This window comes from Dicentrarchus labrax, unplaced genomic scaffold (assembly GCF_905237075.1).
Source record: "Dicentrarchus labrax unplaced genomic scaffold, dlabrax2021, whole genome shotgun sequence".
Lineage (NCBI taxonomy): Eukaryota > Metazoa > Chordata > Actinopteri > Moronidae > Dicentrarchus > Dicentrarchus labrax.
In genome coordinates, this window is record NW_026136702.1 from 11,706,402 (window position 1) to 11,778,490 (window position 72,089).

A 72,089-nucleotide genomic window follows, 5' to 3' on the forward strand; every position below is an offset into this window, starting at 1 on the left:
AAACTTCATTCCAAACTTTGACTGAGTCTGGGACCACAGCCAGTTGAGAACAGAACCTTTTCTCTACTCTACTGTGTTTATTATCTGCCTTTTGTAAAGTAGCCGAGTGCCCACAATCCATGGTGGTTATCACTGCACAGGCCCTTTTCATTCAGATAATCTTCACCTCTCAGCAAAGGGAGAGATAACTCAGGGGATCTATCACCAGAAGGAGCAAAAAGTGAAGGTCATTATAATGTCATCACAAGTTATCCTGCCTACCCCAAAGTCCCAGAGATTGAATATTGTCCTCTGGAGAGTGGATATAGGACATGAAAGGAAGGGAGGAGGGACAGTTAGAGAGAGAGAAAGAGACATGTTGACAGACAGGAAGTGAGAAGAAGAAAATACTTGGAAATAATAACATATTACAATAACATATTTATGCAGAACTATGTTGCGTTGGAATAGGTTATGTATAAGCTGCCTGTTAGGTTTATACCAGAGAGAATAGGCTGGTAAAGATGCACTTTATCTTCAGACATGAAAACAGCCCTTCTGCTCTGGCACAATCCCAGCAGGGGCTGGTGGGAAATTGCTGTTTTTACATTTCTGTATCATTTTCCCATAAGGAATATGGATAACAAATGAAATATTCAGCCCCATTGTCTGATTTATTCCTTTTATTATCCACAAATATCAGCCCAGCAGTCAAAGGATGCCTCGCCTCATTCAGGGGGCTCTTCCCACTTGGGGCCTGACAGCCTATCAAGTCTCTCGCATAAACAGGTCAGGATCGTGTGAGCGCTCCAATATGTTATACTTTAAGGTTTTCACCATGCACAATCACTAAACAGAAATCGAAAATTACTGAGGAAAAAATCCCAGAGGTATTGTTTCAGGCCCCTCTGCAAAAGCTACACAGATATTACTTGAAATAAGAAGTGAAATAAATAACATTAAATCCACATAAGGGCCACAGACAGTTAAATAATGGGATGTTGTTCCTTATCCCTAACACGTTCCTTTTGGTGTGTGATCCCACTGCAATAAAAGCCCCTGTGTTGTGTGATGTCTGTTTGCAAAGTAGGAGAGACAGATGCCCGGTTACAGCGTAGTCGTAACACAATGAGCCTCATCAGATATTAGTAATTGACCATTAATGAACTCCCTGTGATAGCCCACTGAGGAATACACACAAGGGCCCTGGGGACCACAGGGCAGCAGGGGAAAGGGCCTCATGGCATTAACATACTCCCAAGGCTACAAGAGGCTTTTAAATGGCCAATCAATAAAGAGCATTAGTTCATCGTGCCCTCTCAGGGACCCTGGAGATGTCTGTTGTGTGTTGAAAGGCAGCACAAAAAGGGAAAAATGTGCAGTCAAGAGCTCTTTTCTTTTCTGAATGATGAACGTGAGAAACCAAACATGAGCTAAATTTGTTGTTTGTGGAAGTACTTATTATCTTATTTATCAGAGAACAAATTCAAAGCAGTGTTGTGTTTTATGGCCCTGACAAAAAATATATATTTACCAAAAACTCAAGCTTTTTACTTGTTCTGCACTTCCCAAAAGCCCTTGGTACTTTTTGAAGGCAACATCAACATTTTAACCGCTACTGTAAAACCAGGACAAGGGCATCACAAATATCATGTGACATTTACTGTACATATCCCATTAGATAGCTATGAATAAAGCTAGACCTGCTCTGCACCGAGCAGTTTTATTCTTAATTTTCTCATTTGTGTTATATGGCACAATGAAATGGATATCATTACATAGAATAGCACTATCATACAAATACCATGCTGTGTCCTTGAAGGCGGCATAATAAATGGTTCATCACTGGCAACCAAATGGCAAGACAAATTTATGGCCACTGATCTCTCTCATCATCAGAGCAAAGTACTCAGTAAAATTTCATTGTAACTTCCAGGGAAATAAATAAATTTGCCCCCTGACCTTGAGGAAAAAAATCCCCTCCCACCCATCCAGCCGAGATGATGGACCCCTCTGCCTCCATCACTCCCCCCTGTCTCTCTCTCTCTCTCTTTCAATCACCTCCATACATCTTACCTTCTTTGGCACTGTGTCCATACATAGATAGTAGGCTAAAGATAGGTGTCCCACCTTCACTCACTCTACACTTCGACCCCCTGAGATTTGTGTGGCGCATCTCTCTGTCTCCTCTGTCTCTGCTGAGATCTCAGCCCCCCTGAGGAGCAACGAAAGACCGAAAGGGGAGTGAGAATACAGAAAATGGCAGATCTGGAGGGAGAGAAAGAGGGAAGAAAGAGAGCGAGAGTCTAAGTGCGAGGGGTGGAGGCAAGAGAGGGCGAGAAATGACAGGAGAGGAATATGCAGAAAGTCTCAGTTTAAATCAAGATAAAAGACAGAAATAGAAAATAATAGAGGGAACAAACCCCTGGACGCTGGCTCTCTCTAATGGAAACACATGGCTGAGGGCTGAGGTGTTGTCAGCAGTCTGCCTGCGCACACTGACATTCCTGCCTGATAATCTGGCCCGCCATAAAATTAGAATAGCAAATACCCCACTGACAGAGATGCATGTCCTCCCTCTCTTGTGCCACCATAAAAAACTCCTGCCGGTGTCTCCAAACGCCACAAACTTCAATTTAAATTTACAGCGCCGCAAAAGGAGAAGTGATATGCATTCAAAAATTTTAATAACCTATTAAGTTATGACTTCAATTTCATTTTATGAATATTTTCCTTGGGGAGCTCTGCCATCACCAGAGAAAGACAGAAATTTAAAAAAGATAAATAGTGTCATTAATCTATAACATTTCTTTCCCATTATTCTTGAAAATGAGAAGTTATTTTTGCTCAGATCGTCATATAATTAGCTACTTATACTTGACTCACAAGCCAGAAAATGACCATGTTCGAAAAATTTGAAGTCTGTCATTTGGCTGAGAATAAAATCATCATTTGTCTTAATATAATGTACATTTGACAAGCAGTATTTGAAGTTGATTAGGTTTCAGTAGCTTTATTAATAACAACTACTGGATCAGAGGGAGGTAAGTCCTCTACGTCTAATAGTGACCCGCTCTGAGACAGAACTGCCGCAGAGGTCAGTAAGTCTCCTTTTATTTTGAAAGATCACTTTGCTATAAATTTTCAGACGTCGTTTATAACCCAACATTGTGCTTTACAGCATAAACTGGTTTTAAGCCGCAAAACTATTAAACAACTCATCACAACTCCACTTTGTAGAGGGTGAATGTGGGAGTACAGCAGGGTATAATAGCTTTAATCTGTCTGTTGTTTGTCTCATGGGCATTAAACACCATCTTGATATGAGTGAGACTACAGTGCACACAGGAGGGGGTCCTCATAATATTTAATAGGTCATCAAAGGGAATGGGGGGTAGACTGCTGACATTTGCCTGGATAGTTAGGAGAAACCCCAGGAGTTGTCATATGACTCATTACCAGAGCACAGTCGACTTGACAGTCAGTTGCATCATCGTTCAAAGAGACTATCTGGCAGAAAAATCATAATCCAGCCGATATAACTATTCAATTCACAATGGCCCCATTAACTAGCAAGATATTTTGATTCTTGTTTCCTCCCTGAAAATAGAGACTAATCAGTTAATAAAACTCTATTACTGCCACTGTGAATGAGATAGTGGCTGCCATTAAGGTGAAAAACCCTGTGAGTACAGCGGCACTTCCCACAGATAGCTATAGATAGATTATATTTGGGCTCTTTCGCTCTTAGTGCAACACTCCCTGAAGCATCTAACCACCTGCCTCACCACCTCCTTGCCCACTACCTCTGGTCAAAGATTAAAAACTGCAGCCCTACAACCCATAGGAGATAAAGGGACATCATTTGGAGCTGCAAGATTTTCCATAAGAGAAAAAATGAAATATGGCGACTGGGCCAGCTGCTGACCTCCTCAGGCCTGCTGGACAGCAGGTGTCAGAGGAGGACAGTGAGAGTAAAGTTGTAAACTCCAATGTCTGTGTTATACCTAAATAGCCCTTAGATATATTTAGATAGACATATAAAATGCATTTTTGTCAATGAATAAAGAAAATAAATATTGTTGAAATTATAGGAAACAATTGTAAATGGGTCACGTTTCTAGTGACTGATCATGACCCTAAATAACTGGATTCTCATCAGCTTTATTTGTGCACACAGCAAGAGATCAACATATTCTCATTGTCAAATATCTGTTAATCATGACACATCTGAGAAACTATGTGTGGAAGAGTTTTGTAACCATAGATGGGAAAGCTTGTGGATAGCAGTAACACTGTTTGCTTTAAAAATGCAGCTGCCTTACAGCAATGTTAGCATAGCCCTTGTTGGGTTGTCACTTAAGTCAGACAGAAAAGGAATCATAAATGAGTTGCATATCTGATGTAGTTTAGAAGGGTTGCATTCAGATTAAGTTGTAAGATATATGTGCTATCATATAAATATGTTTCTCGCTGGACCTCAATTTTTTTTTAAAAGAGACAGCCTTATTATGTTTATTTTATGCTATTTTGATTATGCAAACATTTGGGTTTGGGTTAGACTGTATTAGGATTTTATTTTCGGTTTGTAAGTATTTTCCTGGTTGCCAGTGAGTCCACACAATCCACTTTTCTTTGGATATGTAGAGACCAAAATAAGACATTTGTTGTTGTTTTAATAACTGTGAATTTCCTCATTACACCAGGTTCCATATGTTACAGTCTCAAAAGGATGGGCATCACAATTCTAATAATATTAAACTATAGATAAGAACAAAAGTGGCCTCAACCCAATCTTGGCTTAATCACTGTTCATTATCAAGATGTTCGCCATGCTGCGTGCTGCGTTTACATTGCCCAACAACAGTACTACTGTGTTGTTCTATTTTGTTATGCAAAATAATATAATAATAATTATTGTATCCTGCTAAATGCGACCTAGGGGAACAGCCTATATGGCACAGCTACAGCGAGATTTTGATATATAAGTGGGATGTCTAAATTCCATAAATATTCCATTAGATATCCTAAAAACTTTGGAGACGGGCCCTAAAAGTCAGAAAGTTGTAAAAAATATTTTGGAAAAAAAGCAAACAAAACATGGACATTTCAAAAGAGAATTCGGCTGTCACGTTCAAGACCCCTCAAACTTTGTACAACCCCCATAGCCCTGCACAAAACAACTCTACAGCACTTACATGCCCCTCACACATTGATTCCCCTCCCGAGGGCCCAAACCAATTTCTCTTGTTTTCAGACACTCTCCCTGCCTGAACCTGCAGTGGCCATCAAAGACATTCATCCATCCGCCCAGGATGACTTTGACTGATCTAGCCACCAAACGATCAATTTGTATCCCTCTCTCTTTCTCCTTCTCTCTCTTTCTCTTCTCTTTCTCTCTTTGTCTCCTTCACTTCATTCTCTTGCTATTTTGTTGATGTGCAGAATATGATGAAAAAGTGAGAGTGCAGATCGCTTTGACACCATGGCATGTGAGAGTAACAATGCAATCACTATTTGACCTTGGAGAACAGCTAATTCATATGTTCATCTATCTATATTTTGACACATGTAACTTTTCATTTCAGTGAAAGCCTACAGATCATTCATGCAAACGTGCAATAATAATTCTTTACTTGCAGGATTTGCTTTTGCAGGCTAGTTGAGCTTTGACATGCTGAGCCATTGATACTTAGAATCTGTAGACAGAAAAATACCGTCAAAAGTCCACTGTAAGTCAATTCAGAGTGGCTTCATTATGCCTGATTTGTTCGGTAGTATATGTCTCTCCTTCATTCATTAAGCTGTAATTGGACGTGATTCCCATCCAGGAATGCAGCATTCTGAGATTCCTCCAAGGCATGCAAGGTGATGATGACAGTGTTAGAAAGAGCTGTTAATCCATCTTGTAATTGCACTGAGCAGACGGCAGGGTTGGTCGTGTCTGTGAAAAGTCTGTGGAGGAACATTTGTCACCAGACGTGAACAATAGGAGGCGTTATGTATATTGGTGCATCTGCATGTGTGATGAAAGCTTTTGTGGTGCTGTGGTGATGTGCGTGTGTGCTGAATCAAGTGAACGGCGCGATTGTGTACATGTGAGGATGGTCTGTGTGTTAGTATATGGCTGCGCATGTATGTTGATGCTAATGTTGTTTGTGTGTGTGGTGGGGGTCCCTTTTCCTTGCTATTCACAGACAATTTGTTAGGCCGGCTGTTGAAGCCAGGCCGAAGCCCGTGGAACAGCTGGAGCCCCTCCATGATTGATAAACGTGGCGGCGAGAACTTCATCTCCCCCTGAATGAAGACAAAGGCACCACAATGCTCAGCCAGTGTGTTACGCCTGCCTGTCGTTAAGTGTGGACTGCGGACCTGCCCCGGTCCTCAGCTGGGGGAGTCGAGGTGCCAAGAGGGAGGTCAGGACCCAAACTAATTAGCATTTTATGACAAAACGGTTCTTTTGTCGTTGTTATATAATTGATTTACCTTTCAGGGGGAGATCATTATGAAGTGGCTTTGGGAGGGTGGGATTAAAAGGGGGCAAAAAGGGATTAGCTTCAGTTGTACATGTTCTCAATCTTATAAAGGTGGGCACAAACATGTATGTCTACAAATTTAAATACAATTGTCAGAGAGCTCAAAAAGAAGAGAAATTATATTATATATACATTTTTGAGGAATGAATTTCCTAAACAAATGTCATACAGTTATTTAATCACCCTTTATCAGTTATTAAAAAAAGATATAAAAATAAAAATATAGATGTGAATAAAATAATGGCAGCAGAAAAAAAAAAAAAACTAACTCATATTGAAACAGTAGAAATCACTGACCCTGTGAGTGGACATGTGCTTTGAGCAGCTATGTGCATCCACCATGAAAATGACAGACAAATCAGCATCAATTGTGCATGATTAAAAACATATCAACATGTTGTATTGATCCTGGCAGATATGTGCACATTTCCCAGAGACAGATTTTAACAGAGACATGTTCAGAGGTTCGTTGCCTCAGTGTCATAAACTTTTGCTTAGTTTGTGACCCATGCAGGACCAGGTCAGTGAGTCAAATCAGGGCCAGCTTTGTCAAAGTCACCATGTGGTGATAATCGTTATATTTGGCCATGATGAATCCCACCCAGGGATCTGTTTCCTGTGACTACACATTGTACTGGAAATATGTGTAGTGGCATTTTGGATTTTCTATTTTTAGTCGTCTTTCCAGTCAGAGCTAGCCAGCTTTGAAAGGAGTTAGCTACATTTCCTGCACAGCGTTTATTGGTGCTTTAGAAAAGCCTAACTCATACATCTATTCAGTGCATTATTTGCTTATGTGTGTAACCCCCTAGTTGCAAGCATTTCCTTCTGTGTGAAACAAATCATGTTTTGCAAACGTGCTCCCAACTTTCTTTGTTTGACTCAGAGAGCACTGTAGCCTGGGTACATCCATCCTTGACCTATTTAATGGCTGGGTTCTGTTGAAGACCTGCCGCACAAATTGAAAAGTTTTCAGTCGCTAAGTGAAATGTATGGCTCTGCCTCCGGTCCAGAAAAATTGGGGATTGTTCTATTTTAATTCCAAACTCAATTTCAGACAAAGTGGATTTCTGGCCCATCCATTGTGCCGTGCTTGTCGACATTTCGCCTGCCAGGACACACGATGAATGAGTGAATATTGATGAACACAAAAGATGTACCCAGACCATTTTTTCCTGTTATTGTTGGCGTGTAGGTGGGGAAAAGAGGAGAGAGGAGGCGCCCTTTGGATCCCTTGGGATTGAGGAACCCTTCTCCATATTCAGAATATTCCCTGTGAAGTTCAGAAAGAGATATCAATCTCACTTTGAGGCTCTGGGCCTTCATTTGTTTGTGAGAGATGCGGAGCGCTGCTCAGATGACTGTGCCAATTCTTCAAATCCCACTTACAGTAGGAGTTCACACACACATACACACACACACATACACCATACACACACATCGTATACAGCAGAGCATCTGCCACTTTCCACAGCCTCTGTGTCCCAGGCATCTTCAGCGGTGGAGTCTGTACTGTGGCACTCGAAGGTCTTGATTGAGGAAGCAGTCGCAGCTCTGTCGGCAGCTGAGAGTTAAGAATAAAAAATACACCATGGCTGTTTGGGCAGAAGAACACAAGTCTATATTGGATAAATGGGTTAGTTTTTCTATGTCAAATTCTTTGCAGAAAAAGGTGCGCGTGTGTATGTGTGTGTATGTGTGTGTGTGTGTGTGTGTGGGAGAGAGAGTGAGAGAGTGTGCAAGAAAGATGTTTTCTTCTCTTAATGAAGGGTTGGTGAGCCACTGAGGTTTTGGTTTATTTTTATCTTTTATTTATTTGAGACAGCAGGGAGGTGGAGATGTCAACAGGGACAGAAAACAGACAGCATTTTGGGTTTTGTACTTTTAAATAAAAAAAATAAATAAAAAAAGACACTTGACTTCTCACCAACCACAGGCTATATCTGGATGCAGTATTTTCTATATTGACATTGAAATATACCCAGTCTGAGTCCAATGCTGCACATTCTCTCTCTCCCCTAATTTCCTGTCACATCTCTTCTGTCCGCTATCAAAATAAAGGCATAAATGTAAAAACACACAAATCAAATATTTTAAAAGAAATGTACGTGATATAACAGAATGCATTTAAACATAATGCTAAGTTATTAATGTTTTCATGTTCAAAGAAAATATAGTTGAAATTTACATGTAGAGGGTTATTATCAGGGTCTTCATCATTAAAATTGAAGTCATGTTTCAGTTTGTTTTTTTTTTAATCATGTTTTGTCTTGTTGCCTATTTGTATAAGATGAAGGAGGTGCTTGCCCTTATTTGGAGCTCTGGTCTGATAATCATGATCAGAGGTAAGAGAGCAATTTGAGAGGAACACATGTTAGATTGCCACAGTGGAACATTACACTGGTGCTCTGCATGTAGATGTTAGGTTCTTAGTCGCTGACAGTACAGCAGGCAGGGCCAATAATGACTCTAAGAAGTGAAATAATTACACGCATCCCCACAAATACAGCCATTCTTCACCTCAATGAACAACCCCCTCTACGTCTCTCTTTCTCATGGTGTGCGGAATGTGTCCTCATGTAGCCCACTGCAACAAATAGACCCTCACTGTTAACAGCTAGTGGCATTTTAAAAGGAAGTGTTTGATTGTTTGAAGTGTATTTTGGTTTAATATATATATATATATATATATATATATATATATATATATTTCTCACTAATTGATCAAAACCACACTCTTCTTTCTGTCTCTGTCTCTATTTTCACCATCTTTCCACTCTCTCCTAAAGACACCACTGTGTCAGGTGTCCAAACCTGGCTGTGGTTTGGTTTGAGCAAGGCAATGGGCCATGCAGGCCTTTTTTTCCCACAGTGGGCTTCTGAGTTGAGTCTTTGCCCTCACATGCGTCCAGTTGGGCCTGCTTTACCCACACTATTGATTGCAGGTGATGTTCTGGACTCAGTCCAGCTGACCTCGAAGGGGACTGAGATACATCATTGTCCGAAGAGGAACCTCTGGAGACCAGACAGAGGCAGTACGGCAGTCTGACTTTGTCCAGCTGCTGAATCTGTCAATGCTTTGGACACAAGCATCTGGGCTGCTTAGGATGGACCCAAAGCGGAAGATTTAGTAATTCAGTAATAGTGAAACAGAAAATACTGTAGATACGCCAACATACATGCTTCAGTGTTTCCTGAATGGCCATCCATGCACCACATCTTCCTCTACTAGTTCACCTTTTCCTTCTGCTTGCTAATTAGAAATCTTAATATGCAATCATGTTAACATTGGGTCTAATTTGTGCACCGTGCATCTTTGTTTCTTACACACCTCACAGCAATTGATGGATATCCAATGAGACGCAGAGTCCCTGCCAAAGGGAGTCGCTCTGCAGCTTGTGACACATCGCTGAGGCTGGTGGGAAGTACGCCTTAAATTAATTAACATCGGACCTCTTGTAGCTGCTCACTTCTGTAAACAAACATTTTAATATGCAGTAATTAATTAAATCTGCCAAGCTACTCTGCCCCTCCCATAGATCTCCCTTCATTCTTACTTTCCCCATCTTGTTAAAGAGTTTATTATGTTCTGCGTGAGATGAGGAGTAAATTCACAACTTTGTTCAGCGCCATCTCTCCACAGATTTATTTCTAACTGTGATCTAACGTGTAATATTATAATTCTGTGGTTTACCATTCCCATTCAGAAGTCACATTTCATATATGGTGAAAGATATAAGGAGAAATGTTACTTGGGCCAAAACAAATTACATTCAAACACTTATGGTTTTTTGCTCTGAGACAACAAGAATAAGGTACCAAAGCCCATTGCTCAACTGCATTGAATAATGGCTGGTCTGACAGATATATATCACAACCGTGTGTGAGTATATGTGTGTGTGTGTGTGTGTGTGTGTGTGTGTGTGTGTGTGTGTGTGTGTGTGTGTGTGTGTGTGTGTGTGTGTGTGTGTGTGTGTGTGTGTAATTTCCTTGTTATTCTCTATAAGAAAAAGCAGTCGAACACAATCAAAGTTTTCTACATTTGAATGATGTCAAACATCAATATACAATCTCCTAAATTAACTGTACTGCAAGTATAGAATCCCTTCAAGTAGATAAATAAAAACAGAGCAATGTTAATACTTAATGTTGATGTTAATTCTATAAATGAACAAACAGCCACTGAGTAGAGTCTGTAGGCTGACTACATTACTACAACTGTGCCAAATATCGATGGATTAAGATTTATTCAGCAAGATTTCTTATTCAAGATAAATAAATTCAAACACTTCAATAAATCCCTCAAATTATCTACAGTGGATAGCTTTGTATTTATCAGAGATGGGGGAAAAAAAGAGATTGCATGAGTTTATGGAAATCCACATCTGCAGGGAATGGATGCGGACTCAAGGGGCATCGCTGCACAGGTAAGCTGCTTTTGGAGGGTTCATGTAAATCCTAAAGTCCAAAAGTCAATTACTGGGGCATCTCAAGCGTGTGTTACTGAAAGACTCTGATGTTTTATTGAAGAGAGGCTTTAATTCATCAGGCTTCTCAGCTCCCTTTCATGCAGCTTGGAGAGGGAGAGCAAGGCACCTCCTTCAGATGGCCAGTGTCATATATCACACACACACACACACACACACACACACACACAGACACACACACACACACACACACACACACACAGAGAAAGAGGGAGAACACACACTAATGCCCAAAAACAACTCTCAGGTGGTCTGCTTCACTCCACTGACCAGACCATTACCCCCTACACACACACACCCACACCCACACAACACACACACACACACACACACACACACACACACACACACACACACACACACACACAGCCCTACAGACCACACAGACTAAACAAGAATTTCTAACTCATCCATGCAGTGTCTTGTGCTCTTTCTGTGCACAATTATGAACATTTCAAACAAGCCAATGACACATTTTAATTACAGAAAAATCCTTTCATATCCTAACGACACAGTCGCCTTACTTGATGCTTTGCTGGACCTGGAGATCTGACTTTTGCTGCCTTTTGATGTCATCCAGAGCACCTTGGTAGCTCATTTCCTCACAGCTGGTTTAATGTTTTGGGAAGGTGGGAGTTATTGTATTATGCTGCCATTCCTATCTGCTGATCACAGTGCGTTTCTGCACTTTATTCCCACCGGAATATTAATAAACAAATTCTCGTTGCAGGCTGACACAGTCCCATCACAACAGAATGAGTCCTCTGTCTCTAATGTCTCCACAGCTGGAATGAAGGCTCATGGTGGTATTGCCCAGAGTGAGGCAAGCAGACAGCTTATTTTTCCACTGTGATTAGCCAAACTGTGCTGCTCATATACAAATGGAAATGGGATGTGCATGAGTGTCCCCCTCTCCTTACCCTCTCTCTCCCATCTGTCAAGACAATAGATTTTAATCTTTAATCCATGAGCAGCCATTGAATACTAGGGAATTACAAATTACAGATGTTTTACTGTGTGTGTCTTTTCCCCCACAACACCTCCTGCCCGCTGTCTGTCTCCCTGTTCAGGCCCTTCAGCTACCTGCTATGATAACACACAAAGGTGTTTGCATCTTTCACATTTGCAACAAACAAATGTGTACAACAGAGACAGGGAGACACACACACACACACACACACACACACACACACACACACACACACACACACACAAACACACACACACATTACACACCCTCATTCTGTGCCATCATGGTACCATATGACACTGTCATCATTTGGTAATTAAACCCTTGCTGGCTTTAAATATGAAAAGCTGGCAAGAGTTGATGATGATGATACTGGCTGTCGCTCAGCCCAGATTTCCAACAAACCATCCAGACATCAGGCAGGAAACATATTGTCCTGTTGTTGTCTTAGTTTGGCTGTCCGTCTCACTCCAGACTAAATTAAATGTGATACAAACTACACATTTGACCATTCATATACTGTTTAGGGATATAATATGTATGTAATGATTTAGATATTTGAAAAAATTTGTCAGAAAAAAGCCCAAACATGTGTGATGGATATGTCCTGGTGTACGGTGTGATAAATGATGGGCGCAGCCTGGTGCATAAAGTTACAGTGGCCTCCGAGTGAAGAGAAGGAGGTGGTGCCAGCGAGAGATGGAGGGTGGGGGGGGGGGGGGCATGAAGGGTGAAGGAGGGAGGTTTATTTAATGTTCAGCTCATGAGCAAGTGGGACACTATTTTTAAAAAAGGGGAGAGGAGGGCTGGATGTGGTGGTGGCAGTGCAGCGGGGGTTTTCTGGAGGATGAAGGGTGGAAGTGCAGGTGAAAACTTTGGCTGTCCGTGGAGAGGAGACAGGAAGAGAGGGTTTGAAGATACATATTTCAACATTAATCTGAACCCCCAGCCCACCCCCCCACACACACATACTCCCTCCTTTGCAGCCCCCTGGCAATCTTGGACAGAGTAGATACCATTGACCAGTCTAATGGACTAGGCCATAAGACCCCCCCCCCACCCCACATACCCCACAACACCGTCCAACCAAAATCACTCCTCTCCCTCGATTTTCAATCTGCCTCTCCTGCAGACGCCGGTCATAACCCGTAAATGTGGTGTGTGGCTCTGAGAAGAGCTTAGGTTCCATTACTGACAGCCCACACAGCTTTATGGCCATTTAAGCTTCTCGATTTGGGTTCCTCCCATTCGGATGTTCCTGCAGACCCCCAGTGTGTCGCCTGAACAGATAGAGAGAGAGAAAAAAAACACTTATTAAGATCATTAATGTCCAGATTACCAAGGCAGACTAAGCTCTTACTGCTGTAAATGTATTTTTAATACTTACAGCAATAAACAATAACACTGTAAAAACAATAGAATAGTGTTTGTGTGTGTGTGTGTGTGTGTGTGTGTGTGTGTGTGTGTGTGTGTGTGTGTGTGTGTGTGTGTGTGTGTGTGTGTGTACGTCACTCTGTTAGTTTGTAAATTAGCATAGATTAACATGTTGGTTGTCTTTTAGGTTATGGATTATTATGGAGAACCTTAGACATAAATTAACTTAATTTAAAAATGTCATCGTGATCCACATGTTTGGATAAATAGTTAATAATTCTATCCATAGCAAGTCACAAAAGTAAAGCTCACTACGCATTTATTTTATTTTTTATATTTTATTTAAATACATTGATTTTTCATATAATTTTTGTGTAAGATTATGCATTGAAATGACTAAAATTGATATTAATATGCATCTGTCATAAAAATCTGATGTTTTAAAAAACAGAACATGCTGCGAATAGCAAAGTAAGCGTCTGTTTAAATTACATTTTAAGTAAGGAAAAGGTCTTTTTAAGCTGAGTATCTCAGATATGAAGTGTTCCATAATATCCATTACTGGTCCTTGGTCCAGTGGCAGTCTTATTGCCATTTCTGATCCTCAAGCACTGTAAAGAGACTTATAATACAAAATGTTTGTTAAATTGCCGATAGAGAAGCTATAATCTTTTAATGTTGAATTTTATAGCTTTACCACGCTCTGTCGTTCTTGTGGATATTGTAATATTGCATTTTTACTGGTTATTCATCTGTTAATGTTCCAGTTACTAAGTTTTATACTCTTCCTTATACTTTTTTTGTATTACCCCACACTGTTAAACACACAGAGAAAGTTTCCTCTGTGAAGTTTATGTATCTGTTAGATATCTGACTGGACTAAATCTCTTGAGAATAGCACTTTGAGATAACAGCCCGGTTTCAGAACCATGTTTGAAAAGCAAAAAATAAACATTTGAAGCATTAAACCTGTAAAACCTCAAATAAACAGTTATGGTTATACTTTTAAATGACAATGTTTACTTGAATTAATTTCTGAAAATCAAGAAGTAGTAACTGCATTCTGAATGCTCACTATTGTAATGTGTATGCCGTTTTCCTCCTTGCAGCCCCCCCAACACGCACGCACACACACCTTTCTGTGTGCAGGCGCGTGCCCGTGTGTGTGTGTGTGTGTGTGTGTGTGTGTTAGGGAGAGAGAGAGAGAGAAAGAGAGAGAGAGAGAGACTCATTGTAATTTTGTAAATATTTCCAGTATTCAGTGTTGTTATAAGCCTGCACACACAGTGTCATAGGTTACAGTAGTTGACTACCACTATACAAATAAATTAATCTCGTTTTAATAAATCATTATTATCGATTTCCGATGTGGCTGAGGCTGGTGTTCCTGAGGATGGCACATATTTGCGCCTCTTCTTCATGACGTCGGTCCGCTGATCATCTCCATGCATGTATTATTTATTTGTGTTAGAAAAATTGTCATGAATAATTTCACAACATTTAGAAAAATTCACACTGAGTTTATGCGTTGAACAGACTGGCAAAGCCAACTCAGTACATTCCCTGTAAATAAACTTATTCAAAGAAAATAGTAGGCTACTTTAAGTGTTTAAAAAAACAAATTAAATACATACCAGTGAGTGCGAAATATGATGTTTTTTTTTAAATGTACATCCACCGTGCTGAGTTAAACTGGAAGCTCCAGCTGTGTGAATATTAAGATCCAGTTTATCCAGTCTATAAACACCAATATAGGCAGGTTTTATAGTTCCTTTTAATTCAGCACCTGCAACGCTCTGTGTTCTTTGATTTCTTCTTTTTTTTTCCTTTATCAATTCTTAGTTCATTGGAGCAGGGTTGCTTCCGCTTTTTGTTGTCGCCTAAACCGTTTAGTTTTGGATGATCGGTCAAAGATTCTGACAACCAGCGGGGAGAAGCACGACGCCCAGCCGGGGAGAGAGCGCAGGAGGCCGGACAGATCTACTGGGCTGCATCGGGGAGACGCACCATTAGACAAGGGAGAGCCATGCCTCACAGCGCTGGTCGATCAGGTAAGGATTTCTCCCTCTGCCTCATACTAATGTCAGTGTTTGTTTGCAGGTATGTTGGTTGCACTGCGTGGGACAAAACTTTGAGGAGGCTGCAGATTCCTGCTCACATACCTGGATTTTATTTCTTTTTATTGGAAAAAAAATCAAACAAAGCCCCTGTGTGCTTTTCCTTTAGTGACCTCATGTATTTCCACTTCGTTTTTTGTATTATTGTGGTGTGTTATTATTATTATTTTTGTGGTGTATTATTATTATTATTATTATTATGATTATTATTGTTATTGTTATTAATGTTATTATTATTATTATTGTTGTTGTTGTTGTTTCAAATAATAACTAAATTGTCTATTAACATCACCTATATGCTTGGGGGCTGTAATTGAAAACATAGATCACAGTCTAATTCACCTCTCAATTTTAGGTTTAGATGGGAAGATCAATGGAAAACAGTTGTAATGATCTAATTAATTATGGCAAAATTAAAAGCAAGTACAAAATCAATCTGTGATGGTGTCGAGGATAGAGTCAAATTGATATCCATCTGCTCCCGTTATAAAGCACATGAATAAGCAATCTAAGGACGCAGCTGATATCCTGCAGTTTGGCATAGCCTACCCATATGGCTTTGGGTGTCAGGAGACACCAAATCATTGTGGGATATTACAAGTGACTCCCGGTATGGTGCGGATGTTCTGGCTAATAGGGGAAAAATAGATCCAAGGGAAATGTATAAAGAATTACAGTTTTGTTAAATTAGCTTTTAAATATGTCAAATGCAATAGTTGACAGTGAATGCATCACGGCTATATCAGGTGAGTTTTCACCGTGTTTACTTCACTGGCACCCGGATGTCCTCAATGAGATGTATGTTTTAATGGCGTCTATACATCCAAGTAATACTGACTGAAATTGCTCACATTTTAAAAGGATTACACTGATGAAAATAAATCAATATGTCATTAAAATGACCTCTCAATAGCCCAACGTGTATACACAAACGCTTTACAGGTCCAAACGTTAAGTTAACAAGATGTACACACTCAAACTCAAACCTTGAACTTGCAGTGACTGCCAAACTGGGGTCAGTGACTCTTGGGGGTCCTCAAATATATTCCAAGTTCCTTGTAAAATAAAAATAAAAAGTTAAATTTCTATGCATCTTTTATTTCACCCTCCAAATGCAACTTTTACAAACTAATATTTGCACTCAGATCAAATACATATAAAATGTTGCTTTAATCAGGGAAGGTAGGTAATCAATGGACCCTGACATGAAAATGTTTGGGAACCCCTGCATCGTCTCAAACACTCAGTAAAGACACAACAGGAAGATAAAAAAAGAGCAGAAAAAGCATAAGCAGTATCGATTGTTGACGTGGACGCGCGTTACAGGCCACATGTTTCACAAAACGGAAGAAAAGGATTTGTTTCGCCCTCAGTGGAAATTCATCACCCTCCCCTCCCTCTCTACCTGCTCTGTCTTTACACTTCAATATTCTTATTCAAATACCAATAACAACAGATTTATTATTTTTTTATTATTGGTTCAATTGTATTACTTAATACTTGCTATAACAAAGGGGATGTGAGTGTATTTTTAAAGGAAGCATGAATCAGAACACAGGCCTAAAATTTAACTTCTACTGATATCAATAAAAAAACCCACTATGTTTAGAAAGCTGGAACCTTTTTGTAATTATTTTAAGTGTCTGAAATATATTAAAATCAAATGTTCTTATGGTGTAGGATAACTGTGCCGAGGCACTTTATTGTATAACGCAGTCAAAAAAAAAATCGAAAACAATAATCGCATTAGGTCCTTGGTGGCTGGGCTTTTAAAAGGGGTGAAGTCAGGACTAACAGTTCCTTAATTATCACGCCGTTTGTTTTGCTGTAGTGCTGTGACACCGGGACGTCATCGTAGCAGTGCACAGAGGTACGGGGGGCAACTCGGGGTGTTGTGGGGGAAATAGCAGCAGCTTTAGGGCAAAAGTGCATTGACGTGTGAAATTACAGCCCATGGTGCTACATATTGTACCAGAAGCTTCCCCCCACCCCCACCCCCCACCCCAAAAAAAAAAAAAAAAAAAAGCAGAAACAAAAAGAGGAATCGTCCTCAAACTTGTCCAGAGGGCAGCTGGACGCAACACACGGAGCCCAGTGCCATGAAGTCCACAAACCCTCTAAATGACCAATTATTATTATTATTATTATTATTATTATTATTATTGCTTAGTTGTTTCTTTCAACAACAAATACATAAATTAAAAGAAAAGAAAGGACACTCCATGTAAACACTGTGCTCTTATCATCTGCACTGCATAATTCTGCAACAATCATTGTGGAAAAACTGCAGCTACTTAACCTAAACAGCAGTCATTCTATAGACTTGGCAGAAGTTAATGTTAACCTCATGCATCCTCATCCATTAAAGTATAATGAAAATACGTTTTGAAATATATGTATGAATCTTCTTTAATTTGTTGTTTTTCTCTTTGTTACCTTTCGGATTGAGTTCTACCGGAAGAGATTAGTGCATAATTCAGCTACAGTAGGTCCCCCCCCCCAACCTTTGACCCGGCAAGCCCCAGCAACATCAGCCTACCTGCCTGCATGAGCACAGCGGGCTGTGTAACCTACTGTATGAGCGCCATCTACAGAGCGATGCTGCACACAGGCGGTGAGTGGATGATGATGGTGGTGATGATGATGATGATGATGGCCTACTGACTGACTCTCCCTCTGCAGGCTGCGAGCACACCTTGCACACCTCGCTGTCTGACCACAGGCAGATAAATACAGTCAGGACATGAAGCACAGCAGATTTTTAGTAAGTGGACATTTGGTTTTGCTCGCAAAGAGAAATAAAATATTTCTTTCAGATTGTTTTCTGATAAAATGAAGGAACAGGAAGCAAGGGGAAATAATGCACAGAGAAGCGTTTGGTGACACGTGGTAAAAATAGAAGAGATTTTTATTGCAGAGGCTTATCCTATTTCTGTTTCATGTTTGTAAAAAAAATACAAATAAAAAAAAAACTAAGCTGTGACATTGAGATTTTACACTTTGAACCAGGAGCACAAAAAGTGGGTTACTGGGCCGCCAGGGGTCTTTAGGAGCTTAGAAGTCCACAGCAAAGTCACACATATTTACATGTTATTATTATTTAATTTACAATAAAATGTAGAGAAAGTATATTCTTGATTGTTTTAAATATCTTATTTTATACTCTTAAATATCACTTTAAAAATGTAGTGCCGACAACAAAAACACTCCCATGTGTGCACCCCTGAGTCAAAGTCCCATCATGTGTTTCTACTTCAAAACATTTGAGAAGCGTCGCTAGAAACAACACACACCATCCTGACAGTGCTTTACCTCTCTTCTACCCCCTGCCTTTAATTTCCTTGATTCTTCACCCCAAAGTCTCATCATTTCCCATTTCGTCTCCCTCCCCTTCCTGGCTGTCGGATGCAGGGACCTCCTCATTTGAGCTGCAGGTTTTTACGTGGGCGAATCACAAAGTGTTGGAATCTATTGCCTTTGTCTGACAAGTCATCCATCTCTATGCGAGGGATCTGTGGGATGGAGGTAGGAGGGAGGAGGAGGGGGGGTGATCTGTGGGACTGCAGCTTTTAGAAACAGACACACAAGGAGAGGGGTTTCATTCTCAGCCCAAAGCTTCGCTCAGGCACAGCCCATTCTGGAGGAGAGGGGGACACACTGCTCTGTACTTCGCCGTGTCCATGTTGTTGTCATCTCCGCCCCTATCTGATTAAACCACAGAGCCCGCCGCTCCTCCACGCCGTCAGAGGAGAAGGATTTTTCCGGCCGCAGATATCCCGAGCGGACCCGTGGACACTCCAGCTACTCCTTTTGGTTTTCCCTCATGATGTCCTTTAAACACAAGCAGTGACCCGGTTTGAGTCAATGTTGCTGCGACTGGTGCGCTCTGCACACGCGTGGGTCATGCTCTGCACCTGACAGCACCTCTGCAGACTTCTGACTTTAGATTCGAACAGGAGGAAAAACTTAGCATCGCCCCCAAGAAGTTGTTGACTGCTGCAGCCCGCGGACTCTGCCCACACGGACTGTTTTACACCAAAATATCCATCCTTGTTTTTTTACTCCTACATAGCTGCACCACAGAGGCGAAACGGCGACCTCAGTCGATTACCTTTCTTTCCTTTGCTATCCGATGGATATTCACTGCAAAGCAGACCCCTTCTCGGCGATGCACCGTGAGTATACTGAATAAGTTTATAGGCAACAACATGTATGTGTTGTCACTTTGTTTCCTGCGCAAATTGGATCGGAGATGTTTGCATCTAACGCAGAATCAAGCAGAAAGACATTTTTAAATATGCTCTTATAAATTAGTTTTTCATTTTAAACCCATTAAGGCTCGTTATTTGCCACCGTTTGACTACTTTAATGAAGAGCTCTCAAATATTTAATAGGTTAGGATCTTAAGTAAATTTTCCCAAACCCTTTTTTTATTTAAAAAAACATTGGCAAAGTTTTGCTAGAAGAGTCTTTTTTTTTAAATAGATGGAGTTAGGTTAATTTTGATAATAATAAAAAAAAGAGAATAAGACGCAACATGATAGGCTGCTAAAATGTTTTAAAACAGAAATATTTCTAGGTTATATTCAAGAGCACATGGGTCACTGAGGAGTTTTGTTATTATTTTTATTTTTTTCCTGTAAAGCTTTATTGACTCAAAGGTTCATCAAAATGATAAATCTGGGCTTCTTTGAGCCACATTTACTTTTAAGTGACTAAAATAGAAACTGCCCAATTTAAATACAAAGCTTTTATTGCCTGTGAAATGACAGAGAGACAAGAGGACGCTGTGTGTAAATTGATGTAAACGTGTCACTTTGTCTACCATCCCTCACTTTAGATTTAGGTGGTTCACAATAAAACTGGGGCTAAAAAATGAAGCAGTTGCTCTGTTTCATTTTCCTCAATGTTTTCCTCCATACGATATGGGTAAAGAAGACCCGGGCTGTGTGTAAATTATTTATTCCTCCTCATTCGCACCATCCGCGTTTGTAATATGAGTTATCAAAGCTCATTTTAATTATTTACAATAATTGTGCAAGGAAAATTAAACAGGTTGAAACATAATATCTGCGACATGTGTTAGGCTGCAGTGGAGGAGATGCTCTTGGAAAAAAATGCCTAACCAGGCCAATGTTACAGGGTTAGAGGAGTTTTATTTTCATTTTTGGCTAACAATTGTGTGAGGTGTATTTACTTAAATATTTAATGTTGCTCGTTTTATTTTGTTTATATTATCCCTATTTAAAAGCAACACAGTGGTACTTGAATTTGACCCTCAGACTGTTCCAGTTTCCTGATTCACCCTACACTAAATTACCTAATTATTATTATTATTATTATTATTATTATTATTATTATTATTATTATTATTATTATTATTTCAAATCCCTCTACAAATTAAAAGTATTTCTGAATTAATGCAGAAACAAAGACTGTTAGCCATAATTAAAATGTGTGTTTGTATAGACATGTACATTGTACTGTACGTGTATGTTAACAGTAACGTGGTTTAACCTTTTAGACTAAAAATAAAACACATAGCTCTCTCCTAGAAAAATAAAATGAGTTCACAGGAAGAGAAACCATGTCCTCTGCAGGTATGTAATGTTATGCTCCCCTGTGCTGCTGTTGTGTCCCACGCAGGGCACGGCGGTGTAAACCAGCTCGGCGGGGTGTTCGTCAACGGCAGACCCCTCCCGGACGTGGTGAGGCAGCGGATCGTGGAGCTGGCCCACCAGGGTGTCCGGCCCTGCGACATCTCCAGACAGCTACGGGTCAGTCACGGCTGTGTCAGCAAAATTCTCGGCAGGTAAAAGGAGGGGATCCACTACCAACAGAGCTCTATGTGTGTCAAACATCAATCTTCTATAGCTCGTATATGCGCACCCAGCTCTATTTCAGCCTCAGTCATCGGTTATATAGGCAGGTCATTTTTTTCTTTCTTTCTCTCTCTTTTTTTTTATTTTATTTTTTGCTTGAACACAGCAGTTCTGCGTGCGAGATTTTCTATCCATCACCTGCAGCCTTGTAAGAGAAAAGCATCATAATCATGAAATAAATTTAAGGAGGAGAGTTTACAGCTAAACATTAAGGATAAAAAATATCCCAGAGGAATATGAGGCTATATTAATATTGTAGGAGACTGTAGGTGATAAAGAAAGTGTATAAAGTACTGTGGGGGTCACCTGAAAACTGACTTTTCAGGTCTACAGACACAAATTGGAATATTACTCGCAGGTTAAGAAAAAACACCACACTCTGCGGCCACTATAAACTCACCTTTGAGTGTCATAATCCATTATAAAAAAATACCATAAATACATATTTAAGTTCCTACATTTTTTCATCAGTGTAAAGTCTACTTTAAACCTGAGAAATTAGGTCTACATCATTTTACTTCAGAGCACAAATGCTGTGAGATAATATTTTGAAATATATTTTTTTCAGCTATCAGAAGGCATTTCAGAGGTATTTCATTTCACACACACTGAATGTTTGTCACCAACATTTACCAATAGGTCATGGTGGCATGTCGTGCATGCTACTGTAAGCTCATGGAGACTGGAAATGAGGTCTAAACTGTGCTTTAACAGCTAAACTGTCCTTTGTTCTGTCCGTCTCACTGCTTATATTGTGTGATTTTAATTACACTGCTTTTCGTTTAAAATCCGCTCTGTTCACCTTCCAGCTGACACTCAATTAGGCCCATATACAACAGCACACTTCTAGACCAATTAATAGATTAAAGCCGCCATCATATTTGTAGGTTTTTTTTATTTATTTTTTTGCCCTACATGTAACTGCAGAAGGTCGGCGGAGATTTGTTTCCACACAAACGATTGTTTTAAAGCCACCTTTCCCATCAATCAGACTGGATTTTTGAATTAAGGAGGGATCCATTCAGGAACACTCACTCTGTCCCCATGCAGGTACTATGAAACCGGCAGTATTAAACCCGGAGTCATTGGTGGCTCCAAACCAAAGGTTGCAACTCCGAAAGTGGTGGATAAAATTGCTGAATATAAGCGCCAGAATCCAACCATGTTCGCTTGGGAGATAAGGGACCGACTATTGGCTGAGGCCGTCTGCGACAACGACACAGTCCCCAGCGTTTCATCCATCAACAGGTAGGTGGAAATAACAGTTTTTAATTGTATTATATCATAAATAAGCATGCCGAATTGTTCCAAAGCGCGTAAAATCCTTCTAGGAAATGCCCTTTTTATTTATATATAAATGTGTGCATACATGTATGCACGAGTGAGGCAGCTAGGGAAAATCAGAAGAGGAAAAACTCCACGCGTAAATGAGAAAAATCAGCTCTGAAATAAGCAGATCGCTCTTTTATCTTCACATACAAGGCTGAGCTACAGTCAATTCCAGCCGAGCCTATCCGGGGTGGTCTCACAAGTGCAATTCAATCCCCTGTGCGGCCCTCCACAACACAGTCAGCACGGGGACTGAGGCTGGGGCCACGAAGAATCACATCTGTCTCGATAAAAACCGATCAATACCGCGTAACCAGATCCAGAGGCAAAGGGAAATACCCAACAAAGTCGTTCAATACGCGGACCACACTGCGACAGAGGCGGCAGCAGCCTCTTTATTGCCAACCAATTGCTCTGTTTTCCAACACCGAGGTGAATGTGGAGCGACAACAGATCACACATTTAGGCTTGTAGTGTGGTTGGATAATTGTAAATTATTCCGGTTTTAACCACACACACTACGTTATTTATGTAGTGTGTTATTATCAATATTATAATTATTATTACCATTATTCGGTTTAATTACAGTAGGGTATAAGCGGAATACATCTAGAAAATTATTGACTAAAACAAATTGCTGTCCTAAAACAGTGTTGATTTGTGGGTAAATGGACTATAAAAGAGTTTCTGTTCCACTGAAGCAGCTAAAACAGCAGACACCCTACACCTTCACCTTTCCACATGAAGCGGGACAGCAGTGAACAAAGTATCTTTAGACAGAGGACGAAAAGCCCCACTGCATGTGCGCAAAGTGAAAAAAGCCCCATAGTGCCTGCAAGTGATGAACTTTGGTTAGGAGGCACTGTTCCAGAGAGCTGGTCATCGGCATTACATTTTAATGAGCTGAAGAGAGTCTCATAACACATCCAGCTAAATGCAGAAGATGGATGAATCTTTTACCAAAAAAAATAGAAATAAATATTCTAAAATGAGGCTACCATGGAAATGGTTTCAACAGGTCGTTTGGCGCCGTTCGCTGTTTTCACCTGTTGTTCATAAAACCAAGGAAACCACGTCCAAGGGTGAGAGGAGGCAATATTTTATTTGTTATATTATTAGGAAACATTTCTGAGAATCTGCTTGATTTGAGCTGTGTGGAACAGCAACATTAGGAGAAATTGTGAAACTAAGTTGGCCTGCACATTAATAATTAACATGAGACCTTGTTACAAAGCACATAACTGCATTTGTATTCTTAAAGCATGAGCTCACAAATCACAACATAAAAAAAGCAGGTTTTATTCCCCAAAATGTATATACGCATAGAAAAAAAGGTTAATTTATATTTATTTTGCAGCATTAACAATTTACAAATGTTTATAAAAATCTAACCTTACTCCAGAAAGATTTTTTTACATTACAGCCTATTTTAAACGCCTATTGTTGTTTCTTACTGTTGGTTTTCAAGGGAGGATTGGGAAATATGTGGAGGAGAAAGAGAGTGAAAGAGACAGTGGACCCCTGGTGGTCTCTGTGGTTAAGGGGTTGACCTCTACTCTGTTGACTAAAGAGGATGTCCTGGCTTTAAACACATTTTTCCTGCATGAATTATTAAAGATTACACAGGGACTGGGTTGCACTTTGTTTTGTTGCCGCAGAGGAGTTTCCACCGGCTGTACCATGCCCAGTGGACAGAGGCATACCCATAAGGTCCTAAGCGGCTTTCAATCATATTGATCCATATTTTAATCTTTCTTTGGAGATATTTTTTTTTACAACACCCAAACACCAAAGTCGTTAATTCACCCATCCAAATTGCTTATTCAATATCAACAACATACACTTGAAACAAAGTCCTTGAATTTATGAGGCTCCCTCGAGTCATGAGGTCAGATAACTGTTGTGGTGAGATGTTAGAAATTCAAATAAAATATTGATGTGTGTTTTCTGGAGGAGGCTGCTAGCCTTTGTTGCCCTGCCTGAAGGAGAGAGTATGGAGGACACATGAGATAGTGAGGGGAATGAAAAGAGTCTGATGTACATTTTTGCCCCTGAGGAAGTTAACCCCGTAGCTGCCTGATTCAGAATTGATAGCTCATTGCTGGATGCTGCATGAACATGTGAACACCATTCGCCTCATCTGCAGTCTGTAAAAGTCTGTTTTTGTCACACCTCTCGAGCGAGAGGGCTTCCATGTGGGATTTCTGTCGGTACACAACGCTGCCTGTTATTCAATGATCTCACGTTCGTCTGTCAATCAAAAGATTACCATAGTCATGGTTAAATGTAATGCGATCATGTCCCATAAGAGCTGAGGCTGAGCTTGTGTAAATCCCACTGTACTTTTCTGTTTTGCTCAAAGAATGACATAAATCCACAAATGTACAAATTAAACATTATCTCTATGAACCTCTAATTTTGCCATCTTTAAAGTTTTCAGATTATTGTGATACCAGTTATTTTTTAGATAATTATTTCAAAGTGCAGCACAGAATAAAATACATTGGATATGGTAGTGGTCTCAGGTTGGGCCAATAAGACACTATTGCTTTCCTGTCACATATAATTTATAGATCACCATTTGCATTTGCCGTTCCTCGTTGCCATTCGTCGTCAACTTTTCTATCCCACAGTCCCAATCAATAAGCTCTGATCCTCAGTGAGCCTAGAGGATTCCTGTGTGCTACACTGAGCAACAAAAAGACCAAAAAACTACAGCAGACACCAGAGAGGTGACAGAGAGTACATGGGGAGAATAAAGAAATGAATTGGAGAAGAGTAAAGAGGGAAAGAAGGAAAAGAGAGATGGAAAGAAGGACAGACATCGTAAAGTACAGTAAAACAGAAAGCACATTTGACAGTGGAGTAGGAATGAGAAAAAAGGGATGAGGTTGGGGGAGAGAGGAGGGTAAGATCAGGTTTGAGAGATGGAGAGAGAAAGAGAGGGCGAGGGGAAAAGAGGGAGTGGGGAGCAGAAGAGAGGGAGATTATTAGAGTTGGCCAGGTAGAGCCAGTGAAGCTGATCATTGAGGTGAATTGATGTGATTTCATGCTTTGTTTGCAAGATCATTCAGACCAAAGTGCAATGAAGACTTTCCCGCCACATCACATCTTACTGGTATGGAGACTTTATCATATTTCTAACCTCAGAATCCAGCTAGATTGAATCCACAATCTCAGGGGGCAGCCACTATTCAGCCTCGCGCAGGAGAAGAGAGATTGCCCTTAAAGCCCCGAGATTGGCTATTTGTGACAGGGGCCTGAATATGAGGATACAAGCGGCCCAAACGATGGAGCACTTGTACATGCACAGGTGTAGTGGACCTGGAGTGCCGTGTTTAAGTGTCCCGGGGTGGCGACAGGGCTGGTGTGAAATCTCCATGCTCTGGAAGAAGTATTGATTGATCCGTGTCTGTTGTTCACTTTACCAGGATTATCCGCACCAAAGTCCAGCAGCCATTCCACCCGTCCCCTGATGGATCCGTTACGCCGCTCTCCACGCCGGGCCACACCATAGGTGAGCACGAATGAGACCACACACAGAATAAAGCACAATCAAATGAGCCAATCAGGGCGGCTGAAACAGGAGGAAACAAGAAAGAAAACACCTGAACATGACAAGCATTTTCATACACGTGCATCTGAATAAACACACAAACAACACACATACTGTACACACACACTAACTCAGTTTTCTCCATCAGTGCCCAGCACAGCCTCGCCCCCTGTGACCAGCGCTTCCAACGATCCCGTAGGATCCTACTCCATCAACGGCATTCTGGGTATCCCCCGCTCCAACGGCGAGAAGAGGAAACGAGACGATGGTAAGGGAGACACAAGATCCCTTTGTTTTCCATCCTTTTAATTCTCTCCATCACTCGTCTCCTACTTTTTTTCCTGTGTGTGAGGAAGATGGCATTTATGACAGCGCTGCAGCCAAGTGTGTTTCTGTGTGCTGTCTCCAGTGACTTGTTATGTTGTATATCAGGCAGGGTGAGTGTTGAGAGAGTGTTGCGATTCAATCAGGTTTTTGATGCCCTGCGTTTTACCATACGCCTACAGAGCTGCATCTCAATTTTATACCACGCTCAGATGTACTGTAGATATCCCATATAGCTGTCATACAACTTTAATCCCCCTTGGCAAGGCATCAATGCTGCTGTTCTTTGCTTTCACTTCTATAACGTAACAAAAGGCAGAAAAAGAAGCTTGATACTATCAGTTAGTTATTTAATATTCCGCACTATAGATACATAAATGCATTTTTGACAGAATTATATTTTATTCCATGACGCTGACAGCATTAAAACATTCAATAATACAGTATTTTTTTATAAGACTGTATAGTAGGCTCTACACTACCAGGAGACTGGCAAGAAAATAGACTTATATATGCTCAAAGATTAAGTGAAAGCCTATGTGGTCCAGGCCAGAATTTCTCATTCCTAGGCAAGGCGAGAGAGTGGACACACACTGCCTGAGGGCTAATAGATTATCGGTTTTGCAAACAATTGGCTTTTTTAATGCCTATGAATTAACATGTCCCTGGTGGAGGCCTGAACAGGTGTAGGAACAGACCGGTGGAGGCAGGGAGGGGGCTGCGTGTGTGCTGTGTGTGTGTGTGTGTGTGTGTGTGTGTGTGTGTGTGTGTGTGTGTGTGTGTGTGTGTGTGTGTGTGTGTGTGTGTGTGTGTGCATGTGTGAGTCTGTGGTACTGCTTTGAGGTGGCTGATGGTATGATATGGTTGAAAATGATCTCAAAGAGCACTCATCAAAACAGGCCACTTCCTTCTTTTATGTTTCTGTCTCTTTAGTTCTCTGGAGTGGCAACCACTTGGATGGAAGGAAAATAGGACATTGTAAGTTGAAGTTAGACAACCTTCTCTTTTGCTTTGGTCAATCAGATCACAATACTTTCCTCTCAATTACTGTTTTTGCTCTTCCAGGGTTATGAGTTTATGTGGATGAGGCAGGAGGAGATTTTTCCAATAAATAATCTCCCGAGAAATTAAAATAAATGAAGCTAAAGTGACTGTGGAAAATCCTATTTTCCATGTAATGGCATGCAGTTCAATATACAGTAATGCACAGTGTAGCTTATTTAGAATTGTTATCAGGCGAAGATAGCGATAGATTTTCAACAACAATGTGTAATCTTGTAAACTAAAATTATTATTTTTTAATAATTCTAAATTTGGCATTTCTTGTATTTGATTATTAATGGTAATTTTCAATTGCCCACATTTTAAAAATTGTTATTTTACAACACCAATCTATAGACATGGTCTCAGCTGCAGGCAGACTATCTATCTGAGTTAAGACTATGTAAAGTTACCTGCTAAAATGTTAACATGTTACCTTGTGAGACAACTCTGTAAATACATAAATGACAAGTTTTATTCAAAACTAGATATTTGAATAAATACATTACATACAAGGGGAGACCTAGTGCAGGAAAGAGTTTTCACGTTGTTTAGAATATTCTGCAAATTTCTCACTGTTGCATGTGTGTTAACCAATCAAAGATTTTAAGCTTGAAAGCGTTTGTGTCTACATTGTGATAATTTGATCAACATGAAAAAAAAGATTTGCACAGTCCTTGTACCGCTGATGCTGTGTTGGTGGTGGAGTGTGATCCCGGTACAGTGGCTGAAGTCATCGGTTGCCCTTTGAGGAAGAAAAAGGTCCCCATTACTGGAGGGCTGTAGAGATAATGTAGTGTGACACGCGTTATGTACACCGGGTCCCCGTAAGACGAGCTTCAGGGACATAGGTGCCATAAGAGCCATTAATCTGTCCTTGTCATGTGTTATTGCAAATTAAAAGTAGCATGTTACACTGGACGGCTTCAAGTGAAGATGGGAGGAGGAAAAGGGAGACAGAGGAGCAGGGGAATGAGAGAAAAAAAGTGTGTGAAGGAGGGAAGAAGGAGACTCAATGAGAGTTGAGCAAGGATTAGTTTTAGGATTTGTGCATGCACACCTTTGCACGGGAATGTGTGTGTTAAGTGTGTCTGTTTGTAACTCTGTGGCTTCAGATGCTCCTCGCACAGTGAACATAGTGACATTTAAAAGAATTTGCAATTCTGCAGAGAAAAGCTATTAATTCACAAATTAACATCCTCCCCCCCTCCCTCCCTCTATCTTGGATGTGCAAGCTATCGAAAAGACAAAAGAAATAGCCTTAAGGGGGGAAAGAGAGAGTCTCAGCCCTATCTGTGGAGAGATTGGTTTGCATGTCTGCAAGCAGCGATACCAATTATGCCAGTGCTGGGAGAATGCGTCTCAATGCGCCCCCTCCTTTGCCCCCCACGAACCCCCCTCCTCCACTTCCTCCTCCCACCACCATCACCACCACCCCACCCCGAATCTATCCATAGCCAGATTTATTTGTGTATCTCATTACAGGAAATGGAATGTTGTTCCTGCCAAATGCATTAATAGTGAAGTGGGGAAATTAGCCTGTTGTACAGCATGCTCTCACTCAGTCATTTAAACCTATGGTGGAAGAGGAAGCCAAGAAAAGGCAGAGAGGATTGGGTGACAACTGCTGTGTGATTGTCAAATGTGTATTATAGTGTTAGAAGTCCATTTGAAAAAGTTTGGGCCTCCCAGCTGTTTCTCATAGATGATTTTGAGCTGCTGTTTTTATTTTAGTAGCAATAGCAGTTTTTTGTAAATTCAGTGTTTTCCGAGTCTTAGCACAAAGTGACAGGTTACTCCTGACCTTGCTGCTGTATGCAGTCAGGTTGATGTGACCTAACTGTATGTTTCTCTCATCGCTGGCCTACCACGTCCTGGATGGAGCCCAGTGCAGCTCTGGGGAGGACAGGCAGTTGGGAGCTACAGTGATAAATTAGATGGAGAAAGCAAAGGTCATAACTTGTGATTGTAGCGTGGGTGTGGGATGAGTGTAGAAGGAGCTGATGAGTGTGTGAGCGGGGAAAAAAAAATAGTGCCTAGCAGGTTGTTCATTCATGACATAAAAGAACGACCGTACGCTGCAGCCAGAGTCACATCAACCTTGTTCAATAGCTTGAGGAAAAATGAATACAGTCGCTGTTTTGATTTGTTCAAATTTGATATTTGGCCCTTTTGGAGATTGTCCGGCGTGTATCTTTTAACACATATGACCCATTTGTGGAGTTTGAATCAGTTAGTGTATGGATTTGAACCTGGGCCCATACTGGTTGGCTAGTCAAGCCAGTCCATAACAATGAGTCAATAGAGGATCACTTTAGAAAATAAATGCATCCAGAGCGAGGCAGAAATAAATGGAATCATGAGCACCATGATGGCCCTGATGGGGTGTGTGTGAGAGAGAAAAGCCCAGGTTTGAGAGGGGCCACAGAGCGTAACATAGAGACAAGAAGCTGTTAGGGCCCCGACAGTAGAGGAGGACACAAAAGGGTCGACATTGCATTTCTCCCCCTCCTCCTTCTCTGCTCTATCTCTGTCGTTCTTTCTCCTCATCATTTAATTTCCCTCTTCTTTCTAAGTCTTGTGGGTTAACCATTTGCATTCAGCGACATGGCTGCGCAAGACCCCACATATAGTTGTAAACAATATACAATGAGATCCGTCACAAAAATATAAGGAGAGGGAATTCACTCAATGGAGAGGAATCATGTCTGAGAAAAGTCAATTACGGGCAGCGATGCCGAGAATTAATGGAGCGATGCATTACTCAGCTTGAGGAGGGAGAAAAGGCTAGAGAAAAGATGGGATACGTTAATTGCATTTCCACAAATACTCGCCACACAGGATGGCAATGCTAAATGACAGACTGGTCCAGAGGAGGGCAGAGATGAAAGCAGAGGAGGACAAAGATAAATAAGAGATGCGAATGGAGTCCTACTTAACAGAGAAAAGGAGTCCTAAATTACTTATTTTATTAAAACAAGTGAAAAAAGATTAGGAAAAAGTTTTTAAAGTATTTTTTAAGATTAAGTTTAATTTTTATTGTTTCTGATGATGCAGATGCAGCAATCTGCTTTATTCTTTCTTGTTTAAAAATATATATATATACATATATACATACACTGCAATAGCATATTATATTTTATGTGTGCAAATATAACTTTACATTCATTTGGCAAAAACTTTTGTCCAGCTCAACATATTTTTCCCCACAAACACACCAGGAATAGCTCAGGCTCAAGAATACTAAAATGTGGGATGTGGTAGCCAGGAATCAAACCACCAACTGTATAATTCAAGGCCAACAAACTCTACCACCTGATCTACAGCCACCCTCTTATTAATGTTATAAAAACTATATCCAAATTGTGCCTTTTTATTTATTTATTATAAACTTTCTGCACTGGCCTGGATCTGAGAATTGAAATCAAAGTAAATAAAATAACTAGAGTGCTTCAAAATGCTATTGACGCGGCCTCAGTGCTGGCAGTGAGTGCAAATATCAAATAAGCATCGCTGTGCCTGCTGACAGTCAGTACACTGGTTGGTGGTGCTAAATCGAATTAATAAAGCTCTTAAACACGCCACAACATAACAGGATCTTAACAGCCATGGCAGTGTAGCTGCCTCTCTCCCTCTCTCTCCCCCACCCCACCCACCTCTCTCCTTTCCGCTTCAGAGGTTTCATAAATATAGCTAGCTTACAGGGGAGGAGTGTTCACCCTCTGGGTATACCAGTTTGTTTGTGCTCTCTCTTTTTTTTCAAGCATAACTGCATTTTTAAAAACATCAACAAATGATCCACAATTTGCGATAGCATCATTTCACCTATCAGCAGAGGACTCGCAGCCTCTGATCTGGGAAAACCCTGTGCCATTGATTTATGGAGAGAGCCAGACGTTGTGTAGGAATTCATTTGCCTTTCAAACAAGCCCCCCTCTACTCTCCTCCGAGTTATCTTATCACAGGAACAGGGGAGATGAAAGAAGGACATAAAGTGCCACCATGCCACCACAGGACGTTAACATCCCTCTTAGAGACAAAGCAAAACAGAACAGCTTTTGATACCATTGTGGTCTGTTTCACAGTAGCTACCCAGATTGGTTAACTCTGTACGTATGTATAAATGGCTGAAGGTGCATGAGTGTGAAAGGCTTACAGCTAGATGTATAGATTGTATAGATTATTTTATTATAATATTGTTAGACAAGAAGACCAGTTGTAGATTCATGTTGGTTGGTTGAGTTTGTCTCTGCAAAATGTATGAATACATCACCATGAAATATACAACTTTTGGTCGTAACAAGGTCAAACAGCATGTGTCGGTTCAAGCTGATCAAAGAAAGTATTTACCAGAAAGCACATTGCTTTAGGGCTGATGTGTGAATGTCACTGTTGGAGAGTCTTGTTTTTATCTTGGTTTGTCTCCTTGCACTTTGGTGTTAAAACAAAGAGACGCAGTCAGCTGGTGCTGTGGGAGTGATAAGAGAATACCTGCTGAGACACCCAAAGGGGTTGAAGAAACAGTGAGAAAATGAAACAAGCCAGTCAATGAGACACACACACACACACACACACACACACACACACACACACACACACACACACACACACACACACACACATACATACACACACATACATACACAGGCGATCTGACAGTCGGGCTTCACACTCCACTTGACACGCTGACTGTCAAAGGATGAATCTGATTTATTGCAGCTATCTTATGATATATGTCAAACATGAACCTCTAATGGCAAATTCTGAAAATAAATGATTTACTAGTATTTCTATTTAAAGGCCAAATCAGTAATTCTCTGACCACATAAATTTGATATATATTCAAATGCATAACAGAAGAGTTACAAATAATGCAAAGCGTGTGTCTGAACTGAATGATTAAAAATGAGACCAGTTTCATTTCCATTTTTAAACCATTACTAGTGTAAACAAACCTTCACCAACATCAGAAAGTGTTGCTAATATAGATTTAGATGTTGTTTATTGTTAGTCCTTGTGTTAAAATGCTTGCCAGTCAATTAGCAGCTTCCAAAATTGGTTTTATAATTTTGGTAGCGAGGCTTTTGTTAACGTTTAAAATGGTTCACCAAAAAGATGTTGGAAATATACGTATGTCCTTTTGCAGCCACTTCAGGAGGCCTGATTAAGTGTGTGAGGGGTTGCTGAGTATAAGCATGGGCCTCCATAGTGAATGACAAACAGTTGCTATTGATCGAGCTTGCCTCTTTTCTCAGACCAGCTGATACGAGGTAATTAATGACTCTATTTTCTTCTGTACCACAGACAACAATTGAGTTTCATACAGCAACACTAATGCTTCTCCACCACCTAGCAACCCCAACCTAACACCCAAGGGAGATGTTTGAAAAAAAGGGGGGTGAAAAGCCTGTGCTAAAAATATTCAGTTAAATGATGGTAAGAAAAACACATGTGACGAGAAGAAACTGATTCCTTCATAAATGTTACACAAAGCTAAAGTCAATATATTTTAGCAGTAAAGCACACATACACACACACTCCCATCTACGCACACTCATACCCAATTGCAGTCCTCTATTCCATTCTCTCCATGGATCTATTTCTTGGTGCGAGTCGGGTTCATCCTCTGGCCTCAGCCATTGAAAAAAGGTCAAGCAGCCGAGCAGAATGGCAATAACGCCCCTGAAATGGTACCATCAGTGGAACATGATTGATCAATTGAATTCCATAGCACAGAAAAATGTGGGATTAAGTAGAGTATTATACGCACAATGAGTTGAGGCATGATGTTCATTCCAAGTTCATTTCGCCTCCCTCCTCTGCTGGCGGATCAGGCAATCAATAGCGGCCTTGCATATCATATATCACCGCTGGCTCGCCCAGGAGAGAACATAATCTGCTGCAAATTTAGAATGACAGATTTGTATGGGAGCTAAAGCCCTCATCCGCTGTTGGCGGCGGGGTATAGGGAGGAAGGGAGGAATGGCGGGAGGCAGGCAGTGGAGTGGAGGTTCCTGGGATGCTGGCTGGAGGTTTTAGCAGTAGATTTTTTTTTTCCTCTTTCAGTGTTCAGGACTTGATGAGTGAGCAGAGGGAGAGCTGCAGCGGCAGCATTGGGCTCCGTGGCCAGGTTGATAGGGTCAGAGATCAGGAGAACGAGGGAAGCATAGGCTCATTTGTTTATATAGAGTGTGACCGAGTGAGGAAATGCAAACGCTTGCCCTCGACGCCCCGTCCTCATTCGGCCCTGAGTATCGTCCCCACTCCATTCTGTTTTCCAGAAGACAGGCAATATGTGGGGGATGGAGGGAGAGAAAGAGAGACAGAGAGAGGGAAGGGTAATATGTTCAGGAGGAAATAGTGCAGTTAAATAATGGCTCTCCATTTCCCGCTGGCAGAATGAGAGGCTCTGTATGTAATCGCCAGCCCTACTTTCTCTTCCTGAAACACACGCTCTCCCTTACAAGTATATATTTGCACTGAAGGTAATCCATCAATTACCATAGACCTATCACATGATGACCATGCTGATGGTGGCCACAAGGAGAGGTGAGGGGGAGGCAGAGAGCTGCTTGAGTGAGTGTATGTGTGTGAGAGGAAGAGAGAGAGAGCCAGTGAAAAACAGAGAGGGAGATAAAAAGGCAGACATGCTGGTGGGTCTCCCTGAATTTACTACTGCTCCTCATGCCATCACTCTCACACCCGTTGAGCTCAAAATAAAATTTTCTCCTCATGCTTATCGCACATTGCTAGCCTGCTAGAATAATATCAGGTAAAAAAGACTGGAGCTAAGCCCTGATGCACAATGTTATCACCAACCCTCCCCCTTTTCCCTTCTTCCTCTCCCTCTTTCTGTAGATGGCTCTGATGGCTCAGGCCCCGGTAGCGACTCTCAGGGCAGTGTGGAGAGTTTAAGGAAGCACCTGCGAGCAGACGCCTTCACCCAGCAGCAGCTGGAGGCCCTGGACCGTGTGTTTGAACGTCCTTCTTACCCTGACGTCTTCCCTACTTCAGAACACATCAAACCTGAACAGGTTGGCCAGACAGATTTCTTTCTACACCATAAGTTGTGGTAGTCAACAGTAAAATAATTTACATTGATTTCTAACATTACATAGTGAATTAACTGGTACACATACTGACACAGGTGACAAAAGGCTCTGTGCAACTTCTTTCTCAAAGCAGCCTACAAGCCTAGAGTCTATTACAGCGGATAACCTTTATTTACATTCATTAGACTGTTAAACAACAAGAGACTATTAATTTTTCCACTGGAACTCTATGTGGGCGCCCATGCAGCCTTAGCAGTGCCCTAATTGAGTTCATTTTCATCTCTGCGCGATCACGGGGAATTACAGCGGCGATAAATCAGAGGGACAGCCCCTCAGCCTGCTATACAGCCCTTAATGCAGCTAATTACCAAAGTGATTTCAACGGCAAGATCAATACCAAAACGAATTGGAAATGACTTGCAATCACAAAGAGTGGAGGAGAAGGTATTAAAAAGGCGAGAGGAAGGTGGAGGAGGGGGGAGAAAAACGGCATCAGAATGGTCCAGAAAAATCAGTTTTAATTTAATGTAATATTAATCAGGCCGCTTTCCACTCTTTCTGTGCACCTCCTTTTTTCTCCCTGTTTCCAACACCCCCTCCTTTTCTTAAACTGGTGAAAAGGTGGGATATTAGGCTATTAGGGGCTTGTCTGGTGTCTGCGTCAGGGCATTAAAAAGCCATTTTGAAGAGGCCAGGCTGAATAGGCCTCATCCCTCCCACACTTCTGGCAGCCATGTGGTCAGGTCATTCAGGCCCCTCTGTGCTTGCCACTCGCCCTCCGCCCAGCCCTGCCCAGCCCTGCCCACAACCCATCTGCATGACAAAATGGCTCTTGTGCTGCTGAGGCCCAGCGGAATAGAGAGGAACATCCAGCCTAGTGCCAGGGAACAGTTGTAAGCAGACAATTAGAGTTTATCTGGGATAGAGGCAAACAAGACTGGGGTCACCAGCTCGCCCCTGTGGGACCCCAGTCCCATTGAGACAAACAGATGCACACACGCACTCAGATACAAACACTCGCAGACACAAATGTGTGCACACACACTTATCCTTTCAAAGAAGAAGAATCAGGTCAGGAAGTGTCATCTCATTAACAAACAGGATTCATCACAGCTGCTAGCTGAGTCTTAACCTCAGATTAAAGTGAATAAATACTAAAGAGACTAGTTGGTGATTGATCCCTACTTGAAGTTTTCTGGTGTAGTACAGCAGAGTATTACATTTTTTTAATCAGAAATTGTAAAATATGAAAGATGGCTGCGTTTCCTCACAATTAAAAATAAATGCAATAAAATACTCCAATGTAAAATAAAAAATACCAATAAAAGTGTAAAACAATACACACTATTTTCTCATTTTATTAACACAGTTTTATGTGTTCATCCTAGAGGCAAAGCACAAAGGTTGATTTTGAGGTTGTACTCCCCTTTAAAAAACCACACCACATGTCTCTCCTGTAACAAAGCCCTGAATGTCTCCTCCCTTGACTGGTCACAGGGATGACTGCAGTGGAGCACAAAGAGCCAGCTGACACCCCGTCCTTTCACTCCTTTCCCAATCCCTCTCTCATCCCTCTCTCCCTTTCTGCCTTCTTCTCAGACAAGCCCTAATGCATGCATACATCATAGGTCTTGGTAAAGCATGGGGAGCGGTGGACGGGACGGGTTGGTGAGGGGGGGCGGTTGGCGGTGCTCTCAGAATTCACAGGAAATATTCAGAAGGAAACACAGTGAGAGGATCACAGACAGCTTCCTCGGATACACCAGGGGTTTCCTTCAGACACATTTCATATAGTGTCTCCTAAACTGGGAAATCTGCTCTAAATCTAGCATTTCTAGCATCTTTTCATTCAGTGCATGAGTGACATTACCCATATCATGACACAATCTGGTGGTGGAATGTGAGATTATTTTATCTAGAAAGTCTTTTTGATTGCCACCCACTCACATGTGCATGTCTCCACTGACATATTTTTGCATTTGTTGTGTATTTGTCTACAGGCGAATGAGTACTCACTCCCATCCCTGAACTCTGGCCTGGAAGACGTGAAGCCGAGCCTTTCCACCAGTGCCAGCTCCGACCTCGCCTCCAGTGTCTCCCAGAGCTACTCTGTTGTGACAGGTACAATCTGACTCACGCTAGATTGATCCCTAAAAAGAATACACACAGTTGCAGTAGGTCGACGACATCTGCAGCAAGATGGTCGAACTCAGTGCAGAGAACACATACACAGTGTAGCTGCTTCTGCTGCTGTTTCCATTGTTTCATCTCCCCCAACTATTTTAGTTCAAATTAAACCAAGCATACCATGCTCATGATTATAATAAATTTTAACATACTGTATCCCATTTTTTCAAAATACCCTTTATCTCTTCTAACCAGCTAAATGAAGCTGTGAAACTTTTTTAGTAAATTTTACTCATTCAATAAAGATTTAGTAGACTATAATGCACCAGAACTTACTGAAAATGACAGCATGCACTGTATGCTGTCATTTAACACTCAGATACAAAGTTACACTTTATTTTACTTATTAATACTAATTGATAATACCGATTATCAGCCAGTTGTTAGTATCTTCACTTTCCATGTGGATTCAAGTATTCAAATTTAAAGCTCCGTTGATTTAAATAAACTTTTTAAAATGTGTTTTCTCAACTTTGGTCAACTTTGACCAAGTGCTGCAATCATCTTGATATTGCATCAGCGACTCATCAAGATTTTGACTTCCTTATGGTGCACCCATTTTCCAGCGATATATAAAATTCCTATCACCAAATGAAAAAAGCTCTTTCAAACCACTTTTTGAGGCACTGTGTGTTTATTTCTGAGGGACAGAGCGAGGCAATATATCATCTGAGCCCATTAAATCCTACAGGCCTTTCACACGCTGCTCCTAACTGGCTATTGTGTTAGCCTGGATTGGCCCGCTAACAGATTGACTGGGAGCACTTCTCATAAGAGACAGCTGCTGTTCTCGCCACGACATGACGTTGTCATCAAAGGCTATGATAGCCTGTTGATTGACAGCGGCTGGAATAGCACCGTGGCTGGCTGGCTGCCTCATGCTTGTGGAAACAGAGAGAGAGAGACCCAGATAAAGATGAGACACACAGTGAAACGCTGAAATTACAGGGGTTTTTTTCAACCTATGAACTGGCTGCTGTTTACAATAGTAACTTCCACTGAGAGCCAACAGGCAATGGCAGGTGCAGTGTATTGAATATCTTGTAGTATTAACTATCTGTATCATATAACGCACACAAACCCACCCTCTATTGCACTATGGCTTCTTTTGCTCTGCTGTCGAGGTTGATGGCCGCCTGGTTAATTGAAATATTGTTTCAATGTGGCTGCTGAGGCTCTTTCCCAGGAGAGGTTAGGTTTACTGATGGCCACAGTGACTCGAGAATAATATACCAGCCTTTTAATAAAACACCCATAATTATGCAGCGGGCATCAAAGTCAATGAGTCCACTGTGTGTGCGTGTGTGTGTAAGAGAGAGGACAGAGTAAAGAGGAGGACAGCATGATTGAAAACTGCAGTGGCCCTTCTCAAATGATCCCTATAGTCTAGCCCCAGACCCAGGCACAGAGCTGTGGGAAAAGAAAGACCCCTTTTTTATTCCTGAATATGTGGGAGGTAGATTTGCCCCAGAAAGTTGGGCCTCAGGAGAAGAAAGGTGTGTTTTTGTCTTTTATGCTGGGCTCCTCCTATGAAAGCGGTCTCGCTCTGGGGAGCACACTCATAGCAGGTGGCCTTCAAGCCACCTGGGGGCCTGGGGCCTCCTAAAGCGATACATGTGAGGGCCACAGATTGTATAATGAGGAGGCAAATTAACAAAACTTTTCCTAAAGTGGAATATGACAACATACTTTAGCACAAGCATTAAAAATGTGTCTGAGTATTTTGAGCACCAGATTCAACTCAGAAGTAATATCCAGCAAACTTTTATTACTTAATTTTAACGACTATGCAGTGTAATGCGTGAAGCATTTGATTGGGTGTAGGTTGTCAGTGTATAATATTATTTTTTCTGCCATTAGCAAACCCTGTAAATGGGAATGTATGCCAAGGCTGAAAAATGCTAAATTACCTTCCTCATTTAGGCTGGGATCCAATTATCAATAAATTATGCTCTCATATTGGATGGAGCTACGAGATTATATTCATTCTTTAAATGTTTTCTGCTCCCAATTAAAATTCATACAGTTATTGATCTTGTTGATTTTTATGTCCTGAAATTTGCATAATCTATTAAAGATGAATGATTAATGAAGTGCTCAGTTTTGCGTTCCAAGGGCGCAAGCAAAAGCAATGTCGGCCATCTTTTGTGTCCTCTGTTTACCCTAATGTGTGAAAGAGACGGTTACCTAAGGAGGAGGGCAGCAGCTATATCAGAGAGGAATTTAGGGTACTGAAATGCACCGCTTAGGATTTAGAAAACACTTCAGTAAGAGTTTACAAATGATTTCCTGCACAATGACTATCTCCAGATTTTAAATATGTAAATGATTTGTAATGTTATCATTTTGTTAAAAGACCACATTCATCAAGATTTCTTTGAAAGGAAATTGTTCCGTTGTCCTCCCTTAAGAGAAACACAACAAATCTAGTCTCTTGTTAATATTGCCAAGTATTATTGTCAATTTAAATTAGCTTTTTACCATGTTTACGCTATTTTGCATTTGTGACCAGGTAAAAACTAAAAAGTTTCTGGTGTATACAAGCCATAGAGAAGCTGATGTACGTATGTGTGTGTGTCTGTCAGTGTGTGTGTGTGTGTGTGTGTGTGTGTGTGTGTGTGTGTGTGTGTGTGTGTGTGTGTGTATCTAGTATAAACACTGTGAAATGCTCAGTGCGGCCATGGATAGAACAACATGTCATGATTAACCTCTGGTCTCTGGCATTGGTCCAGCATTTATGTGTCTGCACAGTTTTCTAAAGACACCTGAACAGAGTAAGCAACATACAGCAGATTTAGTGAATCTTGTCTTTAGTTATTCTAATCCTGTCAAAAGCTGAATGTGTGGTCCAAATGATAGTGTAATATTGTAGCTATTTATCAGTAGTTAAATAGGGTTACGCCCAATGAGAGTACAGTAGTCTCTGTGCCGGCTGGGCTCGATAATCACTCTCACCAGAGCCTGTGGGGAGGCTGGGTGTAAATGGGCACCCCTCTGACCTACTACAACTCTAGCAGATGTGAAGATCCAATTCTTTTTCCATCTCTCTTTATACCTATCTACCTTCTTACCTATATCTCTCTCTCACACACTATGATTGACAAACTGTACAGATGAGAAAGCACAGATTAAAAAATCTGAAATGTATACCACACTCAGTTTCTGATTTGGCAGTCTCAGCTATTCTTTGCTGGGTGGCAAACAACAAGCAGCCACCTAACCTGCCGGGCCTGGTGTGTGGCCTGGTGACAAACGGTTTGTCTCAGCTCAGTTAACGCCTGCAGCCCTGAGCTCAGAAATTAATGTTTATATCACCCCCCACAATAGCACACTAACCTTTGAGCACACATTTGATAATGAATTACTTTCAACCTGTGGATGGGGAATTCAAGGTATTTGGCCCTGCTTATATTCTTTACTCACTCATAACTCGATGAAGCCTTTGACGATCGCTTTTTTTGTTCTTTTCTGGTGTAAGTAGTTATAAATGACCACCTCTACAATGCAGGGGAGTGAATGCAGAGATTTAACTGGCTATACATGATGCAAACATCATGTGCACCTACACAAGAGGGAAGTTTTGCTGTGATCTTGAACATACTGTGGGAATGAAAAAGTTCTCTGTAGATTGAATGTCAGCTTTTGAAAACAAGTTCTGCCAGTAAGTGGTTTGCGCACCAAAGTTCCTCAGTGTACGTTTAAAAATGAAACGCTCACTTGAGAGAAGGCTGTTGCAGCTATATCTGGACGCATCACTCCGAGGACTGCTGTAGGTCCTTAACAGTTCATTTCTATGGTTGATGGGGTCTGTAGACGTGGCATCAGTGGTGGAGCAGAGACAGATGTTGGAGAACTCTATAGCGTCTCCACTTGCTCAGAGATGTGTTTGCTGGGGAGAAGTCCCCAAGGACCCTGAGTTTATCTTCCATCTCCATCATCAGGGCCTGTGATTTGACAGGCTCCCTTTACCCAGGCTCTGCCTCGTCTCCAGGACAATAAGCAACACCATGTCTGATTAGTTTCAGAGTTCAGTGGTCTTGAACGCAGCGTGTGTATCGGTTGTTGTTGCGTCGTAAACCCTGTCTGTTTGACAACGGTTGCTCAGCCGCTGAGAAAACAGAAGCCTATAGTAGTATGCAGGAAGTCTTAGATACAGTGTAAACAGACTTGGCCTGGGCTTCATGCTTGGCCCCCTCAGTTTTATCCTAAAATTCAGATTAACAACCCAAAGGTACAGGTGGGCCATGCAGTGTCACCCTGATAACAAAGTAAGTCCTCCTTAGAACAATAATATGCTGTACATGCGTGAGCAAGGTTCTATTAACAAGCATACTAAGTGGTAAACACACAATCCGCTTTTGTAAATTGTGACACATAGGGATTAGATTATGTTTTATTAAGGCCAACGTTTGTACAGTTTTTCTGTTTTTTCGATTGTTTAGGCTTACTGTGACTGTGAGCACGTTATAAATCCAGGTGTATGTTGAATAGAGTGCTTTTATGGTTTGTCTGACATTGTCTTGTATCAATGAGTGGGGGTGGATGGACCCAAATAAACTCAGGGTAACTAGACTTCTGAAAGTTGTCTTAACTTTACAGACTTTAACAGTCTACATATTAGATATAATTAACTGAAGAACAGAACTGAGCGCTAGCTATTTGCACTCATTCCTATATTCAGACCCTGTTTCCAATAGATTTATGACAAACTTGTACAGTGCATGTGACAAAATGTAGGTCCATCCAATTAAATGCAAAGCCCACTCGTTAGAATATTTCTGTTCATGCCAGAGATTCATGTCATCTATTCTTTTTAATGATTTGATCATAAGTTAAAAACTTACATTGTTAACATTGTCCCGTTCCCTCCATAACAATGGTATTTGTCTCAATAAGATGAAAGTAGTCTGTGTAATTACAGTACCTCTGTCTAAGCCCACATTTACAGCTGTCACAAAGACAAAGAGATTTAGAGAACCTGCTATAGAATTCTATGGGAAAGCAGTCCGTTAGGTTGCCTGATTCCCTGCCATTAGGTTCATAGGGCTGACAGGGTTGCATCCCCCTTCCATAGAGCAGCCCTTATCTTAATGAGGAATCGCAACACACAGTGCTGTTGTAAAATAACAATGATGGGGGAAGCAGCTAATGAGGCTATCATGGTGTCGGGAAAGAGCCATCTCTCCCTACAGGCCCCAGCGAACAGAACAGGCTCTGCGGCAGACGTGGAGAGGCCGGAGACAGAGCTCGCATTGATTGCATAGGTTGAAGAGGCAGAGCCGGTGAAATGAAAGATGCCAAGACTCATCAGCCAAATTAGATCAAAGTGTAGAGTTTTGAACTGTCTGCAAGCCGATTGTTGGGTTATTTGTGGGAGTGATTTTGTTGTGAGAAAGCAGCCGTGAGATTATGTTGTTTGTTTTCCCAAAACCTTGGGGAAATTTTTTGCACATTTGAGCTTGATTGATCAGGCGCGATGTGTTGTTGCAACATTTCACTGGTGTATGTTTCCACTTAGTTGAATGAATTACTGCTGGGTGCATATGAGATTATTATTATAAGCTATGTAAATGAACAAATCAACTTCTAAAGACTGCTTATCAATTCAGAATTCATACGAAATGTCTGGTCTTGACTTGGTAAAAGATGGGAAGTTAATGTATAGTAGCAATTGCACTTCTTGTAGTGTTCCTCATCCTTTAGGCTCCCTATAATTCATACCACAAATCTGCTAAAGATTTGGAGTCCCTTCCCCATTTGATTTATTGCCCTGTGTTCAGCTATGTGCATGACAAATCTAAAAACCTCTGCTGCAACACATCTGATTTGTTTGCGCCTCTGTACAGTAGTTTTTTGGGGTTACTTGGACATTTAGAACGCTGTACATCCATCCCACCATACATCTGAGTGACTGAAGTGTATGTATGTACAGTATGTGCGGAGTTGCATGACGACATTATATCGAGTTTTTTTCTTTTTCTTTTTTTTCCACCTGGCAGACTCTCACCCATCATATCCACCTTCCATGTGTGTAAAGCGGGAGCCCCATGAGGCATCCTTTGCTCCCTTCACCCCCTCCTCTGTTGGGGATTCTGCTCTAGCTGACATCTTGCCCCACCAGTCCAGCCTCTCTGTAGATGCCTCTACTCCCAGCTACCCTGCCCATGCCCACGGCCCCTGCTACAGCCAGTATGCCAGCCAGCCTTTTATAGCAGGTACAACATTACTGACAAGACCCCATAACCAGATCTAAATCCAAACAAGCTCAGTCTGTTCAGTTGATTTACCTCTGTGTTCATTTTTGAGAATTTATTCATTTTCAAATATACACCAAATTAAAGCGTTGGCCTCTCACGTTGTAAAGCCACCAATCCCATCATGCTTTGTTGCCCTACTGTTGTGTATACAGAAGCAAAACTGACTGTTTGCTCCTCATTAACAGCCACTGCTCTCTCCCCCTTTCCACCCGGCCTTTCACCAGCTCACAACCCGTCTCTTGAGTTAACAATAGGCCTCCAAGTCTTTCCAGCCTCGTGACAGGCCCAAGGTCTGAGGGGGCAGAAGAGGCCAAAGGGGGGTGGAGGGTGGGGGGTTGCAGAGGCAGGGACATAGGGCTGATGCTGGGGCCTGCTTTGGACCCGTACCTCCCTGTCTTGTGTGCCCCTTCATCCAGCCAGGCCTGGTACTGTCACTGTTAATTACAGGACTGAATGTGGAGCAGAGAGAGCTCCTGATGCTCTTGTCAGTTTTAAAGCTGCTTAGGACGTTGGTATAGTAATGTTACAGCAGTTGAAGTCTCTGATTAGGGTTAGGGTTAATTTCATAAAACTAATTTAAATCACTTTATCAAAATAACCTGTGATATAGACTGATGACCTCTCCACGGTGTTACCCATAATATAAGTGATTCAAATGGTCTGATGCATTGTGAGTGACAGTGATACTACTCGTCATTCACAGTGACTATATGCATCACTTCCTTGTTTAGGATATTTCATAATTGCATTTAGGTTGCAGAGGAGAAATCATTTTCCCTATAAAAAGGAACGAAAAAACACATAAATGCAATGACACTTGAATGACAATGAAGTTTAACACAAGTTGTTCAGCTTTACTGCGCTCAAGCATCCTTGTAAGAATTTTCCTCCTGTGTGCCTGCAGGTCGAGACATGGCCAGCACCACCTTACCTGGCTACCCGCCTCATGTCCCCCCCACAGGACAAGGCAGCTACCCCACCTCCACACTCGCTGGAATGGTTCCTGGTAGGTGACACTACTCCCTTTTTATGATGCCATTAATTCTACTTTTACAGGTTTTATTTTCACTAGATAGTACCCTTGAGTTGATCTTGTTTAAAGAACTCGAGGTCACTTTAAGCTAAACAAGTGGTAATGCTTTTCTGTGACATGTTTAACAGTATACATGTAACACATAAAAACACCTCCACTGTTGAGATATTGAAGGATCCTTAAAGTATTGCTCTTGAGCCAAAGGATTGAAGCAAGCTTGTTATAGCTTTGTTAGACTGCGGTTAGCTTGTGGTTAGCGTCTGCGGACGAGGACATTAGATGAACTCGATAGGCGATCACCACAATCAGTGGCCGTGAGATAGGACAGTTCCTCTCAGTTACACTCCAGCTCCCAGCGCTCATTACCCTCGCCGTGTCCACACAGCGCACTCTTACCAGCCCCGTCGATAAACACTGCTTTTGCGCCTCTCCTCGCCTCCCCGGATACCCAGGGCTGCAGAGCGTATCTCTTTCCCCTCTACTTAACCTGCAGTTCAGGTTCACAGCAAACAGTTAAGGGTCAAAACACAGAGGCGTGGAGGGCCTGTAAATATTTAAATCACTATCTCTCTCAGGGATGAGCTCGAGTTACATGACCAGCAGTGAGGATGCTATAGCTGCCAGCATGTGTAGATCTCTCCTCCAAACAACTGAAAACACAATTCCCTTTATTGCTCTGAGACATGTACCTTTCACACTGACCAATAATCAAAGCAGGCGTGCAGTATTTACAAGTGAGCTCAGTATGCATGAGGGTAACATTTTTAAATATACATGGAGGTAAAAGCTGATATCTTAAATTAAGATAATTACTTACTATATTATTATTATATTTATTATTATATTATTGGATTATCTGCCACTAGAGAGTGCTTATGGATATACCCACCCAAACACACATACAAGCACACAAGCACAGCCACCTTCTTAATCCAGAGATTATAGGGTTTTTTTCATCTGGTGGTGAATGACTAAGATTTAGTGACTGGCCCCAAACACTGTTAAAGCAAAGGCCATTCTTCAGAAGCTTCATATAAAACCCAGCCTTTATAGTCTCGTAAAAGAAAGAAACCTGTGGACCCACAGCATCGCTCTCTGACATCCCCTCAGCCTCCCGTCCTTTACACCACAACCTGCACGGGGAGGACAAAGAGCGAATGAGCGTCTCAGAGAACCTATTAGGGAGTTTTGAAGCGAAGCATCATCACTTAAAAGCAGGAAAAAAAGCACTGAAATTCTCACTTAAGGAAAGAATGGAGGAAATCCTAAAGACTAACAGAGGATTAATAAAACAATCAATTCACCTGAAGGGACTGTAGAGACAAGCTATACAAGCAGCCCGGATAAAAATCCCACAGACACATTGTTGTGTGACAAGATTGTAATGTAACTGCAATGTAACTTGGTGAAAAGGCATTTTTACAGCATAGTATTCTACAAAAGTCATTTTAGTTTGTTAGCCTATTGCTAATGTTTGTTTTTATTGATTTGTTCTCTAGGAGGGGACTTTTCTGGAAACCCTTACTCTCATCCACAATACACCACTTACAACGAAGCATGGCGGTTCAGCAATCCAGCATTACTAAGTAAGCGACTTTCTCTTATATAACAAAAACTGTCAGACGTACTGTAATGTAACAGTATATTCTTCAATCTTGTCTAAACATGTTGTAAAATTAAAATCATATTCAGTAACAGTAATACAAATCTCCAGGCTCAATGTATTCTCTGTTCTTGGAGTTTTACACACGTGTCTTACATGGTGCTTGACCTCGTGGTTTCCAACGGCTCGTTCTTCTGTTAACTTTCAGGTTCCCCTTATTATTATAGTGCCGCATCTCGTGGCTCCGCACCTCCCACTGCTGCCACTGCCTACGACCGCCACTAGTTACCATGGAGACCAGCTCAAACTGCAGGGCCAGGGTTTCGGCCTCCATATTGTCCCCGTCTGAGAAACACTGAGGTCAAAGGGAAGCGAGGTGGAATCCTAAAGGAAACCCCATGATGTGGAGGAAGGATCAGCGAGGTTGACGCCGGTGCATCAAGCCCAGCTTCGGCGTTACACACTTTTGGGTCAAAAGGGCCCACGGGCGTTCAGAACTCACCCATCATGCCCTCAATCTCTCACAGGCCTGAACATTTCCAGAATGACTTTAAGAGATTATATAAATATATATATTATAAAATATAAATTGAAGAAAAACAGTGTGAAGAATACCATGTGGAAAAAAATGTTGTGGGTTTTTATTTTTGTTTCTTTGTTGCTGTTGTTGTTGTTGTTATTTTATTCATGGATACTCACATTCCTTTTATGTGATGAACTGCAGTATTTTTCTGCTCTAAAGAGAGAAGTCCAGGGGAGATGACAATGGTCCCATAGCTTGATGGTGCAGCGACTCAAACCAGTGTTGTGGGGCCCCTTTGACACTTAATGCGATCCTGGCTCCACACTGTAGGGCGGGCTTTACTCTGGTGCTTTGACTATGTCTTCTGCTCCCATTTCGCCAGTCCCACCTACATTAACAGATATACACAGCATGTCCTACAACGTTTACTGACCCTATATAGACCAATGGAAACATCACACTCCCTGTGGCAAACAATCAGATGTAAAAATGTAAATCATTTTGCAAAGTATTAAAAAACATGGTGGCCACAAAATGGTTTCGCCAGAATTTTAAATACTTTAAATTATTTTTTTCTGTCACTATTTTTTAATGTAAAAAAATGCTATCAAAGATTTCTTCAGAGTAGTTCACATCAGAGTAGTTCAGTTACATTTCCTTCATTTTCCAGCCATGTCCATGTCCATGCATGATTGTCCTTTGCTCTTTTTTTGCACTATAACCTCAGCTTATTTAATTTATTTGGTACATTCACTTAAAATTAAGTTTAGTTAACCTACCAATTTTAAACATAAGTCGAAACTATTTATGTTGCATAATGTAGGTGTAAGAACACAAAGCAGACAGACAGACAGACAGACAGACAGACAGACAGACAGACATGTTTTTGTGTGAACATCTTTTTCTGAGTAAAAGCGACAATTTCAGGTTTCTGAGCAGTTTGTAAGCCATAGCTCTATGGCTACATGAACAAATTCAATTCTCCTGGGTTATACTTCATTCAGCTACTTAGTCATACCACTAGATGCCTACACAGTTTAGAAAGCTGTACGCAGTTGAGCGAACCAACTGTAAATTAGCTTCAACAATTGCCTTACAAACCTGTTTTTTCACCGTAAATTCATGCCTGTTCAATGAAATTAATTGCCTTTACAAACACATATTCACCACCCTCCTCGAGTTACGTTCTACTCTCCATAGGGACTGAAAGGAAATACTGATTCAGTTTGCTTTTTGGAAAATATTTTGTGAATGTACTTTTAACTACATTTGCCAAAGACTTAGTTTGATATTTAATATTTTATTTACAGTATATGTATGCATAAATAAAGCAGTATTATCTTTTAAATAAGTAGTCAACACCGAACATGTATGTTGTGACTTTTCAACAGGCGAACAACATAATGCATATGACTGTAATGAAAAAGGTGAAATTCAGTGACTCAATATACCATCAGTTGCAACTAAATGCTGCTTTGTAGAATGATTTGTGAATAATGTGAAGACAATTCTTCTCTGTAAATAATATCACACACACCATTGCAGTATCATACTAATGTACTGGCTCCCTTTGTAGATATACAGACCGAAAAAAAAAACATGCATTACATTTGTGTCTTAATGTAATGTTGTGCTCTGAGGAAAGGCACAACTACTGTAATAACCTGTGGCTGCATATACTGTAGTAGCAGGTTTCAGATGCTAACATCACATAGGTTGTCTTTGTCATTTTATTTTGTTTTCATGATAATGTCATGATGATGTTTTATGTCACTATGCAATGAGTTAAATGGCTTTCTGTATCATCTTTTGTTGTTGGGCTCAGAACAAGTAATCCCCATGGAGAACAGCATAAAAATTAAGAAGTACAAAAGACCTCCAGCGTGAAATGGATCCTCTCTAGTTTAACTTTTACTCCACAAATGAAGATGTGATCAAACTGAAGTCCTTGGCAACAATCAAAGATATTGTCCTGTTTGCTGTTAGTAGATGTTGTGATCATTATGTTAATCCAAATTACAGTCATCTGTGCCTCCATGTATAGAAACACATCCACACTTATTCTCAGTCACCCATCTCTCCTCCCTCCCTCCACTCCCTCAACCCAGCTACCAATACAACTCTTTAGTGTAAGGCATCCAAGATGAAGTTTACTTTAATTCTATACAAGCAAATACACCATCTGGTACCAGGGTTAACTGTCATTGTTGAGGGCACCAGATAACAGAGAAACAGACTGCGGTCCTGCTCTTCAGGAGAAGCTATCCTCTACAAATTGCACTTGGGATTTGCCTATTTCTGTCTACATGTAGCTCGACATATCTGAAAATGAAACACTGGCGCAGAGTGCAAGCCACCGTCATTCAGGAGAAGTCTTTGCTTTAGGAAGCAGAGCACCTCTGAAGGAATGGGTCTTCTGCTGTTGTAAAGATGATACAGGAGATGTGTCATGGACATTAAAAGGATTTCTGATGAAAATCTATACGGAAAGCCTTGTGGCCTCAATCATTGTTCTGTTTCAGTTCTGTTCCAATTCTTTTTGTGCACATGAGAAATAAATTCTTTTATATGTCAGTCGTTGACTTGGTGTCCCCTCATTATTAACCCCATAAGAAAATGATTCAGAGTTCAAGGTTCCCGGGGAGCGTTCCTGCTGCTGGTGTATTGATGTTTGGTTTTATGAACAGTCAGGACTACAGAAGGCATTCATACGGGTTACAGCTCTCAAATATGAAATACACGATAGCTACAGAGCACGTTGTTTGTGTGTATCAGTGTGTGGATGTCTGTAGAAATCATCACACATTATGATTCCAGTTAAAAGTAGCCTGAGTGTACAATAAAAAGAATGATTGCATTATGTTAACGCATGTGTGTTTGAGTGTGTGCAGCACAGACGGAGAAAGACAGAAAGTTAAATAAAGAAAGGAGGAGAGAAGAGGGTGAAACAAAGAATCAGGACAGTTGGGAAGGCAGGAGAGCGTTGCCCCAGCTTTTGACTCCAGTATATTTAATGATGCATCGGTTTCATCCTGCTATACCACACTGCTGCTGCCTCACCTCCTCTCCTCACTCTCTACTCGGAAACACACAAGTCCAGCCAGTTGTAATTCAATTTCCCTCCTTCCTCTGCCTATTGTTTATTTCATGGATCCCCTGTGAAGCATCAAAAGCTGCTGTTTCTGTCAGCCCCCTAACTGTCCTATGTGTTTGTCATTCAGGCCTTGTTAAAAGATAGAAAAAACACACACACATACACACTAACACTCCTTCCTCTCCCAGCTGAGAATTCCCTGTGGTAAAATTATTCCATTTAGATGGGAACTTTTTTGTCACTACCCTGTCTAAATTGGCATATCTGGCTCTCTCGTAGAAACCAATAAACTGTGAACCCGGATGCATCTGTCAGTCAAGCTCATCTTTACTTTAGCGGGCCAGATGACAACAACAGGAGAAGATACACACACCAGCAGAATGGGCCACACTGATTGGCTCTCATCAGTTAGGCATTACGAAAAGCACCTGTCATCCTCGGGGCTTCTCAAACCAGCACGGAGAGGCCCTGCCACGGGGGCCAATGGGCCTCGCACAAGATTTACTCAAACACTTCACCCTCATTGTCAACTTGGCTTGGTGATGCCCTACAGCTAGGCCTCTTTGGCATGATTCATGTCTGTCACTGGTAATATATACAGAGAAATAAGTCCATCTAAAGAGCTGCTGGATGGACATAGTCTGAAGTAATCCCTTGCAAAGTTTTATTCAGACGTATTGCATGAATTTTTTTAACTGTAAGCATTTCAAATAAGAATGATGTTCAACATTACTGGTGGAAAGTAGCTAAGTACATTTGTATGTGTATTTTTCATTAACAATTTTGGTTAAAAACGAACAGTTTGATAGGCTTATAAAATACCATACATCCCTTTCAGAACAAAAACTGCTCTAAACTTCTCAGATGGCTTTGTTAAAATATTTGTATTCAAATATATGACAAAAAGCAAAGATTAGATAACATTTTCTAAAATGAACGCATAGCAGTACTTTTTTTTCTCTCTTCTTTTCCACCTTCTTCTGTCCCAGATTTATCTTGTGACCCTTTAAAAAGGGATAAACCAGACAGTATATAAAGTTATTAAAACCAACACCTGAACAAGCAACAACTGTAAAATGCAACTAATATCGATGCACATCCAATAATGTAATATATGTTAATTTATCAGCCACTTTAAGTAAATTTTTCTGATAATACTTTGCACTTTTACTTACCTTAGAATGCAGGACTTTTACTTGTATTTGAGCATTGTTATTTAGTTGTATTGTTACTTTTACTTTAGTAAAGGTTTGAAATACATTTTCTACCACTGGTCGACAGGGTGTTTCCTTTAAGCAGAATAAACACTGACAAGGTACAGTGTAAACACCTTGAATCAAATCATTTCTATTTGTGTAAACATCCATGAGAAGACCAGAGAGCAAGGCTGGATGAATCTCGGGGTGTGACACGAGTGCGGTATTGTTCAGAGATGAGGAGTGATGGTGGTCTAGTGGTGACGTCCTGTCATCTGCCTGCATGGGAGCCTGTCATCAGCCTCATCATGTGGCTGTCATAGTTGATGCTGGCGAGGGGAGAGGCCAACCCTGCTGTGTCAATCAACGAGCCCTCATTAGAAGCAGCTTTAATTAGTGGCTGCATGGGTGCAGTATTGTTCACAGCGCCTTCGTTAACTCTGTTAATCCCAAATGGATTTGGGTTGAGAAGAGGCCGCATTACAGCAGTCGAGAGGTACAATGTGAAGCTACTTTCGTGTGTTGCTGGTTGAAAAGAGTAATTTCTCATGTGGTTTGTATCTTGAATGTGAATATGTTTGTCTTAAATAGATATAAAAGTCTTGAAATGTCCTTGAAGAAGCAACTGCATGTTTATCATCCTGGTCCAAGGATGAAAGGCTTTGAAAATTAAAATAAGGTTTGTGAAAATGTCTTGGCGAGAAATAAATCATCATCTCATAGTACAATTATTTCAGTGTGGCAGGGGAGTCAGAGAGTTCAAGCCCGGTCTCTGATGATCCTGATCCTGACAGAACGATGATTATGAGGTTATTTTCACTGTCGGCGGGTGAGACCATCCAGGCGACAAGAACATGACTTTGTGATGTTTGTAATGAGTGAGCATTGATTGACTCAACACAGCCTAAAGAGGTTTCCTCCATGTTCAAGCTCAAAGGATGCTCGTGCTCTGTGTGCATCCTGTACTGTAGCATAGTTCGCAATTAGAATAATGAGCAGCCGAAGAGCTGTCTGGAGAAATGCAATTGCTACGTTTCTCAAGCCAGGCCTCATCTGCCAACTATATGCTATTATACCATTCCCATCCCAGTTAGATCAGTCAGCAGTGCAAAGCGATTTCCCTTCAGGAGCTAAATTATCGTTTTGAATGGCCATTGTGCGACACATTGTGTAATTAAGCACTAAATATGCCTCGCTACCTGATTATGTCACTCTCCAAAAGGGATGAGGAGCTATGGGGCGAGGGATGGTGTTGCTGTGTTTGTGTGTGCACATCAAGTGGGAGGAAGTGTGTAGGGGCATAACAAAAGGCCAAAATGTGTAAAATGGGGTAGCACTGACCTGCTTGCCCCCTTCAAGCTGAGAGAGGGTCTTCTGTCTGACAGAGGCCCAGTCAGCCTGATTGGGGGGGGGGTAAAACTGTGCAACAAGAGCATCCAGCCTTCTGCAGCTCTAGTAGGACGGCGGAAGAAGAACAGACGAGGCAAAGAAGGGAGAAAGAAAAGTGGGAGGCCACAATCACCAACCCCCACCTCTGACTGGCTCCCCACACCGCTTCACCCCCACAACACACACACACACACACACAAACACACGCACACACACTCCCCGACGCCTCCACCCCCTCCCCTACCCAACACCCAGTCACTGTCAGGCCAAACACATGATGAATTGCCCTGTCAACAGAATTCATTCAGGGACCAATTAATTCAGCAGAAATGAACTAGAGCCATCAGTCGCTGAAAAACTCAGTGCAAAGAGAGCAAAGTAGCCCCACTTCAGAAAACGAGGAAGCGAGGGAGGGAACGAGGGAGAGCAGGAGAGAGGGGTGAGCATAGTGGAGACGAGAGGGCAAGCAAAAGAGAGAGGGAGAAAGAAAGGGAGAGGGAGAGAGAGCGTGGTGGAAGTTAGTCTGACAGAAATTGGTCATTTAATGCTTTAGCGCACTGGAGACAGCCCCTGTCATAGACGAAGGCATGGCAGGGGCTCCCCTGGTATTTTATTTATTAATTATCCTATGCAGCGAGGGGCCTTTAACTGTCTCAGTCCAGCCCCGTCAGCCTGACTCCCTGTCATTTTCTCTCCACAAACAGATCCTTTAACACCGTGCTCCAGGTTAATGGAGACAAAGCCAATATCCAACCAACCTTGCCTTTTCCCCAAATACAGTATTCATCTGTACCTTATCCAGGTAATTATGTCTCAGACGATCTCCTGAATATGTCGTTGGGATGCTAATAAACCACTTTAGAGCTGGCGTGCAGAACACGTCTGACCTTTTCAACTCACTGCTTCATGGTGGCTACGCCTCCCAAGGAGGGCAGCAATTATTTACACCTTATTGGGAAACACATGTCATTGGGAAATAAACAGTCCCAAATAATTTAATGAAGGCTGCATTTGTTATTCAGGAAATAACCAGGACAAACTCGTGCTTATTTCCTCATAATTGATTGTTGATATGTTACATGATTCACTGTGAAATCTTTGTTGATGAAAGAAATGCTTTGCCAAGTAGAGCTACCTGTCAGGGGGGTATTTTATTCTCATAATTCAAATATTTGTCACCTTAAATGCTCCATCTCTTTTCCTTAACAGTGTCGACAAAATGCAACAGAACCATGCTTGCCAGAAGCTGTTTTGCTGGCGGTGACAAATTAGCACTGTGAAGGGCGATATCAACACCAGCTAATTAAGGTGTCGTGTGATTTTGGGCTCCAGATCAAGAATCTGCTGATTCATCCCACGGGTGATTATGATGTCCATATGGTCAATGTACAGCGAGCTACGCAGGGAAACACTATCGGCCCGCTGCGGCGCTGGCGTTGCCAAAAGTTTGATCTTGTCTTTTGTGGCGGTGTTGGGTGGTGTTCATCAAGGCTCTAAATTATTAACAGCATCTTTTCTTTAAGCCCAGGATCCTCTAGTGGAAAACACGGGATGAGGGGCAGCTGGGAGGCTGCCTGCGACTGGCTACCCCTCTTCTCTGACATCAGGAAGAGAAATTCAACGCTGTTTCCACTGTCGTTCATTGATGGGCTTGTGTACCTTGGATGCCCCCTTCTTAGTGTCACTAGGTTTAAAGGAATTATCACCACTCATGCAACATGAAGGTGATTTTAGGATAGGTTTGTAGTGGTTTTAGTGTCATATATTGTATCTATGTATTATTATCTTGACAATCATTATAACTATAAATATTCCTTACATTTCTTCAGCAAAATGATGAGTAATTACTCCAGTGACTCCAGGGGCTAATAAACTCATTTCTTTCCCTTTCTCTCTTTCTCATTCCTCTCAATTCAGTCTTTTACTGTAGTGCTAAGCACAGTGAAAATACACCTAATAGACAACACTGGCATACAAGCCAAGTGAACCTGACAAATGGAACAGAAAAGCTAACAGAGAAGAAAGAGGTGCTTAGGCCAACTGTCACAGGTAAAGTGCTTTCCTGATTTCTGTTTACTCACCATGCTTGAAACTTGACTTGTTTTCCTGCAGCTTACTGAAGAGATTCTGTCTGTGAGTCAGCTGGTTGTCAGCGTGTCCCACAAGCAAAAGCGTTAATTTTGCACACAATTTGGAAGGTGGAAAGATTTACTAAGTGGAGCTTTTGAGAGTATAATAACATGGTCAACTAAAGGAAGTATTTTTTTCCATCCATTCCAACATTTCATTTAACTGAATAGGCAAACGTATAGTATTTAAAGAATGCTTGATTCAACCAGCTTATTAACTACTACCAGCTCCAACACAACCTCCTCTTCCTCTCAGCAAACTGCAGCTGAGCACATGGGAAGACTCTTACATTCTCTGCATATAAAGTGTAAGGAATTAGAAGAGTAGCAGGATGGGAATGAAACCTACAGAAAGAAACTGCATATGAACAGAGAGGAGATGTGCTGTAGAATATAATTAATTAAATGAGACTAATTAGGAACATGAGAGCAGGTGCCAGGCTATGAGCTGACAGGGAAGACAGCGAGACAACATGCCAGCACAAAAAAAGAAAAGCACAGCCACACACACACACACACACACACACACATACACACAAGCATGCAAGTGCACAACCAAACACACACATACGCACACATATGCACACAAACACACAGCTGCGGTTATGAGGGTGTATCATGACAGGCACGGGGACAAAACAACTTTCTGCGTTTTGTCATGTGAAACCCCGCAGGAATACTCATGACAGGAAGCAGAGACCCAGGCACCGTGGGGGTCTCTTGCCTTTGTCTCACACACATTCTCTTTATTATTTTGTTCTGCAATGGTGGAAGGAAGTTTGCACAAGCCAAAGATTTCTCTCCCCTAATTATTTCAGCACTTGCTTGAGACTGCAAGTGGTGTAAATTCGCAGACTGCTTTTCCTCCTCTCAGACCTGTTAAAATGCTCCTCATTCTACAGCTGCTTCAACAGGGTACATTTAAAATGATGAATTTAAATCAGATATGGTAGAAAGTTTTCCATAGGAATAAATGCTCCCAAATAGAATACATAGAACTAATACTTAATACTAGCCAATTATTTTGCTAATCAAACTGAATGTGGACATCCATAATTTAGAACCTGATATAGCAGAGAAATTAACTAATATCTATATTTATCACTGTGCACCTCCAGACATATTTTACATTAAAGTGAGTGAGCTTACCTAGTTATAGTAATAACCTTGACCCCTGTGCAAACTTAGATGTGTCATTGTTATTTGCCAAAAATGTTGTTGTTAAAATAATAAAACCAATCTAATGTCCATATGAATTTATACAATAATGTGTTTTAATATAGAGTATAGAGATCCAATTGAGGATTAAATGAAGTAGAGTGGAAATGATTAATTGACAGAATATTAATTGGCAGCCGTTTTGACAATCTAATAAAGTTATCTATAGTGAACAATTGCTTTTTTCTGTATGTCATAGTACAAATGGCCGTGCTAGTTAGAAAGATTACATACTGCAGAACCATCGAGGATTAAGCATTGTCTATTTTCTTCACCTCTGTCTTTCAGAGAGAAGAAGTGAAAATTGAGCAAAAAGACCAAACACCGTGCAGAGATGAAAAGAGCTTGTACTTGCTCTCTCTGGCTGGTCTTGACAATGAGGTTAAGTACTTCTTTGCACAGTGCCACAAATAAAAATGTCACTTGTCCCCGCCAACTAGAAACCTTATGTGCTGCCAATGTGCAATGTCAATGTTCTGCTTGTAATGCCTCCAACGCAACTTATTGTCAAAGCGTGTGAGCTTCTGCACTATACAGCAAAACAAAGCTACACAGAGACATGATCGACCCAGTGTAATGTGGGCCTGTAAACCATTTTCGTTAACTTTCTATGAACAAAATCAGCTAATTTCTTCACAGTTTACCCAGGTACAGGTTACAAACAGGGCATGCTATAGCAGGATCTTCTAACTTAAAAGCAATGATTACTAAAGCTTAGTAAAAGTTAAAAAAAATCCTCTATGATACTATCAATAATAGCACAAAGGTGGTTGTTTATGCTTTGAGACAATGGGGGGAAACCATTTTGACAGGAAGAACATGATGAAATCCAATCCTGCCATCAATAACAGCCAAACAACAAGAATCTATACCTAACTTTCTTCCTGGAAAACACACAACACAACAGCATTCAGAAGGCAACATGGTCCTGCAGCCAAGACTTTGCGAAGCGGACAGCTCAATATCTAGCCTTAGTGCAGCTTGTCAATGCAACACCAAACTCAAGACAGAGAGAGATGGGGGGTGGGTGTAGGGAAGGCTTTTTTAATTATCTGTGGTTGGGTCGGACTGTGCATCATCATTAGAGAGACTAAATAGCAGTGGTCACTGACTCAGGTAGTGGTAAACGGCACAATTAACAAGCTGAGGAGGGAGAACTGTATTCAATTTGAAAGCCTTCTCTCCTAATCCATCTCCAGTGATCAGCAGTGCTGCTGAGCTACGCCCTTTTACATTCAATTACATTAATCAGGTTATTACCCAGCAAAAAGTCAACATTTTAATCAAGAACTGGCAAAGTAGGGCAGGACATTATACCTAGACGGGGCTAAGTGACAGTGAGAGGAGGGGAGTGATGATATTCTACTGAAGATAATCTTTTACTCATGGAAAATGGCACAGCATGGAAAGGTTTGTAAGTTCTGGATGCATATATTTTATTATTCGTCTGATTTTAAAAGCTACTTTTTATGCATTTACTAGAATGTATCTGTTATCAAGTCTGCATTAATCTCATCATTGGGAACTTCATGAATGTGTACAGCACATGTCAAGAATTCAAGCACTTTTTCAGGCTGCAAATCCTCTTGGACATAATCCTTGCAGGGGTGTTTTTAGCACAGCAGGTGTAAAAGAAATGTAAAAACACCGCAGCAGGGTTCACATCCCAATAACTATCCTGATAGTCTCAAAATCCTTTGACGTGCTCTTTATGGAAACTCTGGAAATACTTTCTCTAAAATAAGCCATTATTCATGTATGGATGGAAACAACTTGTCCAAATGTATGTAGAGCTATTCACTGTGGTCAGGAGGGGGATTATTTCATTCACAGCAGAAAAAAGCCAATTTATATGAATATGTGCTTACTTCACAACCAGTTCAAGTTGACTTTGCTGACTGACTGCTGACTGCACACACAAAGTGAATCTAATTTAGTAGAACCTCTGGCTAAGCAGTAGTTTCTCGCCCATTTTCTCCAACTAACAGGGAAGAAATCAATTCTCGGACATCTATGACATTCAGGAGATGCTTGTCTTGTTTTTATTTTTTTTATTTCCACACTTCTTTTTGCATTTTGGCTTGTTAGGAGATCTGTGATGGCTGACCCGGGAATTGGGTTCTGATTAATGGAGGGAAATTCTTGTTGTCCACCCCATAATGAGAGAAGACAGAGGTGAGAACAGCTCAATAGGAGAGATAACCACTCTTTGATCCAAACGGTCATGCAGAACCTATACTCGCTGCATCGTCAGAAAGCTCCTCGCTTTTAAACCTCTCCTCACAAACTTTGAAAGGGACAAATATGCTTTGAGATAGATACGTTTGTTTCACAAATTATGATGTAAAACTAAACCAATTTTAGATGAAGTTTGTCTTTTGTTAGTATCGTTTGCAAATGATATCAAACTGTCTGCCCTTTGAGCGTATTGTTTCCAGATCACAGCCTGCAGACAATTGCAGTATAATAATTGACTTCTTCCACTCAGTTACACACAAACAGCAGCCCAGCGATACAGCATCTTCACACATTTTCAAAATATTAAACTGTCTAAGTGCCATTTCTGAATCCCCCCTAACAAGAACCATCTCAACTTAAGATGTCTTGTTAAATTGAGACCTTGTTCCCCAGTGGACTTAAATGTAAAACATATCTCTACCCTTGACAAGCAATGTTAATCCATTTAGTGTAACGAACTAACATGTCCCTAATTAAAATATGCCTTTTAATGATACATACTGACATCCTGGAAAACACTGTCACGCTTCCCTCCTTTAATACAGGAATATGCTAATTGCTTCAGTAACACTGGTGTTCAAATCCCAAGACTACCTACACATCCTGAGGGAGTTGGTGTTTTGGGGGTTTTGAAACCTCTGTTCAAAAAAAGGAGCCCCTTTTACACACTGTTCCTTTAAGACTGTTTTGGTCAGCGAAAAATGTTAAGGTGTTTCAGAGACGGACACTGTTGATTTCCATTCATTTACAGACATTCAATTTACCATTCAGGAACCTCCCGGCTTCAGCCTACACCCCTTCAGTCCACCACTTCACCTAGAGCTGCTGGAGGGCTTCAAGCTTCCCCATCCCATGCCATGGCAGCTCATTTAAAACAAATCAGGCTGATTGCTGAGTTGCTGCGCTCACAAGGCCCAGGTGATAAAGCAATTAAAGCCCTCTAATTCTTCAGTTCGGAAAAGGCCAGTAGGTAATTAACTATATACAATGAAATCCTTTTGTTACCTCTTGGTATTCTCCACGTTTGATTTTTGTTTCCTGATGTGTGAGGCTGTTCATTTGACAGGCAGTAAGGGACAGGTTTCTGTGGGTGGGGTCTGTAGCCCTCTGTGGCAGTGACCCTGGATGAGACTAGAGCTTTAGTTAATAGGCTCTCTCTGGACAGATGAGGTCCATTAGGAGGTTAATTTAAAACTGAATAGAGGACATAGAGAGAGAAAAGGAAATGGAGACCGAGAGATGGCTGAGCATGGACCACACAGTTATGGGTAAAAGCAAAATATAGCATCAGATATTTATTTTTCTCTGAAGTAATGCTGCTAATTAAGCACATGATAATTAAATAACCGTAGATCCAGAGGAGCCATTTAAGCAGATTCTCACAAATGACCAAATGAAAAGAAGCCTGCTCCAGACCAAGCACAACTGAACCCTATCACTTCCCATCCATGAGGCCATTTCTTAAACATTGAGGCATTGTTCAGATGCAAGGACTGCAGCCCCTGCCTCCCAATTTCCATTTCTTTCCCCCCTGCAGAAAGGCTGAATCTGATCCGGACCCATTGGTGTGTGGATAATGAAGGGGTTACCAGGAGCTGGGAGAGGCCCAGTAATTCCCCGCACCGGGGGAGTGGGTTTTTGGGTGGGGTTTGGATGAGTACCCCTGCTCCGTGATGCATGCACTCATGTGAGCTTGTGACAGCCTTTACCCAAATCCAAGGCCAGACATAGATGCTGCATGTATTATATAGAGATACAGTACTGAACCCAGCTTCAAACATTTTATTGCTGCAGAAATGCTTTTTTTCCATACAAATGGAGCTCTTGCTGTATACATTAGTGTTTGTATTACTTTGATCTTCTGTATATATTAGAAAGGATTGTGCTAGAAAATCATTGCAGCATTTGTCGCAGCATGGATTTGTCTCTGCTTGATGACTGATAAACTGATAAAGGCATGTAAATAAAATTTGTTACATTTCCTGCTGAGTTCATCATCCTCTGTAATCCTCTACTCTTTCAGTAGACGTGGGAGTAACCCAGCTCAATCTAAGGTCACAAAAATTTGCATATCATCTGGCAAAATGGTTAGCCAATGTGTGGGCGTCTCCCCGAGGGGGGTCACCTTAAACATCAGTGTTAAGGCACCAAGAGACCCCCACCTACTCCAGGGTTAAGTATCCCCACTTCATTATGATAAAGATGTTAACAACTACCCAGCCTACCAATGCTGTCAATAGACATTGAGTCCTGGCTCTATCCAGCCTGACTCACCCTCTCTCAGGACCCGGCATGAGCCTCCATTCATCATCTGAATACTCCAGGCCCGAATCATTGCCGATCATTATAGTAACAGAAAGAGAGTCCCGATGATTGGCCGTGATTGTTAGATCACAGGGATGTGAGAGGTGATCCATCACGCCGGGTGGCACTCTAACACCTCTGTGTGATGGGGTTCACCTCAGGGGTCAGGGCCAGGTCAGCCAGAAGAGAGCCCCTCCACAGAGAATACCTCCAACATTCCCAGTTACCTACCAAAGGCTCCTAAAGTGCAAGGTAAAATCATTACTATTGCCCATCTGATTAGTCTTGCTGCATTAGCAATCAGTAACAATATATCGTTTTTTCAAAAAACTTCAAATAATACCAGACAAACTGATCCTTTACTATCACTAGTACATCAGAATTACTCACTGTTTCACAACGCAAGATGAGCCACTGACCCCATCCGACTTGTTTCTCAAAACTGGTGCAACACAACACAGTAACCCGAGGCTATGTGTTGTCATCCAAATGAGATAAGTTTATTTTCCCTAGACCAGCATTTGTTCCATCAGCCTGTAGGGTCGCAGACCACACTAAGAAGCAGTGGGGAGTCCTTCCCAGCACCTGCAGCTCTAGTGAGGTGGCCCGCTAGCGAGGAAAGGCTTTGGCCGCTGCCCAAATATCTGCCTGCACCTTCTGTGCAAACGCACCAGCCTTAGGAAACCAGGAGGCAGCAATATTGTGGAACAAATGTCCTCTAATCTCAGCCTGCTGGTCTGGGGTCCTGGGTGGGGCCTCCTTGTTGTCCCATCTTGCTTTTTTGCTCTTAAAGTCTGATCACACAGGACAGTGTTATTGGGGGGTAAACGGGACACACAGAGGTGTCACAGCAGCATCAAGACCCACCGGCTCCACTGGTTCCACTGGAATGGGTCCTTTTATAGTGATCAGAAAGTTGAAAACAGTCATCCACTGTGAACCCAATGTCCATTCTCACAGTTTTTTACTGGAAATGACGTTCACTGCTTTTAAAAACACAATGCAATTAAAAACAGATCAAATTCCACATTGTGATTCACATTGCCACTGTATTTACAATAAAGATTATTTAACGCAGTGGGTTTTTGTTATCTACATTCACCCTAACAGAGAGATGCATGCTGGGTTATCAAGGCCATCCAGGGACTTCAGGGATATTATGACATCTCTTCATAAATAAACGCATAGTTTTGAACAACTACTGTCCCTTGTGTACAAAATGGGATACTAGACTATGATTTATCAGTATAAAGGTGAATATACACTGATGTTACATCTGTCTGTATACTTTTACACTATTCAGCAACTTTCATTATTACAGTATTAAGTTTTAATGCTAGAAGTTCCTCTGTTAGATGTTTTGTTGTTTTTTTGGTTATTGGTATAAGTGGTCAATCAGAGGTTCTGATGTAGATAGAAGATTCCTTTATAATTATGAACTGTCAAACAGTTAATTTTTAATGTCATAAAAAATACAATTTCTTTGAAGAGACAGCATTGTGTGATCATATTAAAGTTCACAACCTAAATTCAACCCAGCTCTGAGCTATGTTTGTTATTAAATAAATTCATTTAGAACATGGCTTTTTTTAGAAGCAATAAATTATGCCCATAATGCCCGGTGAGGCTGAGTGGCCTTTCAGGCCTTCGATTCTCGGTTTCTGAATGAAATTAACAAACATGTGCTTCATTGTTACCTGAACATATTATTAGTTAGAGTTCAACTACTGTGTATACACATATTTATTCTTAAATATTTGTTTGCAATTTCAGTGTCTGCAGCTAATATAGGCTACTGCAAGAAAAGCCAAGTACTTTATCAGTAATGTCAATGGTGAATTGAAGATGCGGGTGAGCCTGTTTTAGTGTAAGAGCATTTTAAACTTTCATTTTTAACAAATGTTGGTCTGTTATTTAGGATGGTTTCCAGACTGTCAGACATATACTTAGATCTCCTGTTTGCTACCTGGGTCCCTTTATCATCACTTACTGTATGGTTTTTAGTTCACCATCTTTTATACATTAAAGTAATTAAATATACTTTAAGGCATGAATTATGCTGGCATTGGAAATAAATGATCCTACAGCATTCACATTTTTCAAACTTAGAATTTATTGCTCAGAGAAGTTCCTGCATACAAAGCAAATCCCAGTCCATTCAATCAGTGAACAAGACCTGTGTCTTTTGTAGCTTGGCACACAAGAAGTTGCCCTGTGGAGTGTGTTATTGGAAAATAATATTTGAAATTATTTTCCTGATCACTGGTTTATCTCTTGGAATTCTTCCACCTCCAGAGAAAAGTTCTGCAATTTGAGCAAAACAAACAGAAATGCAGTCATCTACAGTGACTGAAATTTATTTTTACTGTTCCAAAAACTAACTTTCCATTTTTCATAATCAGTTCTAATAGATAACAATTAAACCTTAGAGTGCATGAAAAGAAAAGAGTTTTCTGCTGTCAGATTCAGTATTCATGTTGTTCAATGTTCACTTTTTAGTTTAGTTGCTCAGACAGAGTAATATGAAGAGGAGAACGCATGAAATTGGTTAAAGTGCAAGAAAAAGATCAACAATCAGTCATTATTAACAGATAATGAATACAGTATATAGAGAGATATATACTGTATATATCTCTATACATACATGTTTGTGTTTATTTTAAATGAGCAGTCGACTGGGGGTGGAGAGTGTATCTATGGCAACGGTCTGGTCCCCAGCTGTCACGGTGAAGAAGAAGATGGGTGCCATGAGCGAGGAGACCACTTAACCTCAGCTGCTCCTCAGCTTAGGGGAGTCAAGATGCTGCTGAAACCCTTACAGAACCTCACTTAATATGTAGACAATAACCCCCCTCACCAGACAAAAGATGACTTCAAACCAGCCAGTTGAAAAAAAAAAAAAGAGAGAGAGAGAGAGAGAGAGAGAGAGAGAGAGAGAGAGAGAGTAAGTGAGCTTTGCAGAGGCTCCTCTTCCTAGAAGTGGAGTTCACTATCAGGAGCTTTAACACAGCAGATGGAATGTTTAGGGGTACGAGAGCGGGGAAATTGGCAAAAGCTAATTAGATCTGGTTTAACTGGAGAATCTCTTTAATTGTTAACTGTTAACTCCTGATAGAGGGATGCCATTTTGCAGCAGTTTTTTTTTTCAGCTCTGCTGTAACCATCTGCTAGAGTTACACACAGAATGAATACAAAACAAACTGATAAACTGGCATGCATTATTATAGAGGTATCTCTAAAAAACATTAAGTGCCTTGCAACTCTATCTCTCAAATTCCTATCAGAAATTACATTATTATATTACTAATTTGTAGCAACAAATATATTTAACCAATTTCCTTTTGTTGCCTAAACCTACCCACACATAAGGGCCCCTATCTCCAGTATCCGAATCTTGAGCTTGACCACTTCACTATGACTTATGGTACAAAACAGTAGCAGTAAATGTGATCCAAGAAGCAATGATAATTTTCTCAAAATGTATTTCGGCAACAAATTATAGTTGGCTATAAACTGAATTTCAAGACAACAGGGCAGATTTTATTGGTTTCTATTTTTTGTCTTTTGTTTATTTTATGTTCAAAACAGTGTAAACACACCAGTGGAAAATAGACTTATCAAACACTTCAGCACCATATATAACAATATATATTCAGGGCATGACTTAATTTGAGTCGTAAAACCACTTGATCCTGTGGCCTACATTTTTTTCAAAGGAGACGTAGTAAATTTAATTTGTTATTTAGAAATACTATAGAGACAGTGAATACAATATATTATTCTGATGATTGAGTAATCATTATGTCTTTAAAATTTAAATTGAAGAAATTGGTGAATCCCAATTACCTAATAGCCAAAATACTTGTTTTGTCCAACCAACAGTAAGAGAGCAAAATATTTAAAAATCCACCACGATAACTTAGATAAAAGCAGCAAAAGCTCACATTTGAAAAACTGGAACGAGAGAGTGTTTGGTTTGCTCGAAAAAATTACTTTATTGTAAACAGAATAGCTGCTAATTCATTTTATCGACAAAAAGCATTTCAGCTCTTGTTAGAATCAGCTGCTTCCTGTAATCCTTTTTTTGTGTATATTTGTGTTCCAGGGACACAAAGTCAGACACTTAAAAACAGATATTTTTTCCAGCATTAGTTTTAGTTCATTCAAATTAGTTAAAGGTGTAAAAGGTTAGTCTATACAATATTTATGGCATTAATGGAGTGAAGGCATCCTAAGTATAACATCACACTCTCTGTCCCTGTTTTGATCCCCAGGCATTGTCTACTTCTCCAGTCCAGCCACCCTTTCAAGTTAGGGCATTTGAGTATCTTCATTCAACTGTTGGCTTTGAGGATAGTAACTGAAATGTCTTTTTTTCTCATCTACCTCAGTGAATTAAGGATTTGTTTTGACCAAACTCGCACTGGTGGTTGTTGGAACAGTGAAAAGACTGACAAAGATGGTTTTGGTAAGTTTTCTTTTGTTTCTGTCTACTTTGAATAAAGTTGTGAGGCAGGTTATGACTGCTGTTTCTGGTTAAACAAAAGGTCTATCTCTGAACGGATCCTTTATATAATGTTGTCAGGCACTTAGGCTCATATTGTTATTCTGTCGGTGGCAAAAACAAGCACTTTTAGTGGATGCACTTTGACAGGCACTAGGATTAAATTGCTGCCACTGCAGCCAATAATATTTTCACATCTAACTGGGTGAATTAAGGGTTTATTTTGACAGCATTGGTGATTGTTGGAAAGACAGTGGAAAGACTAACAAAGACAGTTTTGTGAGTTTTTTGTCCAGCGTTGTCCAGTGTGTTTTACAATTATCTGCAAGGTGAAATAATTTTTTTACCTTTAAAATGCCTCAAAATGAAGCAAAAATAGCAATACTGGTCATGGCAACAAATAAACTAGTAGAATAAACTTAAATCATAACGTATTTCCTCTTCCTCTCTAAAGTAAAGAGCTTTTGAGCAACATTGTACTGTACCTCTTGTAATCAACAATTGTAAGATAAAGATATGACCTCCCTTTAACACACCTGCTGTTCTAAAAGTGAATAATTTGGGGTTCATCAGCTGACAAGGTTGGACTGACTGACGTGAGGTTGGAAGGAGGGAGGGAGATGGGTGATGGAGAGAGGGAGGGAGGGGTGGGTGGGGTGACAGGGTGTCGTCGCGGCTGTGACACGTACTGCCGGTGACAGAGGTTATGGGGTCAGACAGGAAGGTCTGTTGTTATGAAGGGGAAGCGGACTGCATTGTTCAGCCCCCGATGGCCTAATCAGGCATTGTCGCTGCTGCCCGACATAGACAGCACAAGCTCATTCTGTGTTTTCTCCTTTATCTACCATTGTCTCTTTGTCTGTTCCTGTCTGCATTTCTGTCTCTGTGATCATGTCTTCTCTCTCCTCTGAAAACTCTCCTTCATCTTTCTCCTGCAAGCAATCTTTCTTTCTTTCTGTCTCTCCTTTTTAAATTTTCTTCTTCTTCTTCTTCTTCATCATCTTCTTCTTCTTCCCTCTCCACATCTTTCTAAATCCATCCCTGTGGCATACACATATCTCCTTCTGGCTTTCTGTATGCACATGCATTTGTGTCAGTGTGCGTCTTTGCCTCAGGCCATCCCATGGGATGCTTCACAGGCTTTAGAGGCCAAATGAGGTGTAAGTCTATTAAAAAGGCAGAGTCAATGTGTAGATTCCCAGCATGGCATGTCATTCAGGTGCAGTTAATTTCCACTTGATCAACAGTAGATGTGTTGCAAAGGTGAGCACGGAGAGACTGGCAGGTCAGCATCACACACATTTACCATCTTCCTGCTTCTCCAAGCAGCCTTATGTGAGCCTTTAAGGCCTTTCTAGGCTTAAGCTACAGCTGTTACTGAGGTTTATGTTACACAAGCATCCTACCGTACTGATCACGTGTAGGGGTCCGATCTAATTCCAAACACTGTCAAAGTTTCCACATAAATTCAGAGAATGACGGATTGGTATTGCATTTCTCTGCTGTTAATTTGCAATGGAGATTCTGTTGATAACCATTCAATAGAAACAGGACAAAACAAGCATGTTTGTAGGGTACACATAGTCTGCTGTTAGCGTATATGTGCCACAAAATCCCATGGAAGGACAGAGAGATTAAATAGGCCTGTTTATTCATATGAAGATGACAAATGCTGTAAGCTGGAGGAAAACGAAAGGCTCAGAGGACACACTATTCATTATAGGAGCGCCTGTGGGTCATCGTGTTTTTATCTAAATCAGGTCCCAGCCCATTTTCCGAACCACACCACAAGGCAAGACGCATGTGTTTCTGCTTAACCTACTTCAGGTGTTCAGATGGTGTTTTGAATACATGTGCCATTTGTCTGCAGCCGTACATATAAGAAGCACAGATGGCCAATGAAATATGCTGATAACCCCCCAAAAAACAATATTAGAAACTGCACTATTTTAATTAGATATGAATTATAATCAACTGCTGTGAGTAGGTCAAAGCAGGGTGTGTATTGGGAGCAAAGTGACACGAGAGCAGCGTAACCAGAGTCTGTCAAGGCTAATTACAGGTGATTCTGAGTGTAGCTTGCACTGCTAAAAAATTTAATTTGCTATTGATTTGATACTTAAATGGTCTACGTCCATTCCTATCACTTTAACATGGAAGCAGTGCTGCCAATACACAAAAACCACTGACTCTTCTCAGGGTGACTCCAAAAGGCTATGAGGGAGTTTTTACATACTCAGCACCAAAAGAATTCATTGGATCTCACTCACCACGCTAAGTCACATATGGTGGTCCTTTCTTCAGTGATATATTATAAGACTGTTATCTTAATCAGGATGTTAAATTTACAAGATAAACCTGGTTATTCATAGCTCCTTAGATGATCATAACAGTATCCACGTTTCTCATCATCTGTGTCTAGAAACTCTGCCACAGGATGAACACAGTTTGGTAAAGCTGTCTGAACTCTGCTGGATTTGCTACAATACATTTTACGCTCTGCATCACCAAACTTAGACTTTTAGACTTTCATTTCAGTGTGCTGATCATCATTACATCATTCATCATTTGTTTGTTTGTTTGTTTGTTTGTTTGTGTTAATGACCAACTTAAATGACCCTACAAACACAAGACACAGTGATCACAACCCCGGAAAAGGTGTCTGATCACAGTACCCCAGTTTCAGGAAACTGAAAATTCTTATTTCCGTTTTTGGAAAAAAGATATAATGTTTGCATGCACAACTAGAATACTGATCATAATCAGGATGCTAATGTCCAAAATGCACTCCCTACCCAGACATCAACTCAATGCCAAATATATGCTGTCACAAGAATGCAAAATGTACACTAGCAAATGAGTAGGCTAGAAACCATGATGCCTCAGGTTGCTTTTGTACTTAATTTGATTGTTTACCTATTCTTGTATTAAAGGTTGCTCCTTGCAGATTGTTCCTCACAGTGAAAGAATGTCTGACTTTTGCTTCCTCCTGTGATGGAGTCGTTTTTCTAAATAGGAAGATGATTCATGCCTACATAAAGTCCCCCCCTCCAAAAAAAGAAAATGAGTTCATGAATTTTAAAGCCTCATTTTACATGGCACTAAACAAGACTGGAAGATTTGTTGAACCGTTCAGCGATGATGAGTTAGATGTGGAGGTTTACTGACAACCTGCAAAGGTAAATTAATTTTTGAAAGTCTGTATGTTTTGATAAAGGTGAGTGGATACAGGAACAGACACCTGCCATCAAACAGAGTATTTCACTGTTGTCTGCGTCAGTCTGCTCTATCTGTGTGTGGTGGCTGGGGGGGGGTCAGTAGCCCAGCTCTGACCTCTCTGGGCCTATTTCTCTGACAGACATTTGTCACTCTGCGGAGGGCTGTGTGCCGTAATAGATTATTGACTACCTCAGCAGTCCCATCACTCCACACAGCTCGAATCCCCAACACAGCCATTGCAACACAGAAGCTAAAAAACGGAGAGCAACAGCATAAGGAACATGTGAGATGACGAATGAAAATCGGATATATATTATGGATATATATTATATGCATGTGAATTATTGTGTCTTTGGGAGTCTTTTAATCATTTAGAGAAAGATGGCATCAAAATCTCACCACATATTCAGTAGAATTAAAAGGCTTTTCAGAATGAATATTAATTGCTGGATAAGCAGAACAATTAGTATGACACTTCAAAAAGAACTGCAACACTTTATAGACAGAAATCTATTGACAAAATACACCAGTTTCAAAACAAGCATGAGTGTAAATGGGCTAGAATGTCAAAGCATGTGCCTTTAAAAGAGGATGGGACACTGGTCTGTCTCTGATGAATTAGGGGGAAAGTAGGTCTTTCCTCCATATTGTGTGTTTTGTGTTTTGGCACATTCTGGGGTCCTTAATTGTATGATAATTCATCTCGGAGCACTAATTTACCCCCTGCCAGTTGCTTTAAATGTTGGACCATTTTGTGAACCAGCACTCAGAATTAGAAATGAGCCGATGGCTCAAAGAAGTGTGTCTTCCAGCTAAGGAGCATATTTGTACCCATATTCATCTGAGTGCCCATATGTGGTATTTTCTGATAGAAAGACGTTGTTTTTAATGTTTTAAGGGTGTTTTTATGATTTGCCTCTCTTCCCAAAAAAGTTAAACAATAATCATATAATAGAAAGCAATGTTTTGGCTTTTCATAATAAGGCTTACTATATATGCTGTGAAAGAATTAGTTGTGATATTCAATGACACTGGTGCAAGAATAGCAGGAAACATTGTGCAGCAAATTAGCTTTTTTTCTCCACTGAAATGTACCATGCACACATAATGATTCAAATCCAGTGCAGTGTGATGGTTTTGATGTGGCATGTTGGGTCTGCAATATGTCCCTCTCCAGCAATTCATATAATAACTACCTGCTGTTCGGATTCTTGGGCCCTGTCTGTCATGCGATTGGGGGACATTTAGGCTTATTTCGCCATTGCTTATTTAGCCACGGGAGGCCTATTAATTTCAGCAGGCCCTGTCCTCTCCAGGGGCGATCGCTACCCACAGCACGCGCGTCCCATTGTTTAGATCCATTTACATCTGTGGTCAATGAATAATGACAGCTCCAACACAGCAAAACACATACTTGCACACAAATGCACGGGGACACAAAGAGACACAGGCTGAACGCAGATTTCTCAAATGTACGTAGGTTTAACAAAAAAGGAAAATAAAATTTCCAGGATTGCTACGCTTTATCTGTAGAGAGTTCTGATTAAAAGCTGCATAATGCCAAGCGGAGCTGTAACTTTCCTTTGTGATTCTCCGCCCTGTTAGAAATTCTGCTGGTACGGCTGTTATTTTGGCACCCTCCCAACCGTATTTGACCCATTAAATTAGCCACATTGGTTGATATGGTGCCATGCTAATGTTGAGGGTTTCTCTCCATCGGGTGCACAGACTCCTGGCACCCGGTATTTCACTCTGGCTGTGCAAAAGAGGCTGTGCCACTGCTACCACACATCATAGAATATTAACCCTTTTCTGTTCCCTGGCAAATGCACCAGATGGCACAGCACAATAACAGCTGTCAATTTCAAGGCAGTGCCTCTTTGGTGGATTTTTCCCCCTTGCTCTTTGGGATGCTGGGAGGATTTTTTAAGACATAATAAGCGAACTGATGTGCTGTTTCAGATCGTAATGAATCAAATGTTACAGCGGAGCAAGAAGCGTGTTTCCTCCCTGGGAAACCAAAGAGGTGTTACGGAGCGAGTGCAACAGTCAGCTGCAACACACAAACACATGCATAAACACACACACACACACACACACACACACACACACACACACACACACACACACACACACACACACACACACACACACACACACACATACACACAAGAAGTGATGGAGCTGTGGAAGAGATCTTGCACATTGAAATGTAAGGCACCAGGTTGAGGTTTCCCCTCCTTCCACCCGAGCGATCGTAGCAGTCATGAGATGAGGTCCCTAGTGCCCCCTCAGCTGCCACTCTAGTTAAATTAAAACTGAGGCCTCCAAATACATTCCTCATTGTGGGCCTAAAGCGTAGGAAAGTTGTATTTGGCCCAAGTGGTGGCTGGGGAATTGTCCCCCTAACCCAGTCCCATTCGCCTTATTTACATGATAAAAGCTGGAGTCAGGAAGAGCCACAGGCCCTGCAGGCCATGGTGTTTTTTTTTTTTTTTTTTTTTCCATTTATTCATTGCTTTACCAACATCACTTCTCCTTCATGAGAGGCGAGTGACAAAATGATAGTAGAAATTTAGATTTTTACACACTCCCTGGAAAACAGGACAGGGAATTGCCTCTGTGCCTATCACGTGTCTCCACCTACATCTCACCTTCCTGAATGGGAAAGGAGGGAGAGCTTTTTACATACCTCTTACTGCCCCATCATTTTGTGATTTGCCAACAGCAGAGCTTTTCCCATCATGTTTTGTATAGTGCCATTTGTCTTGTGCTCTTATTCTCAAGAGGAGTCAACCTGCTTCAAGATTACGAAAGTATGAAAAGAGTAATATGGATTTTTACCTTAGTCCCCTTTTCAGTTCAATCAACTGACTTTCTGCAGCTGGAGTTATGAAAGGCAGACACAAACTGTATAACTGTCACAGAGGTCATCTATCCCTCTCATGCTGTGCTTTGTAACTCAATTTCCCACCTGGCTTGAGCTGAGGGCGACACACAGAAGTCAATTCCAATAGCGGCTCCCCAAAGTGCATGTCCAATCGAGAACTCTGCAGTTTAACCTGAACGGACTTCATCAATCGCAGAGTTGAGGTAAATCAATTTCGAATTGACCCAAGTCCCAGCGCTCTCTCAGGTGACACTGCATTGTCTATACGTGCTGGCTGTCCGCACCTGACTCTGCTAAACGAATCTGACTTAATGACATCACACTGGAGCGTATAACTACCGTGCTTGCCAGCTATCCTCACTCTCGTTTCTTCTAGGCGAGCCTTTTATGCCACAGGTTTCAAGGCCCGAGGCAAAGAGGAGAGAAGTGCAGTCAGCAGGAGGTAAAATCCATACACATCTCCTGAGATCTCATCACACTCATCAGTGTAAGAACTCATATAATCCTAGCTAATGTCTGTGTGCCTGTCAATAGCAGCTCTCACTGAGACAAAAGTGTCCTAATTAGAAAATGAAAGTGCAAACACACTTTATCTGTCTGTGTGTGTGACGGAGGGAGAGTTGGAGAGAAAAAGAGATGATGAAAACCTAGTTAGGTGAAGAGAACACCGGAACACACACATCATTGAATTTGCATGAGCCGATTGTCTATTTGTAATTTTCATAATTAGCAGTATACCTTTCACATCTACAAACGCCCTCTTCATATCCCCCCTGCCATTTCTCCCGAATGGTATCCTCCCCCTTAAAGATTAATTGAAGCTGGGATAAAACAAAATGGTTCCCAGGGGGTGGCCCACTGTTTGTTATTCATGTGGGTCTGAAAACAGCAACAGTAAATCCTCTAAGTTGTTGTTAAGCTGGGGATATTACCATATGTGTGCCATTTCCATAGACTGACAGCTCCCTCTGGATCAACTGGGGACTATTGATCTTGCAGCACTCCATTTCAAGTTAATTGTGCTTGAAATGAGGTCCACACTCCCAGGCATACCTTTGTTTGAAAGGTGGATATTCATTTTTATTTGGCAGGATGTTGATATCAAAGACACAGGATATATTCTATATTTAGTTTATGTTTATCCTGCAGAAGCAGTTTCTCTTGCAGTGATTGGTCAAACAGTCACACACTGATAATAGGCTGAAGAACACTAGAACTCGGTTTTTGGTTGTGTTTTTCCCAGTTGTGATTGGACAGAAATACTGCTCCTCCTACACTGATAAAGTAGGCAATAGGAAGAGGAGAACATTGTTTTCATCATGCAGTAGAAAATATCAGCATCAAATGCTCTCTTTGTGTAACAGGGAGGGAGTTTAAGTGAAAGTTATGATTTCTTATTGACTTTAGTCAGAGAAGAGAGGATGACAGGGTTTCTGTTTTAAGCCAGGTACATGCATTATTGACACATTGTTTCTACGGTCCTAATATTTTGTACACTTTGCAATAATTAGACATTTGTTAGGAGACATGTATGCATCTTTTGAGGATCATAAGTTAATTTTGGGTTAATATTACCATTCATTTGTGTGCTCGCAATGGCTCTCATTTGTTTTATTCAAATATTTTTTTATGAAAGAGTTTGATGTAGATAGTTATTG

At 41.1% G+C, this 72,089-nt stretch overlaps 1 protein-coding gene across 13 annotated transcripts; it reads left to right on the forward strand.

Annotated features, from left to right (window-relative positions):
* The first annotated feature begins 19,064 nt into the window (after positions 1-19,064).
* Positions 19,065-48,824, forward strand: pax2a (paired box 2a). Of its 13 annotated transcripts, XM_051427071.1 has the most exons (13): positions 19,065-19,638; positions 21,110-21,275; positions 21,914-21,934; positions 22,396-22,593; positions 26,106-26,191; positions 26,379-26,498; positions 27,488-27,532; positions 34,454-34,629; positions 36,648-36,768; positions 42,834-43,049; positions 43,996-44,097; positions 45,624-45,710; positions 45,955-48,824. In XM_051427071.1, exons 1-13 carry the CDS (start codon positions 19,596-19,598, stop codon positions 46,074-46,076), a joined length of 1,503 nt encoding a protein of 500 aa, XP_051283031.1. In that variant the 5' UTR covers positions 19,065-19,595; the 3' UTR covers positions 46,077-48,824. The 13 variants fall into 13 exon arrangements, with proteins under 13 accessions (XP_051283031.1, XP_051283079.1, XP_051283058.1 ...); XM_051427119.1 differs by lacking the exon at positions 42,834-43,049; XM_051427098.1 differs by lacking the exon at positions 21,914-21,934.
* The last annotated feature ends 23,265 nt before the right edge of the window (positions 48,825-72,089 follow it).

What these genes read in the sequence shown, in the direction of transcription:
- pax2a (XM_051427071.1), top strand. Translation starts at nt 19,596, where the DNA reads ATGGATATTCACTGCAAAGCAGACCCCTTCTCGGCGATGCACC. An exon ending in TATCAGAAGGCATTTCAGAG is followed by an intron (nt 21,935 to 22,395) that starts GTATTTCATTTC and finishes GTCCCCATGCAG; the next exon opens with GTACTATGAAACCGGCAGTA. An exon ending in GAGCTACTCTGTTGTGACAG is followed by an intron (nt 36,769 to 42,833) that starts GTACAATCTGAC and finishes TCCACCTGGCAG; the next exon opens with ACTCTCACCCATCATATCCA.